At 38.8% G+C, this 60,948-nt stretch overlaps 1 protein-coding gene across 1 annotated transcript; it reads left to right on the top strand.

Annotated features, from left to right (window-relative positions):
• Positions 1–8,192: 8,192 nt before the first annotated feature.
• On the top strand, positions 8,193–57,736 carry Snmp2 (Sensory neuron membrane protein 2). Its single transcript, XM_071590089.1, has 8 exons — positions 8,193–8,300; positions 23,694–23,851; positions 32,004–32,151; positions 43,100–43,338; positions 48,143–48,318; positions 50,644–50,762; positions 53,440–53,565; positions 57,557–57,736. The coding sequence occupies exons 1-8, from the start codon at positions 8,193–8,195 to the stop codon at positions 57,734–57,736; spliced, it is 1,254 nt and encodes a 417-aa protein (XP_071446190.1).
• The last annotated feature ends 3,212 nt before the right edge of the window (positions 57,737–60,948 follow it).

Here is a 60,948-nt window from a genome sequence, read left to right on the forward strand (position 1 = left end):
AAAGGCCAGAAAATTTTAACAGAGAGGATGGATATCCACTCCACAGTGCGTGGAAAAGAATTATTCCGCGCAAATATGAGGACATTCCCTGATTGGCCAAGAAATTTCCCGGTATTGGCGCCGGATTTTCCCTATATAAGTCGGGACAACAAGCTTCTTTTCATCCTTTACCTGAGGACGCCAGCAGGATAGCTGGCGAAACTGTTGTGCATTTAAACGACATATGCGGACGCAGCCCGAAAAATGTGGAAATCACCTATTCATCGCCGCGGAAACCTGCGAACGAACAAAAGTATTGTATCACATAACGATGACCAATTTCCTCGATTGTCACAATTTCACTGAAAAGTTTCACTATTGATGGTTGCCGAACAAATATTAAGGAACTTGGCGTCTTTAAATTTAAAACATATGCTTTATAGATTGCATACTTTCTAATAGAGTGATATATATCAATTAACAATCGCCATATCTAGGTCAAATCGGGTACTTATCGGACCACTCTTTTATACGCTACATAAAATATATAGGCGTTGGTTACTCTTGCGACTTCTTTTAGAGTGGAAATTATTCGGAAAATATGAGGAAAAAGTAGCTAAAAATTAATGTTTATCAGGAGAGTATTAACACAGAGAGCTATAGGGCGATGCTACTACCTTTAGCTAGTTGGGTCTCATTTAGAATGTGGCTAGTGCATATGATCCTCACAAGGCTGTTCCCCAATTAAATCGTGTTTAGAAAATAGAAGCTACCTTGGTAAATCTTTGGCATAATAAACTTTGTAAAAGGTATCTAGATTATTAGAGGAACTAGGATGGGAAATCTTATGGAGTGAAGGTTAAATTACGATACTATTAATCCCATTGCTGAGGTGTGTAAGAGATTACGAAAATAAGATTAGGGAGCTCAAGTCTAGAATAGAACGATGTAAGATGTTAGTTGTCAGGAAGTGATCATAGAAAAACGGCAACTGGTGGCGCTGGGGGAAATTGCATTTATTAATTCCAAATGACCTAGAATGTTGCCATTGTTTTCTTTAACCCCTGGTTTTATTGTTCCTCTTGCTTCTAGCAACTTGTCCCACTTATGTAGAGAAGTGTTTTGCAGTTGGATACCGTAGTGTATGTAGCGGCTATTAAAACTATTTTCTTTCTTTGAATTATTTAATGTAATTATCGGTAAATGACGGTTTAAGAACGCTTAATTTTGATCTTGCAAGCCTTGCGTGGAGTCACTACGTGCCGCAACCTTCAGCGCTGACTTTCAGACGTAGACGATGAAAGTTAACAATTAGAGATAAGTCGGGGATAATTCTTGTTGAACCAGCAAAGATCCAAGATATGTGGAGGGAATATACACAAGAACTGTATAATAAAGAACTTAGACCAGTACGTTAAGACATAGAAAGAAAAAATGACGCAGATAAAGATAGCTCAAGTCCAGGCTTACTCGACGATGAGAGACGAGTATTAAGGGAATTAAGGGAGATGGAATCAAATAAGGCCGTGGGGGTAGACTGCGGAACTAAAAAATTTAGGAAAATGTGGGAGAAAGAGTTTTTATGGGCTAATTTATAGCATTTATGAGATAGGAATTTGGCCGGAAAGCTTTGTAAGATCAGTGTTAGTTCCTAATCCAAATAGGTAAAGGTTACTTCATGTGAGGACTACGGGCCAATAAGTTTGATATCGCACGCAGTTAAAGTGGTTCTCAGAATCATTACCAAGAGAATAAAGGGCAGGGTTAATACTTATGGGATACTCGACTTGGATTCAGAAAGGGGAGAGACATGAGTGATGCCATTGCAGTAATGAGGGCACGTACGTATTTACCTGTTCCGTAAATTTCGAAAAGCCGTTTCATAGAGTGAATTGGGTAAAAACTAATGAATGTATTGCAGAAATAGGAATAGATTGGAGGGACAGGAGGCTAATCCGCAACCTGTGATGCTTCAGACTGCTCAAGTGCGACTGAAGGACGAAGAGTCCGGATGGGCAGTGTTAGGAGGAGGTGTCAGGCAGAGTCGCCCATTATTACCGGTGCTGTTCAACGTATACCTGGAGAAAATGATTAAAGGGGCATGAAAAAAATTGGAGATATGAATGAAAGTAGACGGGAAATCCATAAAATCAGTTAGGTTTGCTGATGACGAAGCATTAGTTTGTCAGTCAGCCAAGGGGTTGCAAGCATTGCTGAGTGAATTGGAAATTCAGTGCGACAGGTATAGGATGAGAATCAATATTAATGAAACAAAGGTAATGCGATTTTCTAGAGAGAAAAAGGCTAAGCTGAACATCAAAATAGGAGGGGAAAAACTAGAGCAGGAAGAACAGTTTATGTATCTCGGAAGTGTTTTGGACCAACAAGGTCAAAGTAGTAGGGACATAAGGAGAAGAAATGCGCTAGGCAAAGAGGCTTTCACAAGGAGGAGAGAGTTGATGACAGGGACTTTGAGTGAGGATATTAAGAAAAGACTCGTAAATACTTTAAAAAGGATTAAGAGCGTATTCATCGATAGTGGGATGTTGAAGACTGTGATAGAGGGGAGAATGTTAGGCAAGCGAAGAAAGGGCAGGAACAGAATAGGGATTTTGAACGGAATGAAGGGAGGAAGTAAGTATACAGAGATGAAGAGGGGATTGTTGTAGAATAGGATGTTGTGGTTTGTATTTGTTATGAGAGAAAAGAGAACTATTTGGCTGTTTTGTCCACTCAATACCTACATAACCCGTGGATTACAAAAATAATAATTTGAATTGTATTCGCCGGAATGCAAACATAGTATTGGGTGAGCTCTAACCTCACCTTTCAAAGCAACCATCGGGCTAATTACTACCATTGGTATTTTTTCAAAAAGTCTCCATTTCATCGATTATTTACCCTTCGATCAAATGGTTTTTCCTGCACCAAATACAAATTTGGTGGGATTCGTTGCAGATGCCGTTAATCCTACGGGATAAATAAGTCATTGGGGAACGGAAAAATGATACCAGGAACTTATACAGGTATCATTATGATCGTCATACTTGTAGACGTCTAAAGTACAATTTAAATTCTAATAAATATTTGATAAATAACTGATTGAAGTACTTTTCCACTTGTTAAGTGTTTGGAATGTGCTTGTTTTATCAAGTGGAAAACTGCTTCAATCAGTTATTGATTATGTTCGACTTCCACCACATCCTACTCAATATCTAAATATTTGATGTTCAATCTATATCATTTGACCTTACACATAATTAAAATAATCTATATGCTAAATATATTTGACATCGTGCTTTATTAATACAGGGATATGTTGTTTGTAGCAGGTCACCAATGTCTAAATTATCTCATGCCCTCGCGTGGGCGTCTTCCATCAACCACTTTTCTCGTTCAACCTTGGTTTTCCTGTTGTCTTGCCCGTGGAAAAGTGTGTCGACGCTCAAGGGCTGCACTTTGAGAATTTCGACGCATTGTAGCAATATATGAAAGTAATCTAGTTTCCCGATACTTTTAATACAAGCCTTGTATATGCGTGTAAACATATTCGCAGGCAAGGAGGGAGAAAGACTGCAGAATTGTTTGCGACCCGCGAATAACGATGAATTATTTTGATCCAGTCGATACATTCTATTTTTGGTTCTGCCCGTAAGGTAAAATGGAATCAGTCGTTCCACTGGCCCAATCCTGTTATCTCAGTGCTCCAAAAAAACTGCCGCGATGCTATCAAACGGTTTCTAGTTCATGGATACAGAGTGCTGGTTATCTCCTCCTAAATTATTTCCAAAATAGAAATTATATATATATATATATATATATATATATATATATATATATATATATAAATCGGGCCGCGGTAGTCCAGGGGGTAGAGTGTTGGACTGCTGACCGGATTCGATTCCCGGGGAAGTCTCTGGGCACCTGCAGCTCCACCCAAGGTGTGATTTTTCGGGTACCAGATCTTCCTGAGAAACCATAACCGGCACAGGGAAAGGAACTGGCCCCCCTACCCTGATGTGTGTGAATTTCACACGCCGTGGGGCTTAGTACTGGATGAACTCTACCATCACCTACCAAACCAACCTTCGGGTTGAACACTGTGTTTATGGTTTTACTACTTCTACTTCAGGTCCCTCTTCAGCTCTGAGTACTTTCTTCCTCCCTTCATCCCGTCCAACATCCCTATCCTGTTCCTTCCCTTTCCTCGTTTGCCTAACATTCTCCCCTCAATTACAGTCTTCAACATCCCGCTGCCGGTCAATACCCCCTTCAGCCACTTTTCCTGCCTCCATAGGATTGCTCCCAACAAACCCCTCTCTTCGCCCACCATACCAGGTACTTCCTCGTTTGTTTTCTTCTCTGTCCATTTCACCTTCTCCATTCTTCTCCACACCCACATTTCAAAAGCCTCCAGTCTACGTCTATCCTCCTGCTTCAATGACCACGTTTCCGCGCCGTACATAGCTACGCTCCATATCAAAGTTTTTACGAGTCTTTTCTTAACATCCTTACTCAAAGTCCCTGTCATCAACTCCCTCCTCCTTGTGAAAGCCTCTTTGCCTAGCGCAATTCTTCTCCTTACGTCCCTACTACTTTGACCTAACTGATTTTATGAATTCCCCGCCCACTTTCATTCCTACCTCGAGTTCTTCCCATGCCTCTTTGATCATTTCCTCTGCATACAGGTTGAACAGCATTGGTGATAATGGGCAACCCTGCCTTACACCTCTTCCTAACACTGCCCAACCGGACTCCCCGTTCGTGCGTATGAATACACACGCACATATTTTTGTATATATAAGTATACGCCTTCTCTTGGCCAAAGAATCGGGGCACTTGGTTGTATAAAGCATCGCAGATCTCAGTGTAAGCTACGTTTCCCGGATAGCTCAAGTGGTTAAGAGCCACCGCCCGGCAAGTGGAAAGATCCGGAGTTCAAATCACGTCTAGGAAATATTTTTACATTCGTAATCTGCTGGATTCCTCCTTCCCCACCTCTCCTGTGTTCGTCCTTTGTGTGTGTTCCTATCCATTTTCCTTATATCTGTTTCTATATAAATGAGTGTATATATATATATATATATATATATATATATATATATAATATATATATATATATATTTATTTATATATTTCTGAATTGTTGTACCATTTGTATGGATTGTTTCCATCCGAAATCTACCTTAACTGATAGAATACCAATAATAATGATTAATTTTCTGAAGATACGCGTGATGCCATTGCAGTAATGAGATTATTAATCGAGAGGAATATAGAACACAACCAGGAGGTATTTGCCTGTTTAGTAAATTTCGAAAAAGCGTTTGATGGAGTGAATTGAGAAAAACTAATGAGTATATTGCAGAAAATAGGAATAGATTGGAGGGAAAGGAGGCTAATCCGCAACCTGTACATGTCTCAGACTGCTCAGGTGCGGGTGGGAAACGGGGAGTCAGGATGGGCAGTGTTAGGAAGGGGTGTAAGGCAGGGTTGCCCATTATCACCGTTGCTGTTCAACCTGTATGCAGAGGAAATGATCAAAGAGGCATGGGAAGAACTCGAGGTAGGAATGAAAGTGGGCGGGGAATTCGTAAAATCAGTTAGGTTTGCTTGATGACCAAGCTTTAGTTTGTCAGTCAGCCAAGGGGCTGCAAGCATTGCTGATTGAATTGGAAATTCAGTGCCACAGGTATGGGATGAGAATCTATATTAATAAAACAAAGGTAATGCGATTTTCTAGAAAGAAAAAGGCCAAGCTTAACATTAAAATAAGAGGGCAAAAACTAGAGCAGGTAGAACAGTTTACGTATCTCGGTAGTGTTTTGGACCAACACAGTCAAAGTAGTAGGGACGTAAGGAGAAGAATTGCGCTAGGCAAAGAGGCTTTCACAAGGAGGAGGGAGTTGATGACAGGGACTTTGAGTAAGGATGTTAAGAAAAGACGTAAAAACTTTGATATCTATGTACGGCGAGGAAACGTGGTCATTGAAGCAGGAGGATAGACGTAGACCGGAGGCTTTTGAAATGTGGGTGTGGAGAAGAATGGAGAAGGTGAAATGGACCGAGAAGAAAACAAACGAGGAAGTACTTAGTATGGTGGGCGAAGAGAGGGGTTTGTTGGGAGCAATCCTATGGAGGCAGGAAAAGTGGATGAAGGGGGTGTTGACCGGCAGTGGGATGTTGAAGACTGTGATAGAGGGTAGAATGTTGGGCAAAAGAGGAAAGGGAAGGAACAGGATAGGGATGTTGGTCGGGATGAAGGGAGGAAGAAAGTACTCAGAGATGAAGAGGGACCTGATATAGAGTAGGATGATGGATTTTGTGTTTTGTTAGGAGTAATAAAATATTTGTTTGGTAGTTGTGTCCACCCAAAAACCTACCTTAACCGGTAGATTACCTTAAAAAAAATGATCAAAATGGCTTTCCTTTGATGTTATTTCAAAATCATTGGCAATTTTGCCTACAGTTTACAATAAGATGTCTAACTTGCCGTAATTCAGTTTTGTACACCCTAGCTGCGGAAACAATATTTCGGCTTGAAAATTATTAAACAACCCAATATTTAAACTTTCCGCTAAAATGAATATTCAACTGAAAATTGAGGCTATTAGAGTTTAGTGATGTGAATTGCCAGTCACCAACTGGCGGAATTGCATACTAGGCTCGAAAATTCATGTGGAATTTCCCGACCGTAAATGAAAATTTTCATAAATATATCCGACAGCTGTGCTTCAGAGAGCTCTAATTGCGTAACTTTAATATGTAAACTAAGTTACTATGTCTAGGAAAGTTCGTTTCAGGCGTGAACTATGGGACCGATCAAGCACAAAGCTCTTTCGGAGGAATACCACTCTGTGAAATGGAACTTCTTCGTTTCCTATCCAGATGTCTTTTTTGTAATTGGTATATTTTAGCACTTTCGTGTGACACAAAAGACGTCAGGTAGGCTCTGCTGCTATACATATATAGGCATTCCAGAAAAGGAGTTTACAGTTTTAGGCCAATTTTTGAAGCCCCGTCCCTTTCTTGTCCACTTAAACCGACCTTCCTATCTTATAAGGACAATACTTTCGATAAAACCTCCAAAAAGCGTTCAATTTGATAACATTTGCTATTTTAAGGAAAAAAGTGACCGGAATTATGGTATCCCTATTTCTATTTAGTTGCAGCATTTAGTGTTACGGGCATGATTGATTCAGTGACAAATCGGAAGTCTGTTTGTGTATTAAACTGAAATAAGTTCATAAATTGAATGAGTCTTATAGCCAAGCCGTTTCTTACAAACTTAATTGACAAGAAGTGTAACAAAATAGGTTTATGACTCTGTGCAGGCAAATTATTTACTAAGCAATGCTGGTGATTGGTCATTTGTATATAGTTGAATCATTTAAAATATTATCTAATAAGGCAGCATTACGGAAGTTAAACGATTCGAATATTTACTCAGTTTGAATTACAGATTGCATAAATTGGAAATCCGCAGTTTTTACAACGACATTAAATGCGTGACTGATCTAAATAATTGGTGTAATGCATGAAGCAACGCCGCCTAATGCTAATGGCTATGGAACATTTCCTTTCCAGAACTTATTTAATGAAAACCACCGACATTATTCAACCCTTTAGCTGAAAATAAGCCGCCAAACGTTTGAATGACCTTTGGCCAGGACCCGTCATACCCAATTGCCCAATTTGATGGACTCCTCACACCCTCTCCAGCCCTCCAGCGATCTTCTTTTTTGGAGGGCCCCTAATATAATTAGTAGGTCTTGATTTTTCCCCCAGATATTCGCTGATTGAATTATTAACAATGGAAATCAAAAATACGCATCGATAATGTCTGGTAGGATGATAATGCTGACCATATTTGTATTCCTCTTGTCTGCTCATGTTCTCAAACTCAACAACGTTAATTAAAATTATCCTCTCCAGTTTTTATCAAAAACCCCGTACGGACGTACGTATTACAACACACGACCCAAGGGAAATCCTGCCTCATTAATTATCTGCTTGTGGATGTTATCTGGGTTACGTAAGATATTAGTGCGCAGAGATATATTTTGAAGATTATGAGATAGTGAAAAAGGTAGCCATTATTTTATCTCCGTGCACTCACACACGAGAGATCAGTCAGGAAATAACCTCTCCATCAGACTCCCGACCAAGCGAAGGAACCGCGAAACATGGCGTGCTGCTCGTGTTGCACTAAGATGGTCACCGGGATCATCTGTTATGTGCTAGGGTCACTCATCTTGATCGCCGGCTGTGTACTAGGATTTGTAGTGTTTCCCAACCTGATTCAGAAGACAGTCGCCGAGGTAAGTAGTGTTTTGATTTGATCGAACCTTGTTTTGACACATGAAATCGCAAGTCGAAATTGCAATCGAGACTCATCGTCAAAGAGAGTACTTCGCGTAGAGTGATGCACAACCGATTCGAGGATGGGATGTGCAGACAGGAAAGGACAGTGATCTGGCGCCTTCGCGTGCTTGAAACTCGCCGAGATGATTTTCATCGGACCCCTCGGAAGTCACGCCCGGCCCAGTGACCGAATTCCTTCCGGTAAAATTCAAGACATCGCCCTTATCTTTTCAAGTTCACCGAAATCTGGTACCTCCCGTAAATTATGTACCGCGTCGCTCCTCGTTTCATCTGGACCATTTTCAACCGTAGACCTTAGCCCAGGGCGAGGAAACGTCATTGCGTCCCCATGTGGATTTTGTTTAGGTTTAAGGGAAGGATGTACCTGAGCGCATCTAGCGTGGAAATTTTCACTTGACACATACTATCGAGCGATATGACGTCCATTGTAGCAGCATTGCAGCCGTGAAAAACTAAATAACACTTTTCCAGCCGAAGTTATTTAGGTGCGAATTCTGAATGTCATGGATTCCTTTGACTCAAAATTTATAGATCGGCGTGCTCCTTAAAGAGGCGATTGTGTGTACATACTTAAAGAGTTGTCTCGTGCGGGAGTTCACTCTTGCGCGTGCCATCCAGCCGCTCTCCTTCACGAGTTGGTTGTTGTTCACGGCCATAATTAGACGGACTACCCAGTCGCATAGTGACCGTTAGACTGAGATCATATCGAACTAGTAATAAGGCGGACACGAAGGATTCATCACTCATTCTTCACTTCGAGTCAGTCATGAAGAAATTAAAACATTGATGATTTAGATAATTGTTTATTATACGGAATATTCAAAGTTCGAATATTGTTTGAACTAGTTTCAACGTTGTTGCAACAACGGTGGTGCCAACACAGAGATAAAGAAAATAACTTTCTTAATCCACTTGATTATTTTGTATTAATATCCTGGGTTTCGTTACATCTTCAGTTTGGATATATCCGAGACGGATCATCATTATCAGTATTTTAATCCTAAGCTGCAGCAATTACTGCAGCCTCCCTTCTTCACCACTCAGTGTTAATACCTTCACGCTCTGATACCTTTTGTGCTGTTTTGCGTCCCCCTTATATATATTTAATATTATATATATATAATAATATATATATGCATGTACAATATATATATATATATATATGTATATATATATATAAACCATGAACATAGTAATCAACCCTAAGGTGGGTTTGGTAGGTGATGGTAGAGTACCCAGATTACTGTATTATTATTAGGTAATCTACCAGTTAATGTAGGTTTTTGGATGGACACAACTAAAAAATATTTTTTGACTCCTAACAAAACACAATCTACATCTACATCAATACCCTAAGAGCCACCAAAAAGGTGTGTGGCAGGGGGTGCAGCACCAGGAGGAAAGGGTAAGGGATGAGGGGGTTAGGGTTTTTCAAATGGATGGGGAAAGGTGGGGGGAACCTGCAAATAAAATATATAAATATAATCGTATGACCATGCGCAGTCCCTACTTTGTAGGTTAATACTTATTATGTCGAGCCGACTCCTGGGGAATTTCGATTACAAGCATTCTGGTCTCTTATTGTTTTTGGAAAAAATGAACATTTAAATCTGTCTGCTTGCAGTCTCGTATCTCTCTAATCTTACAGTCGTGATCCCTCCGCCCGTAATGCGTTAGGGTTCGCATTATGTTCTTGATGTCATCGGAACAGGACCCATCTTTAAATGTTTTTAATAAGTTTAATCTAGTATATTGTAAACGCCGGTGTGTAAGGGAATCCCAGCCTAAATTTTCTAGCAAAGTAGTTACGCTACTGCGTTGGTCATAACAATTTTTGACAAATCTGGCCCCCCTCCGCTGAACTCGATCCAATTCCGAAATCAAATTTATCTCTTGAGGATCCCATATACTGGCAGCATACTCTAGGTGGGGCCTGACTAGGGCATGGAAACATCGTTCATTTGTTTCACTTTTTCGTCACATTTACCCAGCACTCTTTTCACAAATCCCAATTTTTTATTAGCACGACCGCATATTTCCCGTATGTGCTTTCCCCAGGACAGATCGTGAGTAATTGTTACACCCAAGTATTTAAAGGAATCTACCCTCGCGGTTTCTGTTTGTTTCACTTTGTAACTAAATGGGAGGAAATTACTCCTTTCCCAAAAATGCAATACTGAGCATTTTTCAAATTTAATTCCAATTGCGTATCGCACCAAGTCTGGATTGCATCTATTTCGTTAGCTAACGCGAGTCTGTCTTCGCGACTTTGAATGTCCCCATGAATCACCGCATCATCAGCAAAAGACCTGTTATGGTAAATTGTTCGAGTTTTCGGCCCTCTCAAAGGCCTTCTGCAATCACTTGAAGAAGGCCTCTGAGAGGGCCGAAAGCTCGAACAATTTACCGTGTGAGTGTCCTTTTAAATGTTGCTATTCTATTTGTGTTCTATTGTGCCGTCCTATTATTGTGCCGCTCATGTGAGTTTTTCCGTACAGTCGTTATATATATACTACCTTGATCAAAAATTTCCCGGAATTTATTCAGAAAATTAAAAATACAAGTTTATTCATCTAAATCTATATTGTCCCCTTCAAAGTAATCCCCATCGACTGCAACACACTTATGCCAGCGCTTGATCCAATCCTCGAAACATTTTTTATATTCGGTTTTCGGTATGTCCATCAGTGCTTCCTGCGATTTTTCCATTACTTCCTCTCGGCTGCTAAAACGCGTTCCCCGTAATGGTTTTTTAACTCGATTGAACAGAAAGAAGTCACAGGGAGCCAAATCAGGTGAATTCGGTGGCTGTTGGATGGTATTTGTTGCATTTTTCGTCAAAAAATTACGAATAATGATAGCACTGTGCGACGGTGCGTTATCATGGTGCAAAATCCACGAGTTTTCTGCCCACATTTCTGGTCTCTTTCGGAGAATTGCTTCACGCAAACGTCTCATAACGCCCAAATAATACTCTTTGTTTACTGTCTGGCCTTCTGGCAAAAATTCATGATGCACTACACCGTTGTAATCCATGAAAACCGTCAGCATTGCCTTCTTTTTTGACTGAAAACGACGTGGTTTTTTTGGTCTCGGCTCATTTGGTGAACGCCATTCACTTGCCTGATGTCTGGATTGCGTGTCGTACTCATAAACCCACGTCTCGTCTCCAGTAATGATCCTTTTGATGAATGTGGGATCGGATTCAGCCTCGCAAATCATGTCTTTTGCGACGTCAACACGGTCTCTTTTTTGCATGAATGAGGTCTTTTGGCACCAACTTTGCTGCTACACGACGGAAACCCAAATCATTAACCACAATGTCTTGGGCGGATCCATAGGCAATGTTCAAGTCCTCCGCTATTTCTCTGATGGTTAATTTGCGGTTATTGACCAACATTTCTTTTACTTTATCAATTTTTTCACCGACTTTCGATGTCGATGGTCTGCCACTGCGTTCATCATCTTCGATTGACTCACGACCACTTCTGAACCGCTCGTGCCACTGGTAAACGACCGTTTTTTTTAGAGAATCGTTGCCGAAACACTTTTCCAACATTTCCAACGTCCGTGCACCACTAAATCCGTTTTTTACGCAAAATTTAATACAAGTTCGTTGTTGCAAATTTAAATCCATTTCTGCAATTGTAAAAAATCGCCAACACACACAGAGATAGATGTACTCTTGGCTACGTAACTTTTGCAAATGTCAAGTTATGACACTAAGATTTAAAGGGAATATCAACAACAGATGTACCAATTTAACAAAAAAAACAGAACTCAAATCGGAACGATGGGAGCGCCACACGGTGGTTATTCCGGGAACTTTTTGATCAAGGTAGTATGTGTGTGTGTGTGAATGTATGTGTGTGTATGTGTGTGTGGGTCGAGGTAGTCCAGGGGGTAGAGTGCTGGACTACTGACCCGAGGGTCCCGGGTTCTGGGCACCTGCAGCTCCACCCAAGCTATGTGGTTTTTCGGGTACCAGATCTTCCTGGGAAACCATAACCGGCGCAGGGAAAGGAATTGGCCCCCTTACCCAGATGTGTGAATATTCACACGCCGTATAGGGATTAGTACTGGGTGAACTCTACCATCACCTGCAAAACCGACCTTCTCGTTAATTACTGTGTTTATGGTTTATGTATATATACTTATCATATACATATGTATATGTATATATATATATATATATATATATATATATATATATATATATATATCACACGCCGTTAGGCTTAGTACTCGGTGGACTTTATCATCACCTACCAGACCGACCTTCGGGTTGATTACTGTGTTTATGGTTACAAATATATATATATTTTTTTATATATATACATATATAACCATAATTAATGTATATAATGTGTGTGTATATATATATATATATATATATATATATATATATATATATATATATATATATAGTTAAATATTTATCGGGAAGTAAGTCAGGGAGATCAACGATAGCAGTTAGAGATAAGGCGGGTAAGGTAATAGTTGACGCAGGGAAGATCCAAGAGAGATGGAAAGAATATATAGAAGGACTGTATAGTAAAGAGCTTAGACCAGCAAAGTTAGACATAGAAAAGGAACATGACGTAGAGGAAGATAGGTTAGGTCCAGGCATACTAGTCAATGAGATAGAAAGGGCATTAAGGGAGATGAAACTAAATAAGGCCGTGGGGGTGGATAACATTCCCGCGGAACTTTTAAAAGGATTAGGAAAATGTGGGAGAAAGAGGCTATATGGGCTGATCCGTAGTATTTATGAGGAGGGAATCTGGCCGGAAGACTTCGTGAGATCAGTTTTAGTTCCTATTCCGAAAAAGGTAAAGGCTACATCATGTGAGGACTAAAGGACAATAAGTTTGATATCTCACGCAGCTAAAGTTGTTCTCAGGATCATAAACAAAAGGATAGAGAGTAGGACAAATGATTACTTAGGGGATGATCAGTGTGGGTTTAGGAAGGGGAGAGGTACGGGTGATGCCATTGCAGTAATGAGATTATTAATCGAGAGGAATATAGAACACAACCAGGAGGTATTTGCCTGTTTCGTAGATTTCGAAAAAGCGTTTGATAGAGTGAATTGGGAAAAACTAATGAGTATATTGAAGAAAATAGAAATAGATTGGAGGGAAAGGAGGCAAATCCGCAACCTGTACATGTCTCAGACTGCTCAGGTACGAGCGGGGAACGGGGAGTCGGGATGGGCAGTGTTAGGAAGAGGTGTAAGGCAGGGTTGCCCATTATCACCGTTGCTGTTCAACCTGTATGCAGAGGAAATGATTAAAGAGGCATGAGAAGAACTAGAGGTAGGAATGAAGGTGGGCGGGGAATTCGTAAAATCAGTTAGGTTTGCTGATTACCAAGCTTTAGTTTGTCAGTCAGCCAAGGGGCTGCAAGCATTGCTGAGTGAATTGGAAATTCAGTGCGACACGTATGGGATGAGAATCAATATTAATAAAACAAAGGTAATGCGATTTTCTAGAAAGAAAAAGGCCAAGCTTAACATTAAAATAGGAGGGCAAAAACTAGAGCAGGTAGAACAGTTTACGTATCTCGGTAGTGTTTTGGACCAACACGGTCAAAGTAGTAGGGACGTAAGGAGAAGAATTGCGCTAGGCAAAGAGGCTTTCACAAGGAGGAGGGAGTTGATGACGGGGACTTTGAGTAAGGATGTTAAGAAAAGACTCGTAAAAACTTTGATATGGAGCGTAGCTATGTACGGCGCGGAAACGTGGTCATATATATATATATAAAGGTAATCTACCGGTTAAGGTAGGTTTTTGGATGGACACAACTACCAAACAAACATTTTATTACTCCCAACAAAACACAAAATCCATCATCCTACTCTATATCAGGTCCCTCTTCATCTCTGAGTACTTTCTTCGGGAAGGTCGTCCAAAATCAGTCGTTGGGCCAGAAAACATTGATGCTGTGCAAGAACTAGTAAAGGAAGATCGAAATATGACTTCTCGTGAGATTGAGGCATCCTTTGGAACTAGTATGACGAGCATAAATAAGATATTGCATGAACATTTACCTGTGATAAAAATTTTTTGCCGTTGGATCCCGCGTAATTTGACAAAAGCTTTAGAAGATGATTGTGTCAATTGGTGCAAAGAAATCCTCTACAAATACAATCGCAGTGCATCAAAATCTGTATGCGTACAACATCTACATAGGTGAAGAATCTTGGATCTATGCGTATGAGCCCGCAACAAAACAGAAATCCAATGTATGGCTCTTCCAAGACGAGCCAAATCGGACAAAAGTGATTCGTACACGAAGCACATCACAGCAAATGATCGCCTGTTTCATTAGAATAACTGGACGTGTGGCCACCGTACCGTTAGAGCAAGGTAGAAACGTGAATTCTGAATGGTACCCGAGCATTTATTTGGCAGAAGGTCTTGGTGAAATACGGGAAAAGAAGCGGCAACGAAGGATCATTCGTCATCGTGGCAATGCAAGCTCTCAGAGCTCGATTGAAACAACTACCTATTTGACTGACCAAAACGTCCAATTGATGGATCATCCTCCGTTAAGCCCTGATAGAGCACCAAATTACTTCTTTTTATTCCCGTTTATCAAGAAAAAATTGCGTGACCAACTTATTTCGGCGCCTGAAGAAGCCGTTGGTGTATTAAAAAACCATGTTTTGGAGGTACCTCAATCGGAGTGGAACAAGTGTCACGAAAATCGGTTTGAGTACATTCAAAAGAGTATTGATTATCATGGTGAATACTTCGAAAAATAATAACCTTTTTCAACAATAAATTGCCGTCTTGTAATTATTAGGCTGAAAACATACATAGCAACCCTCGTACAGACGCCGCTAGAAGGCGACACCTCACTGATGCGATCCCTCAAGTAGTTAGCTCGCAGAACATTCAGTCTCATCTTTCGCGTACAGACCTTGTACCTCTCACATGTACGAGGGTCATCCGGAAAGTAGTACCCGTTCGTGCCGCATGAAGTGCTGACGACGCGAGTAGCCGCTGGACGAGGTCAGATAGCTTCAGTGGCTTGTCTGCCTTCTCTGAGCCAAGTTGCGTGACGTTGTTGCCTGACATTGCCTGTGTTGTTTCTGTGATTGTTTACAATGTTTAAAAAAATTGAGAACGCCGCCAGTTGTGAAGTGAGGGCAGTGATTAAATTCCTCAATGCAAGAAACGTTCGCCCATGTGATATTTATCGCCAATTAAAGGAGGTGTATGGAGACAATGTAATGGACGAGTCGTCTGTTCGGCGGTGGTGTCGCAACTTCAACATGGGGAGGGGGAACACACACGACGATGAGCGTTCGGGGAGACCGTCTGTCATTACAGACCAACTGGTGAGCTCAGTTGACGAATTCGTGAGGAACGATCGGCGCGTCACAATTGATGACATCTGTGAGCATTTTCCCAATGTTTCTCGAACAATTGTTCATGAAATTGTTAAACACCATCTGCATAATGCAAAAATTTGTGCAAGATGGGTCCCTCGCGTATCTCAATGAGCTGGCGGCGAAGGACTATGCAGCAGGAATACAGAAACTTGTCACACGTTATGACAAATGCCTTAATTTGCTTGGAGATTATGTTGAGAAGTAGTTTAAAGTATCCTCTTTCAAATAAAATTTTTTATGTTTGTTAATATTTACTTTTGTCTTTTTATTTCACGAACGGGTACTACTTTCCGGATGACCCTCGTATGTCCAGTGACTCGACGTCCATCCCTTCACACAACATGAACACATCAGCGTCGCAGGTTTCTTCCACACTTAGAAATTTCCGGTGAATCTAATCCACGTCCTGGCCTGAGACTCGTTTTGTAACACCATTTCTCTCCTATTTTAACCACTAACACTCTTCGAGTGTCTCATACTTACCTCATTCAGCCAACAATCATGTTTTTACAGGGGCTCGTAAGTTTCATTACCATATTCGGAATATCTTACTTGTATGCATAGTATGGCACCGTATTTGGGCATTGATGGCTGAATCTTCTATGGAGACCGTATAGTTGGTTCATCGTTGGCTTTCGCATCTTGTTACAGCGGCCGATTTCGTAAACATCCACCTACTGAGACACCTAATCGTCCTCTTGGTTTGAAGCATCAAAGCTCGATGATGAAACTTTTGCCTGCCACCAGAGGGGGCCCATTTATTTGTTTATGGCACCTTTCTGTTGGTGTTTATAGCACAAAACCTTTGAAGTGATTTTATTTAATGAAGCCGGAACATTTTTAAGAGCAGAATTTAGGCTGGAAAGGTTTTAGCTTGATGGTCGGACTTGCTACCACTGACCTAATTTGCGTCAAATGACAACATCATAAATTATTAAGACATTCATGGCGTTAAATACCTGTAAATTTATAGAAATACCGATTAAATTGGGCCAAAATTGGTTGTTACAATGAAATGTATTAAGAGCTTACTCACAAAGATTTCGGTTCTGTTTTACAAAGCTATGTTGTCACTTGGACAGGAATTGGTTGGTATAGTAAAAAAATACGAAGTTCCAAGTCACTTCATTACCAAATCCGAAAACAAATGATCCACCTTTATCTAATCTTTAGTATTTCAGCAGAGTGGAAGGCAGATAATTAAAGGTTATCTCAAAGGATGAGGTTATGTCAAGAGAGTGACTCTGGTCCAACCAAAAGGTCGTTGCCTCGTAACTATATTCCAATACACCTAATATCCGCATGAATCGCCCCTTGCTCTTGATCGTACATGTAGAATATTCAGAGTTTTAGGAAATACTTTCTATTGCTTTCATCACTGGTGCCCAGGTTAAAGGTAAGTAGAAAAATATTGAGCTCTGGACTCAGCACTATCAACATAAAATAAATGTATTCACTAAACAGTTTCAATATGTTCATTATTCAACTACAAATATTATTTTTGTTTTGGGCTTCTTATCAGTTATGCTGGGCTTGGGCTTAATACTTGGCTTTCTTATCAGAAGATAAGTATTAGGGCATGGTTTTGGCAGCAAGGAATGACCGCAGTAAGAAAATAAGACAGCTTTTCACGATAAGAAGATTAATAATATTACCTGGAAGCTGATATCATCATAGGCATAGAAACAAAAGTACGATACCAGATACAGATGTAGTGACAACGTAGTTGGCGTAGTCAACTCTTATACTTCGCAGTATATTCATTAAATGTTCTCAATACACTCTCTCAATCGCCTTCTCGGTTTTCACGGTGCAGAAAAATAAATCCTGGTCATAACCGTAAACCCAGGTTTAGTCTCTGTTTACGACGGTTTTAAGAAAAATTCTGGGTCGGCATTGGCTCGATCCAGGAGTTCCTGACGAATGGCCACACGTTTTTGTCTCTATTCATCAGTCAGCACCCGCGGGACGAATTTTGATCCGACGCGCGTCATGCCCAAAATGTCTGTCAAAATTATCTGACAGGATCCAAAACTAATGCTGATTTCATCGGCAATCACCCTATCAGGTAAACGGCGATTTGCCAACACCAAATCGTTCACCAAATTGACATGGTTGGGGTCTGTTAAAGTGGAAGGCCGTCCCATTCGCGAATCTTAATCTGTCGAGTTCTGCCCGATTTAAAACGATTGTACGACTAAAAACACTGGCTTCGACTCATAGGTTCACTAAAAATGGCTTGCTGGTTCATTTCAAATCGCTCCGTAAAACATTTTTATAGTTTGAAACAAAATTTCACGCTTAAACGCTGTTCCTCTAGCTCTTTCATTGCTGCCGTAGCACGCGGCGACGAACAGGTTAAAACTCGTACCGCTGCTGCTGCGTAACAACTCGACGTAAACAAACGCAACACCTCTCGTTTTAGTCGTCAGATGTGCAATCACCAACGCTTGGTTTATAAACTTAAAAAGGCGTAGGTCTGCATGGAAAATTCCAGGTGACTCAGAAAGGAATCAGTAAATTTATATCTTGATAAGGCACACGTTCAGGAACAGTGTAATAAATTCTCACAGCTTCCCGGGGGCGGATGCGGACTCTGACTACTATTTGGTTGTTATGAAGCTTAGCGTCCGTTTCAAAAAGATAAGGCAGGGGCAGTGGGCTAGGAACTGGAATATAGAAGAATTAAATGGATTAACAAAGAAGGAGTATAGAGAGGCTTTTCTCAATCTCAATAGAGATTGATAAAACCATGGATGACATAAAGAGCTGATTACTTTCGAAGAACAAAGGTAATGAAATTAAGAATACAAAGTAACTTTCCACTGTTCTTTATTAGCGTACAACCGGTTTCAACGCTCAAGCGTCATCATCAGGTGATGACTTGATGATGAGGTACTTGATGATCAGGTACCTGATGATGACGCTTGAGCGTTGAAACCGGTTGTACGCTAATAAAGAACAGTGGAAAGTTACTTTGTATTCTTAATTTCATTAACATGAATTTCCACAAGGTTGATCCAGAAACAATTGAATATTTAAAAAAAGGTAATTTATTTATTTATTTTAAAACATTATTCACATACAGCAGTAGCGCCAATTTACAGTGATAAATATAACAAACATGATGGAGGACAAAATACAGTAACAGCATAACAATAAACAACGAGAACCTAACATGGACAGGGGAAAAATTTAATTTGTTGGCATGTATCAAGGAAGGGATAACGAAAGCTGCAAATGAAACTATAGGAACCGTTAATGGAAAAAGGGCAAGGAACAATGGATGACGGATGAGCTGATTAGAAAGATAGATGAGAGAACAAAATGGAAGAATGTAAACACAGAAATAGGTAGAAGAAAGTGTAAATAGTTAAATAATAAATTGAGACCGGTAACAAATAAAGCTAAAGAAGCATGGTGGAAGACGCAGTGCGGGGATATGGAAGGTTTGCAGAAGAAGGGTGAATTTGCCCCGCTATACAGCAGGGTTAAATGACTATCGGGAAGTAAGAAGGACAGATCAGGGCTAAGTGTTAGAGATATCGTAAGTCGGGTAAGATCATAGTTGAAACAGAAAAGTTCCAAGAGGGATGGAAGGAATATATAGAATAACAAAACTAAGAACTTAAGCCAACAACGTTAGACATAGAAAGAGAACATGACGTAGAGGAAGATAGCTTAGATCCAGGTATACTCAACGATGAGATAGAAAGGACATCAAGGGAGATGAAATCAAATAAGCCTGTGGGGGCAGACAATATTCCAGTGGAACCACTGAAAGACTTAGTAAAATGTGCCAGAAAGAGACTATATTGACTGATTTGTACTCTTATGGAGAAGATATCTGGCCGGAAGAATTTGTGAGATCATTGTTATTTCCTCTAACCAAAAGTTCCGAAAAAGGTAAATGTTAAGGTAAGTGTCAAGTGAGGACAAGAGGACAAGTTTCATTTTCCCCACACATTTCCCACAGCTAATGTTACTCTCTGGTTCATCAAATAAAGGATGGAGAGCATGGCAAATGATTACTTAGGGGATGGTCAGTTTGGGTTTAGGAAGGGGAGGGGCACGCGCGATGACATTTGCTGTAATGAGATCACTAATCGTGAGGAATACAGAATACAATCAGGACGCATTTGCTTGTTTCGTAGATTTTGGAAAGGTGTTTGATAGAGTGAATTGGGAAAAAATAGTGAGTATATTGCAGAAAATAGGAATAGATTGGAGGGACAATAGGCTAATCCGCGAACTGCACATGTCCCAGACTGATCAGGTGCGAGCGGGAAACGGAGAGTCCGGATAGCCAGTGTTAGATAGATATAGTTCTTTGTTTCGGCGAAATTGATACCTAATTGTCCCTTCTTCCATTTGACTTATTATTAGGAAGATGTGTGAGGCAGGGTTGTTCATTGGTACCATGCTGTTCCACGTATTATTAGAGAAAATGATTGGAGAGGATTGGGAAGAATTGGAGATGAGAATGAAAAAAAAATTCATTAAATCGGTTGAGTTTACGGATGCCATAGATGTAGTTTGCCAGTTAGCCAAGTGGTTACAAGAATTCCTGAGTGAACTTGAAATTTGGTGCGATAGATATGGGATGAGAATACATATAAATAAAGCAAAGGTTATGCGGTTTTCCAGAATGAGAGAGACTAAGTTGAACGTTAAAATATGAGGGCAAAACAGAAAAATTGGAACAATTCACGTATCTCGAAAGTATTTTTGACCAAAAGGTACAAAATGGTAAGCACGTGAGGAGGAGAATTGCACTAGGCATAGAAGCTTACACAAGGAGGGAATTGATGACAAGGACGTTCAGAAAGGGTCTTAAGAAAAGGCTCGTCAAAGCCTAAATATGGGGTGTAGTTATGCACGGCGCGGAAATATGGTCACTGAAGCAGGAGGATTGGGGTAGATTGGAGGCTTTTGAAATGTGGGTGTGGAGAAGGATGAAGAAGGTGAAATGGACCGAAAAGAAAATAATTGAGGAAGCGCTAGGTAGAGTGGGCGAGGAGAGGGGATTGTTGGGAGAAATCTAAAGGAAAGGAAAAATGGATGCAATACATATTGATTGGCAATGAGATGTTGAAGACTGTGATTGAGGACAGAATGTTGCGCAGATGAGAAAAGGGCAAAAATAGGGTAGTGATGTTGGACGAAGTGAAGGGAGGAAGGGAGTACTAGAAGAGTACTTGGTATGTGAAGAATGATCTGGTATTTTCCCGGCGAATAATGTTTTCCAAGATTATTCGGGTCTCCCACCGGGTCCACGTTCGTAGGTTTGCCGACGTTTCGATGGCCGAGTCGTCCATCGTCTTCAGGGCATGTCGTTACTCAGGTATTTGGCCGCCTTATATAGGCGGCCTATACCTGAGTAACTATATAAGGCGGCCAAATACCTGAGTAACGACATGCCCTGAAGACGATGGACGACTCGGCCATCGAAACGTCGGCAAACCTACGAACGTGGACCCGGTGGGAGACCCGAATAATCTTACAAAACAGTACTTGGTATGGTGAGCGAAGAGAGGGGTTTGCTGGAAGAAGTCCTATGGAGGCAGGAAAAATGGATGAAGGGCGTATTGAGCGGTAGCGGGATGTTGAAGGCTGTAATGAGAATATTCGACAAAAGAGATAAAGGCAGGAACAGGATAGGGATATTGGACGGGATGAAGGGAGGAAGGAAGTACTCAGAGATGAAGAGTGACTTCGTTCTGAAGTAGGACTTTGGGATGTATTTTGTTAGGAGAGTAAATGGAAATATTTGGTTGTTTTGCCCATCCAAAACCTACCTTTGTTGGTAGATTACCTATAGTAATTTTACCACTTTGGATTGCTTAGCTTTTGCCTGTTCTTGGATAGAACTAAGATTGAAATCTAAAAAACAACAGGAATCGGAAATAAGAGCTCAGTTATTCTTTTTTCCTAGTGGCTTTTGGATTCCTATCGTGATGTTATCATGTGCCTGGTAACTTCCGTGGTCGTTGTGGTTTACCTACAACGATCCTTTTATACTATGATGACATAATTCTCTTTCTCGGCTCTGTCCGAGTCTTTACTTCTGTATTATGCCAAGTATAATCTGGTGGTAATAATTCTCTCTCGACCGCATTTCTACTCTCGCGATTTAAGCTCATTCCGTAATCTTTTCTTGTATACGTTCCCAAACCATACCCACATTTCGGCGTTCTAATATATTTACCAAATTCTTCCTTATTCGAGCACAGCGCATCCTCAAGCCTATAATCATAAGTTGTGATCTTGCAGCTGTACGAATTTCTTTCTCAGTACCTGTAGTTCTGTAATCTTACCTGCCGCCCGCTTTGTACACTTTTGAAACTGCTGAATAACGGTCTGTCCACCTCTCATTACCCTCTATCTCTCACGTGCAAAGAAATCAGCAATGCTCTCAGAATTTCCGATTTGCCACACATGCAAATTCATGCATTTATCATAAAACCACACATTAAGGACAATCCTTATACCATGCATGAACTCAAAAAGTTTTTAGTACATACGCGTGCTACGCTTCTTTCACTGGAGGGTTCACCGAAAGGCCCAACCTCATTCTCAGAGACATCCTTTCCAACACCAATCCACGCGTTCAAGTCACCGAATAACATTATCCCTTCGCAATGGTCACATTCATTCAAAATTTCTCTCGATATAAAAAAACTCCTGGATTCAATCTTATCGTTTACCGGTCAATTTACTTATTTGAGATATTGCGTCTTTTAAAAGGAGGTAGGTTTTGGATGGTCTCTAACGACAGTTATCTTCATGTATCATGATAACTTCCTTTTCCTTGTCCTACCTTATTTCCTTTCTCATTCCTTCGTAATTTCTACCTGGCTTCATTCTATTCAAAGTATATCCACTCTCTACCTCTCCTCTGTTTACCCTAAATCCTCTCTTCATTCACTGCTTTCAACATTCCAGTACCTTTCAATATTTCCTTCACCCTTCACTTTTTCTGCTATAACCGGATTTCCTCTGTCAATGTCCTCTCTTTCTGCATCAAATTCATAACATTAGCATGGAAATTTATCTCTGTTCAACTTTTTTATCAATCATTCTTTACATTCACGTCTGAAAAGCCTACAAATCTAGGTACAATATTTTGCCTCAGAGAACAAGTTCCAGATTCACAAATTCCACGCCCTACAAGTATTTAGGTCCCACTGGTACAGATGCCACTCCAATTACAAGTCCCCAAACACCAAATACCCCCTGACCGCCTTGTGCACCATCACTCCTGACTAAAATACCAAAACATTGCCACCAATTTTTTACTGCATCATATCACATGCTCTTTGTCTGAGAAGACATGCATTCATCTTACATTAATTTCAGTCACCAACTGTTGTAAGTTTCCTTGGACATTTCTCATATCCTAAGGATCTATAATCCATTCGCAATTTTTTTTTGTTGTAACGAAATCAATATTTTGAAATATATCATTCAACTAGAGTCACAAAAGATACGCTATTTTCTACGTCACCGTTCGCCCTTTCAGTATATTTCTCACGACGTTGAACCAGTTTCTTTCTTTGTGCAGAAGAGCTGGACAACCCGATCCCGATACAAAAAATTCTTTCCTTTTCGCAGACCTTTTTATCACAAAAGTAGAAAATAACTGTTCAACTATAACTATTCTATACACTCAAAAATAAAACATTTCATTATAACTATTCGGAAAATTGCGACTCACAAATGAGTGGCATTAATGGGAATCTCTGAAAATGCACATAATATACATGCGTTGTTTTAAGCATGATTTTCCACCGATTTGTGAAAAAATGTTATGTTAGTAATATACATCTTGCAAATATGGAAAATTAACTCCATATGACGTTCTAACTGCATGAATCTATTGACATTCCTTTGACAAGCATCCAAACTCACTCCTTTTACTTTCCAGAATGTTCTTCTAAAGGAAGGATCTCAATCGTGGGATTTGTGGAAGAAACTGCCCATTCCTCTGAGATTCGAAGTGTACTTCTTCAACGTTTCCAATGTGAAAGATATCAACAATGGACAGATGCCATTAGTGCAGGAAATAGGACCGTATGTGTACCAGTAAGTATTATCCACTAGTTAAAATGTAGATGATACATGTAATAATGTGGGGATCAGTGCGATAATTAGTTCGTCGCACTTTGGAATTAGTATGGTATTGGTAAGCAGGTATAAATATTAAATAGGGTTTACCAAATGTTGAAAAATCTTCATCCTGAGCCGGTTAAATGGTTAAGAGAAAGGTTTATGATCGATCAGATCCATTAATTCTATATTTATATTAAATATCCCACCGGTAAGAGTTTCTGATGTACCCAGCCGTACTATTGAGGTGATATGGTTCTCTTTATTTAAGCACTGTTGGATTTCTAAGCCCACCTTCGTAATTACAATAAATAACACACCGATCGCAGTGGCGCGAAAGATGAATACCCTATCTTCTCCTTACCCATCCAGTGCCTTAACTCATAACATTTAGGTTATATATTCTTTAAAGGTCGTTCGATAAGAGATATGATGGGTGTAAAATGAATTCCAGATTGAAGATTCAGTATACATACATGTGCATTGTCTCTTACCAGAGGAGAGGTGACCGAGACGGCTGGGATGTGACGGAGAGACCCCGCGACTGAAGTCGCTTCTGTATCCGGCTTCTGTTTGGATGGCGTGGCATCACCTTGATTCCAAATTGAATACTCTTATCCGCAATCACATTGACTTCAAGCATAAATTGGGCATCACGCCCTAGATTAAGTTAGAAAATTCGGTAAACACGCGGCTATACTAAAAACATAAAATATGACCTCTTTTGGTATCTACCACTGATTTCCCATGGCTCCGATTGCTGATGAAATAAACCTAATAAAATACTGGATGGACGTAAGGAGAAGACATGCACTAAGCCAAGAAGAACAAGAAATCTCCTTCTAGAAGGAGAAAGTTGATGGCTGGGACGTTGACTAAGAATGTAAAGAAAAAACTCATTAAAACTGTGATATGGAGCATAGTTATGCCCATCGCGGAAATCAGGTCACTGAAGCAAGATGATAGAAGTATCGCAGATTGGAGGATTTTGGGTGTGGAGAAGAATGGAGAAGGTGAAATGGACCGAAAGGAACATAAATGACGAAATACTAGTTATGGTGGGCGAGGATAGGGGTTTGTTAGGGGGAATCATAATGTCGTGTCCCTCGAGGACAGCGCGACAAGGGAAGTCTCAGAAAAGGATCTGACTAACGCTGAGGAATTTCCGGACGACGAAGGTGGTCCAATTGACGAGTTGGTACGGTGAAATAAAAGAGACGGGGTCTTTCGCTAGGAGTTTGTATTTAAACAAGAGCGACTCCGGCGCGAGTATCTCGTCCTGCGGCGAACCCCGGGTCAATCGACGAGTCTCCGCTTCCACGGCTCTCGGCTCCCCATCCCGACGTGTACACGGCCCCTCGACGAAAAGACACGGAACAAAGGCTCCGCGGGGTTTTTATTTGATCGCGGCATCCGGTCGCGCCCCGGATTCAGCATTCTACTGCGCTTTATTCCCATATTCAGTCATATTCGCGAGCTGCGTTCGCATGCTTGCCCCCTCCTCCCTCGAGGCGACGCAAGCACCTGAGTGACAGGTAAGCAGTGGAAAAATCCCAATATGTGAATTGCGCAGCAAGCGAACAGACCTCCTCGCGAAAGAGAAATGAGCCACGTCGGGGAAATTAACCCGGGACATAACAATAAGGAGGCAGGAAAAATGAATGAAGGGCGTGTTGATCGGCAGTGGGATGTTGAAGACTTAAGTAGAGGGGAAAATGTTAGGGAAATGAAGAAAGGGAATGACTGGTGCCCTAACACTCCCTGCCACACACCCTTGCGACGGCTTGCAGATCAGCGTGTAGATGTATACCTACATTGCTTAATTTAACAGTTTCAACAAATAACTAAGTAAAATCATTTCACGAAATAACGTCATACATTAAAATCTTTATATCAATCGTAATTAAATTCTTCACTGTGGATTTATAAAGATAAATACCCAGGTATACTTCTACTTCACTATTTCTTTATACATTCAGCTCCAAATTCAATGATAATTACAATGATATATATGGCACTGTTATTAGTTTTTATTAGCTACTTCAATCTTTAATTGTATGATGAAAACGCTGCATTAAAATCGGAAATTGGTATATGGAACTGGTTTAATTTGAAGTGAATTGGTTGGTGATTCATGTGGAACCAAGGTTTTCATTACTAAACTCGTCCTTTCCTTCTACGTAAGTTCCGCTAAAGTTAGTAGTCTTCCACTTGTGCTCATTAGTTCGTTACGTTGTTCATGGAAGGCCCTTATCCCTGAACTACGCGGACAAGGGAATCTATGAAGCAATTTTTAGCACAGGTTCCTGGAGGTAATTTTGCACTCTTCGAGATCACACAATCAAATTAATATCTTAAAATACAGATCGCGAATCAAAAACTGAAATCCCTATAGCCAGCGATCGTTTCATTTCCGTATTCTTTGGGCATCGCCTTGAATAGTTTGCTTTCTGACAATCTTGCGTTTGCTCTTCACATTAGTATAACTTTAGGTAATCCACCAATTAGGATTTCTTTTGGATGGAAACTAATCATCAATTGTCTTGTCTCGTCCAACAAAATACAACTCAACATCCTACTCTACAACAAGTTCCTGTTCATCTTCGTATCCTCCTTTCATTCCGTCCGACATCCTTACCCTATTCCTTCCCTTTCCTCGTTTACTTACCATTCTCACCTATATAACAGTCTTCAACATACAAATGCCAATCAATATGCTTTGCATTCACCTTTCCACCGTCCTTATGATTTCATCCATCAATATCCTCTCTTCCCCACCACATTTCTTTTCCTTTCCGTTCAATTCACCTTCTCCATCCTTCACACCCACGTATCTAAAACCTCCAAACTACGTCCATTATCCTTCTTCAGCGACCATATTTCCGCGCTGTAGATAACTACTCCCTATATCAATTTTTTTGCAAGCCTTTTCTCAATATCCTTACTCAAGGTCCCTGCCATCAATCCTATCATCCCTGTGAATGCTTCTTTGCCAAACGCAATTCTCCTCCTAATGTCCCTACTATTTTCACCCTTTTGTCCAAAACACTTCCAAGAAACTTAAGATGTTCCACCTTCTCTAGTTTTTGCCCTCCTATTTCAACTTGCAACGTAGCTTTTCCCTTTCCGGTAAAACCACATAACTTTTGTTTCATTCACAATTATTCTCATCCCGTATCTATCGCATTAAATTTCCAAGTCACTCAGCAATGTCTACCACCCAATAGCTATCTGTCAAACTAAACCTTGATCATAAGCAACCTAACAGCTTTTAAGAATTATCCACCAACTTTTATTCCATACTCTAGTTCTTTCAGAGCCTCTTTAATTATTTCCTCCACATATACGTTGAACAGCAGCGGTGATAATGGACAACCCTGCCTTACCCCTTCCTAACATTGCCCATCCGGACTCCCCGTTCCCCACCCGCACCTGAGCAGTCTGAGACATTTACAGGTTGCGGTTAAGCCTCCTGTCCCTCCAATCTATTTCTATTTTCTGCAATATACTCATTAGTTTTCCCAATTCACTCTATCAAATGCTTTTTCGAAATCTACGAAAAAGGCAAATACTTCCTGGTTGTATTCTATATTCCTCTCGATTAATAATCTCATTGCTGCAATGGCATCTCGCCTGTTCCCCATCCTAGACCCAAACTGATCATCCCCGAAGTAATCATTTGCCCTGCTCTCAATCCTTTTGCTGATGATCCCTATGACCACTTTAGTTGCGTGCAAAATCAAAGTTATTTTTCTCTGTTCCTTCCATGATATAGCCTTTACCTTTACCTAACACCGATCTGACAAAGTCTTCCAACCAAATTCCTCTCTCATAATTGATACGAATTTCCAAAAAAATCTTCCGCCCACATTTTCCTAATTCTTCAAGTATTCCCACCAGAAGGTTGTCTACCCATAAGACCTTATTTGATTTCATTCCCCTTAATGCCTTCTTATGTCATTGTCGAGTAAGCCGGGACCTAAGCTGTCTTCATCTACGTCATTTTCTCTTTCTTTGTCTAAGCTTGCTGTACTAAGCTCTTTACAATTCAATTCTTTTATATATTTCTTCCATCTCTCTTGAGTATTTTTTTTGCAAACTAGTATTTTACCCTACTTACCTATAACTGTAAACAAAGACTTTCCCTTCTTACTTCCCGGTAGTGCTTTAACCTTCTTTAATAGCGCACCAATTTCACCCTTCCTCTGCAAACTTATCATATCCTCGCACTGCGTCTCCCACCACGTTTCTTTTCATCCGCTCCCGAGAAACTAATATTCTATCCGTTGCTTACTCTATGTTGACTACGCTTCTTCCTACCTTTTTACTCAATCTACCTGTATTGCAACACCGTGCTGACTCTCGTCCCCTTCGCTTTGCTCTCATCCCCTAGTCACACACCAAGTGGTGGCTTGCAGGGTACTAAAAATACTAAAAAAATATATTATGCTATAATATATCACTCCAGTAATCTCCACCATCCGTCCATCTCACCCTGCTTAGACCTAAAATATTTATTTTTCCTCTTTCCATCTCTCGCTTTATTATCTCTAATTTTCATAAACTCAACATTGGCCTAAAATTCCAAGTTCCTATTCAAACCAATTCTGTCTTCTTCTTCTGCATATTCCATTTTGCTGCTGTCGGTTTTGCTTTGCAAGGATTTCGTGAGATGACGACCGCGGAAACCCTGTCGATCAAGACTATCCGCCCTTATTTTCCGGGAATCTAACCCTCTAGTGCCCATCATAACAATCTTGGGATAAATAATTGAGGTGTTTTCCCGTTGCCTTCCTCGATAGTGAGGGTAGAAATAAGAGAAACTTTACACTTCCCACACCTGATGATGATGCGCAGTTTCGAAACCATGGTCGTAGAACATTAAAAGTGTGTGGAAGTGTAGAGTTTTTCTTATTTTTTAGCCTCATCATGAAGGAATTCCACAAAGTTTAGCCTGAAACTGTTCTCTCCTCGATAGTGTTTTTAAAGTGACCCCAATATCCAACGGCCACTCCTTTGCGGTCGGTCAGACGCCTTTTCAGCCGCCTCACGGAGGAGTGGACGCTGTGCGGACCAACTTGCGTCTGGCTCCTAACCTTCCTTCTATTTGGCGAGGGTGACCCTACCAGGAGCAATTGTCATCCCGCCAGCATAGGCCGAGGGGTCACCTTAACGCCCTGACCCTTCCACTATGTCAAGATTGTAGTTCATGGGAGGGTTCTTCACGTATTAAAGGGATTTAAAACATTTAACTACTAGATGGATATTCTTGTATAATTTTGTCGTGATAATATTTTGTTGAGATAAAAAGGCAACTACGAAAAGAACCTACATGCCGTTACGTGTTGGGGATATGGTCTGTGCCTATCGTTTCACGTCGGTTAAAATCCCAACTCGTTAATTGAAAATTTCCCCCCGTCAGTTACTGCCTAGGCGCGAAGGTCAGTGCAGGACAAACTCGGGACCGTGCCTTCGGAGAAACCCCTGGGGCTCATCTCTAACCCCTCGCCAGATGCCCCCGGGGCAGTTGCGAATCAACAAACCCCTAAAACTCCCATGGATTGTGAACGTTCGATATGATTTTGTATGGAACAATTTCATAAAGAGGATGCCTTGTAAGTGAAGCGCGTTCGTCAATAAAAACGAATAATTTCCTGAACCAATTTTTTTTTAAATAAACTTAAAAATATGACACTTGATGTGTGGGAGCGGAATGTGCGGGTTGCATCATATAGAGAGGGGGCGCGAGAATCGGCAGTCAAAGAGAAAGGATTTAACCCCATTCATACGACAAAACCGGCACTAAGCCTTGAAGAATTTGTGATCGTCAATGTACAGATGAGCTCTTCAAAAATGTGTCCGTTTAACACGAGATTAAACACTTGGAGCATTGGTGGAAAGGGCACGACATTAGACACTCTAGACATTGGTTCAAAGGGCGCGATATTTAAACGCTGTACATATTGGTCAAGTAATTAAAAGGAGGCCTAGGAAATGGCAATAGTTGTTCGTAGACCTCAGGGGGTTGACCAGTTTGCATGTACGACTCGTATAACTCATATGAAGGAGACCATTGCCGATTACATTTATTCTTGTTTTTGTTTACTTTCATTATTTTTTGAAGAAGAAGGAATTGTAATGACCTATCGTTAATTTCCTCTTTGCTGCTTTTTGGAAACCGTTGGAGCGTTTTTTGACGAAAGGGACTTCATCAATGAAACCGGGAAAATTGATTCCTTACTCTACGTTTCATTGATAAACGTCCCTTTTGCCATATCACGGTTTTCATAAAATAGCGAAAATAAAATTATGCGCGTCAATATAAATCACTGTCAGCCAGTATAAAGACAGCGGCAAAGAATATAAGGAATTTAATTGGAATGAAAATCTTTTTGAGATGAACTTTAGAGATGGCTCAGTGTGAATATTAGCCATGTCATTTAGAGTGATTTCCCCTCCTGACAAGGAAATTGATGCAAAGGCTGATTGTGTCATTAAAGCTGATAAAAGAAAAAATTATACGGAAAAATATTTGCAAAGAGCCTGTACCTTACCCCGTCTTCAAAGATCTTATCTTGATAAATAGTCTCTCTCTGTGGTGTACCGTCGGCCATGAAGGCATGCGAGATGAAATCCTTAAAAGAATACCTACATAAGCAGGAATCCACCAGATGAATGTTACAAGCTTCTTCAAAGTTGGTAACTATCCCACAGAGCAGAAGCTTGCCGTGGTAATATGAATTCCCAAGAAAGGTGGAAAAGCTCAAATACAACACCACTTGAGACCAACATCCTTCTTTCCTACCTTATCAAAGGCGCTGGAGCAACTGCCAGACGCATGCCGAGGATTTCGCTGAAAGCAATGAAATTATTTCAATAAAGCATCGCGGCTTACGCTCAGTTCATTACGCCGCACAGCATATCTGAAAGGTACTGGAATCATTAACTGACGCCCTCAACAAAAAACAGAATTAAGGATTCGCTTCATCGGTGTGTCAAAAACATTCGATGGGGTATTGCCTGGCTTCCGAATAAGATATCATCTCCACAAGTTCCTCAAGTGAATATATATTATTATATCCATTATATGTATCACAGCTGATTTGTAAGATTGCACCTACAGATCATGCTAGACAAAAGTTCAAAAAGTATCAGGATAAAAGTACAAGAGCAGGTATCCTTAGGAGTAGGTACGAGAACCAAAGCTTTTTAACATTTTCCCGGTACACTTCCCTGTATAAGAATGGAAGTATTCCGCAGTAACACTACATGGAGGCGATTAAGATATAATTTGTAGAAATGTAGACGCGAGCAATGCATTAGGAAATGCCGAAAGTCTATGAACAAGATAATTTCGTGTCATAGCAGACAGATGAAAAATCAGCATTCAATGTTAATTCAGACAAGTGTTTTTTCAAAAACAAGACAGTGCATCCATCCCTGGAGGAAGAGTCAGGCTCTGCAGTTATTGAAGGGCAACCTATTGTTTGGGATACTGAAGGAAAATATCTCGTGGCCATCACAGATTAGTCAGATAACTTTCGAAAGCACACGGAGGCAGTCGAGAGTCTGCTAAGCAGAGGGCACAATATCGAGACTTTCTAACATATTGAAGATGAACCCCAGTAAATTAGTCGTAACGTTCTAGACCAACCATTGATTTAACCAAAAATACTACCTATAAGTTAACCATAGTATTTCGTCGCAGAATCGATGTGACTTTTGCAGATATTTACTAAAAACGTCAGACACCCCCAGCTCTATACATAGGTTCTATCGATCCCGGCGGTAGCAGCATTTTCCGGAGTATCCAGATCCTCACTTGAATTCTATGTGCACCAAACTTCAAGTGGAGATCGCCGACCGTCGTTAAACTGTGGACCCCTTTGCACATTTCGTGATGAGTAGGGTAATGCCGAGGCCAATTTCTATCCAACCTTCTCCCATCCCCTTCTTATCTTTTCCTATGCTAATAGTATAAATGATCTCATCTTTCAGTTGTTTCTCCTAAAAATCACTGCTATTGTGTGCTTTAACCTTACATATATACAAAAATCGTATTATTTAAGTCGCATATATTACTATCAGCTTGTAATCATCCTTGATTGTGTATCTGTTTTTTACACAGGGAATACAGGGAAAAGGTTGATATTGTTACTAATGAGAAAAATGGTACTGCAGCATATTATCAAAAAACTAACTTTGTGTTTGACCCCGAGGCTTCTGGCGGTCTGAAGGAAACTGATAAAATAACGATCCTCAATGTTGCCATCATGGTGAGTAGAAAAACCCCTATCATCTGCAAATTAGGCTTGTTTGTTTACCCTTCTCTGCAACATTTCTGCGGTCCTGGAGCCCAATTGTCACTACAAACTACTGAACTGCATCTCTCTAATAAGCATTTTTCTAGTTTGTACGCTTTGTATGCTTTGAGTCTGTAATATTTCACTGGAGTTACATATACTTACTGTTTACTGTCTAAATATATTTGAAAAATCCCAGTACAGGAGTGTTATAGGGTATAGGGACGCACGTCGTGGAGCACCCCCAGAAGGGAAAACTTAAATGATGCTAAAATATAACCTCTGCATCACCCTCTAGCTTCAATTTTGTTTTCGAACCGTTTTCACCTCTTGATCTGTGGGCATTGACATCGATTTGGCCATCTCTCTTTCAATCATATTACCTTTCCCTTTTTGGTTACAAATTTTTGCAAGTTAATTGCCATTATTAACTAATGTTAATAGTATTTTTATAGATGTTATATGTTTCATAGATATTATAAATGTTAGAATATGACATAGTAAGCAAGACAGAGAGACATATAAATACATAAGAATTATGAATGAACTATTCGTGATAGTTGATGTCTAGTACATCTTGGCCATTTTAAATGCTGTATTATAATGTTATCAAAGTAAATATAACTACATTATCTCTAAGGAGAAGATTATTGATTTCACATTCTTAACAAAGCTCTGTAATCATCTTATGGACTGTCCCGCTCTCCTATAGACTCTATTTTTCAAATTTCCAAATATGATTATAAGATTAAATTTGTCAATGTGAAAATATTCTGGAGTCTTCCTTATTTTCGTGCAATTTACAGAATGATTAGACGATGTAATGAACTATCAAGTAACAATGATACAGATCCTGTATGAATAATATATCAATACCATTCTCTTAAAGGGCATGCGGTTTTGCTCCACTTAAATATTTGGTTCTTATTCCTGTTTATACCTCTGCGTATTACTGTTTTGAAATGATTACATCTACATCTACATCTACTCAATACCCCGCAAGCCGCCGCAAGGGCGTGTGGCGGGGGGTGCTAGGACACCACCCATAATTTAGAAAAGAAAAATAATTTAAAAAAAAATCGCATGCAATAACGACAAAATCATATATAAAAAAAACATGGCATACATTCATGCATGAACACTTACACCCCACACACATGCAAACACTCAAACTACCAACTAACATACACATGCACCTGAAAGTATACCTAACATCTCTATAGTGTTTAATTTTGTTCCGACTTGTAAATTCAAAGTTTTTAATATTTCTAAAGTGACTTCGGTTTCTTGCTATTATGATTACTGATTGTTCGGGGAAAGAATGAGTATTTGTACCTATCTGTCTTGGAATCTATCTCCCTTAGTTTATCTTTGTGGTCTGATCTACCTAAGTAGTGTGGGGCCATTATAATTCCTTCAGTGTCATATTTAAACTCGTTTGTTCTGAACCTTTCTAAAAGTCTAAGCCTCGCTTGTTCTCTCCGCACTTCAAGTGGTTCCCAGCCTAAATCCCCTAAGAGACCTGTCACACTTGTGTTTTTATCATAACAATTTTTAACAAATCTAGCGGATTTTCTCTGGACTTTATCTAATTCTTTTTGCCAAATTTTCTCCCACGGATCCCAAATACTTGCGGCATATTCCAAATGAGGTCTAACTAGAGCAAAATAACACCTCTCTTTAACTTTTTCATTACATTTCCCCACCACCCGTTTTATGAAGCCAAGTTTCTTTAAAGCTGATCCGCATATTGTCCTGATATGTGCTCCCCATGAAAGGCGTGGTGTTAGAACAACCCCCAAATATTTAACTTGATTTGCCGTAGTCAATACTGAACCCTCTATTTTGTAGTTTATATCCTGTTCCTCGCTTCCTTTATTCCAAAATTTCAAAACTGCACATTTATCTATATTAAGTGTTAATCCCCATTTATTGCACCATCCCGAGATATTGTCTAAGTCTCTAGAGAGTAGCTCGCGATCTAGTTGGCTCCTTATTTCCCTGTATATCACCGTGTCGTCAGCAAATAACCTTAGATTGCTACTAACGTGTGTGCTTAAGTCATTTATGTATATTAAGAACAGAAGAGGCCCTATTACACTTCCCTGGGGGACGCCCGAAGTAACATCTCTCTCCGTTGAGCACAACCCATCTATGACTACTATTTGTTTGCAGTTTGACAAGAAGTCCCTAATCCAATTAATTATTTTCTCATTGATCCCATAGTATTTAAGTTTGTGTAACAATTTATTGTGTGGGACTTTGTCGAAGGCTTTTTTGAAATCCAGGAATACTGCATCGACTTGGGTGTTGTTTTCTCCCGATCTAAGTATATCGTGAATGAAGAGACCAAGTTGTGTTTCGCAAGATCTGCTTTTCCTAAATCCGTGCTGGTTGTGGATTAGTATTTTCCTACTATCAAGAAATTTCATAATGTTAGTGACAATAACGTGTTCCAATATTTTACAAGAGATCGATGTTAAAGAAATGGGTCGGTAATTGGTTGGTTTATCCCTATCGCCGCCTTTATAGATGGGAGTTATATGGGCTAGCTTCCAGTCGCGAGGCACTGAGCCTTCTTCTATCGATTTTAGAAAAACAATATGTAAAAATGGGGCAATGTCGTCAGCTAATTCCTTTAATATTCTAGCAGGTATTTCTTCCGGACCAGGTGCCTTGTGTGCTTTGATACTACGGAGCAGATGTACTATTCCCTGCTTGGTCAGTGTAAGATCGCTCATGTGTTCCCCGGGTGGGTGTGGAGGATCGTTTGGTGCGTTTGTGTTTTTGTTGTAGACGCTCTGGAAAAAATGGTTTAAAATATTTGCCTTTTTCACGCTATCTGTAATGATTTCTCCATTTTCCGTCTTCAAAGAGTGAACAGTGGGACGTTTACCCTGTATTTCCCTAACATAGGACCAGAATGACTTTGGATTTTCCTCAAGATATTCGCTTAGCATTTTAGATTTAAAAGAGTGTAGTGCTGTGCGCATAATACTTTTCGTCTTACTACGACATTCTTTTAGTAGCTGTTTGGTTGTATTCACAAAACTTATATCGTCACTTTTTAAACTCTTTTTGAAATTTGACTGTAGCTTTCTTTGCCTTCTTAATGCCGATCTGACTTCCCCGTTGTACCATCTAGGTTCCTTACTGTCGCATTTGAGTTTGGACGGGATGTACGTCTTTATTCCTTCGCGTAAAATATTTAAGAAATAATTCCAAGTGTTCTCTGTATTTGTTGTCAGTGTTTTTGTCTTGTATTCCGGTAATTTTATCTTTAAATATTCTCTTAGTCCGTTAAAATTTGCCTTGTTGTATAGGTATATTTTACGCTTTTCTTTGTTTATTTTGACGAACTTAGTTTTTAACTCCACAAGAATAGCCTTATGGTCACTGATTCCGTCTATTATTTCAATGTTAGTAATGATTTCGGGCATAGAAGTCGCAAAGATGTCTAGTATGCTTTGGCCCCGTGTTGGTGATTTAACTATTTGTTCTAAGGAGTGTTTTGTGAATATATGAAGGAGTTCTTGGCATGAATCTCTGTTTTTGGCAGATTTTCCCACGCAGTAGTTTTCCCAGTCAATTGACGGTAGATTTGTGTCACCAGCGATTATAGTAATACTGTTGCTTTGTCTGCTGCTGATAGTGGATATTTGTTCGTCGAGCTTGTGTAGGACATCTGTGTTAGAATCTGGGGGTCTATAAAATGAACACACGTATAGGCTTCTGCCGTTGTAGTCCTTAATGTTGCACCAAACGCTTTCTATGTCATCTACGTCGCATTCATATCGTTGGCTACTAAGATGTGACTTTACTGCAATGAATACTCCCCCACCCAACCTATTTGGTCTGTCCCTTCTGTAAATTGTGAAGCCGTTTGGAAAAACCTCATTGTTTGCTATATCTCCCGTGAGCCAACTTTCTGTTCCAACTACTATGTCTGCGTTTGTACTGACAAAAATATGTTCAATATCCGATATTTTGTTTCTAATGCTACGGCAATTTAATGTTATAATTTTAATATGGCTAATAACTTCTTGTTTTTCGGTTTTATGTACGCTAACAAAACTGTTTTGAGACGATTCGTGGTGAACAGAGACAAAAGAATTACATTCACTTGCATTGCTATCTGTTATGTATGTAGAGGCACCAATTTTATTAAATTTACGTGGGTTATATGTTGTTTTAACGCAAGTGCTTGTTTGTTCAATATTTTTGGGGATTTGAGAGGCATTACCTGAACTGAATCACAATCAACATATCAATACATGCCAACATATATACAGTGCAAAATGCATATGAGTAAAAAATAGAAAATGAAACAATGTAAATTGGCTTCTGTCCATTTCCCATTATACAAATATATGTACATAGCAACAAGGAATAATTAAATAACAATTATACGATTATAATCTATATAACGCGTTGTACCGTATAATAAAATCTGTGGAAAAGTACGAGTCTTTCTTTCTTTTTTAGTAATGGTGATTATAATCTGTCGCTAATTCGTACTCAAATCAGCTCCTAATTTGGAAAATTTACCGAAAGAATATATCTTACATATTTGCCTTTTTCAATGATCTTTAAAATCATACTATTTTAAGAAAGGTTTCCCTGATTTCATTTCTAGTGTTTCACCTTGTAATGGTCCTGTTTTATACAGAATTTATATATGCACATAGATTTTTTTGTTATTTAATTATTCCTTGTTGCTATGTACATATATTTGTATAATGGGAAATGGACAGAAGCCAATTTACATTGTTTCATTTTCTATTTTTTACTCATATGCATTTTGCACTGTATATATGTTGGCATGTATTGATATGTTGATTGTGATTCAAAAAATGTTTCAATAATTTATTTCACAGTATCCATGCTCACAACACAAACATACCCAATGAAGACCCAGTAGGACCCATAAGACCATTTTAGCTATGTGCGAAATGAAACTTATTGTTCTGATGCCCTCTCATGATGTAGCCTTTACTTTTTTGGAATAGGAACTAACACTGTTCCAACAGTCTTCCGGCCAGATTCCTTTCCCACCAATTTTGCAAACTAGTCCATAAAAACTATTCTTCCAATATTTTCCTACACCTTTCAGTAGTTCTGCAGGAAATTCATCTACCATCGCGGCCTTGAATTCATTAGTCTAAATACCCTCTAGACCACCAAGTAAGCCTGGGGCTAAGCTTTCTTCATTTGCGTCATATTCTCTTCATATGTCGAACCTTCCTGGCCTAATTTCTTTATCGTACAATTCTTCTATATATTCCTGCCATCTCTCTTAGGCCTTTTCTGGTTTAGTACTATTGTGTCTCTAACTTTGAACACAAATTTTTCTTTCTTATTTCCCGATAATATTTCAATCTTCTGGTTTAGTGCACCAATTTCACCCTTCCTCTGCAAACTTTCCATGTGCACGCATTGCATCTTCTACCATGCTACTTTTGCTCTATTTGCTACTCGTCTCAATTTATCATTTGGCTCTTTTTACTTAATTCTACCTAATTCTGAATTTACATACTTTCATTTCCTTCTCTCATCTATCTTTCAAAGCATCTCATTCGTGTTCCATGGTTTCCGTCTCATTTTCCCATTAACATTTCCAATAGTTTTTTTTGCGGCTTTCAATATCCCTTTTTTGATATACTGCCATTTCTCTTCAATGATACTCAGCTCCTTTCCCTCACTCATGATTTTCTCTACAGCCTGCTGATACTCCTTCCTTGTCAATCAAGTTAATGCTTCTATTATCTATTTCTTAACCAGATTATGTCCTCTAAATGATCGTATACCCTCTCAACTTCTTCCTCCTTATGATTGCTTGGTAGCATGTAAATCAGTACAATGACAAATTTCATCGGTTCTATTATTACCTCAATTAGTAATGCTCTATTTGTTGCTTCCTCGTGTTGTCAACCCCACTTCTTCCTAACTTTTTATTCAACATTATGGCAGCCCCATGTGGGCTTTTGTCAACTCCACTGTATATTACTCTATTGCTACAGGTATCTGTTATAATGTAGACATTGTTAATTGTTACTGATTTTAATATGTACAGAAGTGATAAATTTATTATTGTGAAGTGAGATGTCGTGCCAAGAAAGGTGATGGTGGAGTCTGAAATGGAAGAAGTGAATTTAACTGTGAAAAAAGAATATTATACCAGCTGTCATCCTTTCCACACCAAATGCTCGATTCCCAACTCTCTCTCTATCCGTGGACACTGAATTTGCAGCACCACAGCCACTCTCAACAAATACCTCCACAATCTACACCATGCACTTCACAAATGCAGTCACCCAGAAAAGCTCCTTCAAAATAAAATCCACCGCTCCACCTGACCACACACACCACATAAAAACAACCCCACATCTGATACAGGACTCAAACTTTGTGCTACCTATTTTATGACAAATTTCCTCATATTTCACCTACTTGCAACTGCCCCCAATGTAATACATGTCTACTTATCAGATCTGCTCCCCTCTCCCCACATCCCCGGCACAGGGAAAGGAGTTGGCCCCCCTACCCTGACGTGTGAATTTCACACGCCGTATAGGGCTTATTACTGGGTGAACTCTACCATCACCTATTGAGCGACCTTCAGGTTGATTACTGTGTTTATGGTCGTTATATATACTACCTTGATCAAAAATTTCCCGGAATTTATTCAGAAAATTAAAAATACAAGTTTGTTCATCTAAATCTATATTGTCCCCTTCAAAGTAATCCCCATCGACTGCAACACACTTATGCCAGCGCTTGATCCAATCCTCGAAACATTTTTTATATTCGGTTTTCGGTATGTCCATCAGTGCTTCCTGCGATTTTTCCATTACTTCCTCTCGGCTGCTAAAACGCGTTCCCCGTAATGGTTTTTTAACTCGATTGAACAGAAAGAAGTCACAGGGAGCCAAATCAGGTGAATTCGGTGGCTGTTGGATGGTATTTGTTGCATTTTTCGTCAAAAAATTACGAATAATGATAGCACTGTGCGACGGTGCGTTATCATGGTGCAAAATCCACGAGTTTTCTGCCCACATTTCTGGTCTCTTTCGGCGAATTGCTTCACGCAAAACGTCTCATAACGCCCAAATAATACTCTTTGTTTACTGTCTGGCCTTCTGGCAAAAATTCATGATGCACTACACCGTTGTAATCCATGAAAACCGTCAGCATTGCCTTCTTTTTTGACTGAAAACGACGTGGTTTTTTTGGTCTCGGCTCATTTGGTGAACGCCATTCACTTGCCTGATGTCTGGATTGCGTGTCGTACTCATAAACCCACGTCTCGTCTCCAGTAATGATCCTTTTGATGAATGTGGGATCGGATTCAGCCTCGCAAATCATGTCTTTTGCGACGTCAACACGGTCTCTTTTTTGCATGAAATTGAGGTATTTTGGCACCAACTTTGCTGCTACACGACGGAAACCCAAATCATTAACCACAATGTCTTGGGCGGATCCATAGGCAATGTTCAAGTCCTCCGCTATTTCTCTGATGGTTAATTTGCGGTTATTGACCAACATTTCTTTTACTTTATCAATTTTTTCACCGACTTTCGATGTCGATGGTCTGCCACTGCGTTCATCATCTTCGATTGACTCACGACCACTTCTGAACCGCTCTTGCCACTGGTAAACGACCGTTTTTTTTAGAGAATCGTTGCCGAAACACTTTTCCAACATTTCCAACGTCCGTGCGCCACTAAATCCGTTTTTTACGCAAAATTTAATACAAGTTCGTTGTTGCAAATTTAAATCCATTTCTGCAATTGTAAAAAATCGCCAACACACACAGAGATAGATGTACTCTTGGCTACGTAACTTTTGCAAATGTCAAGTTATGACACTAAGATTTAAAGGGAATATCAACAACAGATGTACCAATTTAACAAAAAAAACAGAACTCAAATCGGAACGATGGGAGCGCCACACGGTGGTTATTCCGGGAACTTTTTGATCAAGGTAATATATATATATATATATATATATATGAAGAATGTAAATACAGAGTTAGGCAAAATGAAGTACAAAGAGTTAAACAATAAATTGAGGTGGGCAACAAATAAAGCAAAAGAAGCATGGCATCCATTTTTCCTGTTTCCTTTGTATTTCTCCCAAGAATCCCCTCTCTTCGCCCACCATACCAAGTACTTCCTCATTTGTTTTCTTCTCTGTCCATTTCACCTTCTCCATTCTTCTCCACACCCACATTTCAAAAGCCTCCAATCTACTTCTACGAGGGTCATCCGGAAAGTAGTACCCGTTCGTGCCGCATGAAGTGCTGACGACGCGAGTAGCCGCTGGACGAGGTCAGATAGCTTCAGTGGCTTGTCTGCCTTCTCTGAGCCAAGTTGCGTGACGCTAGCATTGCCTGTGTTGTTTCTGTGATTGTTTACAATGTTTAAAAAAATTGAGAACGCCGCCAGTTGTGAAGTGAGGGCAGTGATTAAATTCCTCAATGCAAGAAACGTTCGCCCATGTGATATTCATCGCCAATTAAAGGAGGTGTATGGAGACAATGTAATGGACGAGTCGTCTGTTCGGCGGTGGTGTCGCAACTTCAACATGGGGAGGGGGAACACACACGACGATGAGCGTTCGGAGAGACCGTCTGTCATTACAGACCAACTGGTGAGCTCAGTTGACGAATTCGTGAGGAACGATCGGCGCGTCACAATTGATGACATCTGTGAGCATTTTCCCAATGTTTCTCGAACAATTGTTCATGAAATTGTTAAACACCATCTGCATTATGCAAAAATTTGTGCAAGATGGGTCCCTCGCGTATCTCAATGAGCTGGCGGCGAAGGACTATGCAGCAGGAATACAGAAACTTGTCACACGTTATGACAAATGCCTTAATTTGCTTGGAGATTATATTGAGAAGTAGTTTAAAGTATCCTCTTTCAAATAAAATTTTTTATGTTTGTTAATATTTACTTTTGTCTTTTTATTTCACGAACGGGTACTACTTTCCGGATGGCCCTCGTATCATACTGCTTCAGTGACCATATTTCCACACTGTACATAGCTACGCTCCATATCAAGGTTTTTACGAGTCTTTTCTTAATATCCTTACTCAACTTCCCTGTCATCAACTCCCTCCTCCTTGTGAAAGCCTCTTTGCCTAGCGCAATTCTTCTCCTTACTTCCGCACTACTTTGACCGTGTTGGTCCAAAACACTTCCGAGATACAGGTATGTAAATTGTTCCACTTTTTCTAGGTTTTGCCCTACTATGTTAACGTTTAACTTAGCCTCTCCCCATCTGGAAAATCGCCTAAACTTTGTTTTATTTACATTTACTCTCATCCAATATCTATTGCACTGAATTTACAATTCACTCAGCAATTATCGCAACCACTTGGCCACTGACATGCTACAGCTTGGTCATCAGTGAACCTAACTGATTTGACGTATTCGCCGCCGATTTTCATTCCAATCTCCTGTTCTTCCCATGCCTCTTTAATCATTTCCTCTGCATATACGTTGAACAACATGGGTGATAATGAACAACCTTACCTTACACCTCTTCCTAACATTGTCCATCAGGACTCTTTGACCCCCACTCACAATGAGCAGTCTGACACATGTACAGAGTATGGATTATCCTCCTGTCCCTCCAATTGTATGTATCCCTCCCATGTACTATATATCTACACTCAAACATACACATACATATATATTGTTTATATGATGAGATATATTTATATTAGTGACTTTAAATATGTTTTATAATTTATCAAAATGAATAAAGAACCTTATATTTGTATGGAATACATGGAATAGTTTCATTCAAAATGTGTAGATACCATATCTGAAAATATGTATCAATATTAAATAGGTCATTTGGTACTATCTTGGTCCATATTTCAGCTTTTGTTTGTGCTCTCCATTCCTTTATAACCTACAAATTTAGCAGTTATTTACCTTTTTCTATTTATTTTATTCTCTTAAGGGTGCCTTGCTGGTTGGTGAAACGTTGCCGCTCCCTATAAAAATAGATTGGAATAAAGTATTCCCTACAGATGACATTTTTCTCACAGATTCAGTGAAAAACATTCTTTTTGATGGTGTCCCCTTCATTGATTGCATGACAGGTATAAATGGATTGATCTGTGAAAAAATTATGGCAGAAAATCCTGCCACGGTCATAAGAAGTCCTGACAATAGGGGTCTACTATTTTCTCTATTCAGATATGTGAGTATCTAATGATAATAATATTTTTATAAGCCATAACTTTATTTTGATGTTTAGATGCTTATAACAATAACTCAAGTAAATCTTTTTCTTACATCTTTCGCATGAGTTCAACTACAACACCAACAACATTAATTTTGACATTGATACATATTTAAATTTTTTTGCATAATTTAATTATGGCGATAATCTGCTCAAATTTTGTGAGACTGTTCTTTGTATCCCGCAATATTATCATTCATTTTATAGTGCACTAACTTACATTGTCTTTCTAGTCTTCTAAAATCTTCAAGTCTTTGTAATAAACACCTGTTTCTTTGTTACTTTTTGACAGAGATTAGGCATCATTCCAAATAATTTTCATTGTTCTCAAGTAATTAAAGTTGCTATCAATTAGAATTGATAAAAAGCACTGCTTTCAATGCAAATAGTATCCTTTGCTAAAGAGCTAGAATTTACAGATTAACATGCCCTTTAAACTTGCCTGGGTATTCTAAAATGCATGCAACACTACTTCTAGACATAAGTAAATTAAAAAATGTATTACTTTTGAAAGTTTTTATTTTTATCATGATTTGTTTGCTTTAGAGAATTGAAGTTTTCTATCTGGATATTCGCAAAATCAACAATTACAACTTGAATTTTGGGTGTTTGATTTCTTTTCACAAAATAATCCACTCTCCTGGTCGGCTGACTGCAGAAAAATAACACATTTGATGGTCGCTATGAAGTGAAGCTTGGCTGGAGTGAGAATGGTCCAACTCCAACAGTGGAAGGTGTCCGGCAACTCGGGGAGATTGTGAGATGGCAGAATTCAAGCACGCTGTCAACATGGTCTGGTGAAAAGTGCAACAAAATCACTGGGACGGATGCAACCATATTCCACCCTTATCTCACCAAAGACTCCAGGATAGACATATTCAGCACTGACTTGTGCAGGTGAATAGAAATTTCACTTCCAGTATGCCACCTCGAATGATTATTTAGCTTTAAATTAAGTGAGGGTCAGAGCTAGCAATATTTCATTTAACGCGAATCAGATAGCATCGGATGGAAAATTTTATTAGGGATTCAATATTAATAAGAAGACGATCCTCAATAAAAATTTAAAAAACCATTATGTCAAGAAACATTATCTGTACTGGTAGTTAATTACCAAAGCATAAAAAAACGAAGTCTCCGAATATCATCACCATATTCAAAGCACAGGCGCAGGTATAATTACTGAGACAGAAAGCTGGCTCTCCACTGATATTGCCGAGAGTAAAATGTTCCCAAAATCTTTTTCCATTTAAAGAGATGACAGAGTAAATCAAATCAGCCTCTTTATTGCAGGCAAAAAGTTCTTAGGTCAGCAGGGCTGGGGTAATATTAGGTAATGGTTTGGAGAGGGCTTAATTTAAAAGCTCTCAATTAAAAGTCCTCGCTCAATTAAAAGTCCTCAATCCAAAAGAATTTATATATGCGCATTTTACAGACCGCCAGAAGACAGAGACGATTCAATACTAGAGTTAGACCAGCAAAACAAAGGTTTTTTTTATCCCAACACGATAATCGCGAAGTTATAGTCGGTGGAGATTTCGAATTCTTTTGCGTTGAACTCATTAAATCAACTTGTCACTTAACCAACTACAGACGATAATATTCTTCATTTGTTAGAAACGAATATTCCCGAAAAAGCCATAACTAAAGAAAATATAAAAGTGATTATTGACCACAGGGCAATAAATGCTAAGTTTTCGCTTCATGGGGTCCGAAATAAGAAGCCTAAAAGGAATATTTACGTGCTTAGAGAAGGGGACTACAATGGCCTAAACTGCGTGCTATAGAATCAATTTGCTTCTTTTAAGAAACATAATCTCTGAAATTCTGAGGATACGTGAAATCACTTCCTTTAGACCAAGCGCTCGGCAGTGAATAAGTTCATTCCCAGTAAATTTATAAAATATACCACGGAACCTAGATGGTACAACGCGGATGATATAAAAACATTGCAACGCCAAAGGCAATGTTACGCCAAGATGAAAAATATTAGGGATGATATCTCCAGCAACAAAAGAGTTGAGATCACTTATGATTACAAGATATCTAGACCGAAAGCCAGCAAGGAATTTCGGAAAGCTTTAAGCAAATTCAAAAGAGAAAGATAAGCGAAAAATTTGAAATAGAATTTGACAGTATTTTGGTTGCACGTGAGAGAAGTTCAGGGAGTCAACAGTTAATTCACTTAAAATTGATAAAGGCGAAAGAGTAACAAGCAGTCTGGAAAAGGCTAACTCATTAAATTCCTTCTTTCAAAGAGTCTTCACAAATATCTCACAAAATATCCACAGTAGTTTACCAAATCGTGCCGGTGAAGAGATGCCCATAATTGAAATCTCATTTAATAGAAAAGAACGTTTGCTGAAAAATATTTACCCCAATAAATCCTCCGGGCCCGATGAAATACCCGCTCGTATTTTTAAGGATCTACAGACTTCGTAAATTGCACCGTATCTAGAAATAATATTTAAGAAATTGCCGGTAGATCACAAGGTTCTAAGAGATTGGAAAGCGGCTGAGGTAAAAACAATATTTAAAAACGGAGACAAGGAGGAACCGAGCAATTAGAGGACCTATATCCCTCAAATCCATTTTGTGCAAGGTAACGGAACATATATTTGCTAGTTCGATCATGAGAAACCTCGATAATCAGGAGTTATTAATGCAAAAAGAGCACGGTTTCCGAAAAGATAGATCTTGCGAGACACAGATTACGCTTTTTGTTCATGATATTCTTACTTCGGGAAAAATCAATGTTGCTGAGTACGCAATTTGTCTAGATTTTAAGAAAGCCTTCAACGAAGTACCTCAAAGTAAACTGATCACAAAGCTAGAAGCATATGACATAGATAAAAATATCCGTGGTTGAATGAAAGACTTTTTGACTGGTCGGGTATAAAGAGTAGTCATAGATGGAGTTAGCTCGAATGCGGAAGAAGTTTCTTCAGGTGTTTCCCAGGAAAGTGTCATTGGACCTCTTTTATTACTTATTTACGTTAACAGCATTAACACCATAGCCACTAGTCGCCATAGTCTAGTCATAGTAATATACATTTATTTGCTGATGATGCAGTGGTTTCCCATTATATCCATGATCCTGAGGACATGGCAGCTTTGTCAGATGACCTGAATGCTATACAATGCTGGTAAGACACTTGGCAATCAAAATTAAACTAAAAAAAATGTGTAGTCATAAAATTTTGAAAAAAGGGCAATTCCCACCCAAATGCCTACTGTATTGGGAGCATCGAAATGGAATGCATGGACTCGATTGAATACTAAGGCATTACCCTCACTCACGATCTCTCCTGGGTGAAAAACATATGGGGAATATGTGGAAAAGCTAACAAAAAATTAGGATTTATTAGAAGAGTACTGGGTAAATGCGATGAAAAGGTCAAAGAGAAATGTTATCTATCATTGGTTATGTCTCATTTAGAATATACTGCAAATATATGGGATCCTCACGAAGTTAGATTAATGGCTGAATTGAATCGTGTGCAGCATAGAGGAGCTAGATTTGTAAAACATTGTAATAACTTAGTAGCGTATCCAAAATATTGGAGGAAAATCCTGGGAATCCCTTATGCAGCAAAGGTTGAATTACAGATTAAATATCTTGCATGTATTGGAAAGAAGTTTATTTGATAGTGATGTTGAAAATATATTACCACCCCTATTGCACTACAGAAGGAGATATCATGTCAATAAAAACAGAGAGATTAAGTGTAGAACAGATAGACTTGAAATATAATTTTTTCCACAAATTATAAGGGATCAGAATAACCCTGTCCCTGTAGGGTCACTGTAGGATCATATTCGGGTCAAAATTAATCTGGTGCTTATTCACCTCCTGCCACACACCCTAGCGGTGGCTTGCAGGGTACTTGAACAAATAAAAATAAAATAATTAATGATCTTTAATGATTTAGAGAGGTAAACAGAGTAGCTTTGATATTATTAAGCTTACTTTCCATAATAAATCTTGGAAAGAATAGCTTTATTTATTATATATCTTTGTGAAATGTATAGTTGTCTTACAGATGATATGGAATGTTTCAATGTTGATATGGCCCTCTTATGGCATGCTTTCATATTTGATAAACATAATAGTTTCAGGTTTAAATTTGTGGAATTCCTTCATTATGAGGGTAAAAAAGAAACTATGCACTTTCATAATAAAGATTTAACATTTCACGACCATGGTTTCAATGCTGCACATCATCATCAAGTTACAATCATCAACATTTTTTCAACTTACATAGTCTGGCTCCAAGAGGGGAGTTAGGGAAAGTAGAGGGGGTGAGGTAGGGAGAGTAAGGGAGAGGGGGTAAGTCTACTCCCTTACTCCCCTCTTGGAGCCAGACTACATACGTTGAAAACATGTTTCTGTATTTTATCTGATGATTGAAACCATGGTCGTGAAATATTAAATCTTAATTGTGAGAATGTATAGTTTCTTTTTTACCCTCATAACTTTCATATTTGGTTGCTAAATGTTGATGTAAGTATTTTTTTCAAAAATTCCTGAAGGAACTATGACAGTAACTCTAACAGAATTTGCATTAAAATGCATTAATTTCAGTGTAAAAATCCCTTGATCTCTGCCCAAGTACTTTAACCAGTTTTGCTACCTAGGTGTCAACTTTCACAATGAAATTTTTGGGTCTTCAGAGAAACAAGATATTATGACAAAACCCTGCATATACAACTTTACTTTAATTTTGGTGGATTTTAATGCATTATAAAAATTATTATATCATATATTGGATTATAAAAATAGTATCACTGCATTAATGCTCCATCACGAAAAATATATTAATCTTGATGGAGGTTATGTTGGATAATAAAGTGAAAAAATAAAAAAAAGCTGTTTTCCTTTATCAGACCAGAAAAATTTCACCCCAACCTCGTATTAGCAGATGACTCCATTAAATTTATAGCCATGGCATCTCCAGCTGTTCTTTTAATTTGCCTAAGGTTCTTTGAATTTGTTGGCCTCTGTTATAAACATTGGCTTTAACCACATTGATTGTGGTGCACTGCATACGATTAAGAATACCATTGATATTGTGTGTACGATTTCTCATCATAAGAACTGGTTCCTTTAAAGCCCCCAGAATTTCAAAGTTTAATAGGATACCTTGGTAGCTTAACTGACTAAATCACTCTGCCAGACATTGAGGGATTTGGGTTCGAATCCCCAGCAAGGTTAATAATTTTTGCAATTAGTAATTGGTGTTTGTACTGTTATATTGGTGTATTTTTTAGGTATTTTGTTGCATGGGTGCCTTGAAAACCAACGTCATTTTACACCACAGCCTATTAAAAACTTAATATATCATTAGAATCTAAATAAAAATTCAAAGAATCAATGATAAAAATAATCAGTTCCTCAATTTAATAAATAATAGTTGAATGATAAATTAGTTTCTGAATCTACTTATTGTTGGATCTCTACGATGCTTGGTCATAATTCATTGTATATAAGCTCAAGATCCTTTTTGGATCATTTTTCTTGTATGTGATATCTGTTTTCATGTTATTTGTACAATGCTGATGTGAATTTAAGATAAATGAACAGGAATATTTTTATTGTTAGTACCTAGTATTTAAATGCTTATATTCATTAGTTTTCTGTTCTATCTATATTCACATTCTTATTCCCCTATTTAACAATTCCTCTCTATATCTCTTACAGATCGCTTACTGCACTATATGATAGTGATTCCAGTTATAAAGGAATTGATTCTCTTAAGTTCACAGCACATGAGAGGCTACTAGCGGATGTAAATAAAAACCCAGATAATTATTGCTATTGCCCAACAGATAATGCTTGTATGCTAAGGGGAGCACTGGACCTCACACCTTGTCAAGGTATTACAAGAAGCATGTTATTGCCTTAAAACTGAATAATAATGGTAATTGGAAAAAAAACTCACTTTGCTGTGTTCTCATGCATTCAACCAGCATGACAAATTGGCTGTCTGCATTTTTAGGGACAAGGTGTAGTAAATTCAGTAATTACTAACTTAACTTAATAGATTGCTAACAAATGTGAGTAATTTCATATTGTAGAAATCATTTGCCTTGAGTGAGATTTGGACTCAGAGCCCTTGATGCATAGTCAATTGCTTTAGCCAGTTAAGATACTAAAGCACCTACTTATACTGTAAATATATGAGAGAATTAAACAAGGAATTGCCACACATGCAATGTCATATATCAAATTTGGTCATGCACATTATGGCAGTGTCAGTTGATCTAAAATCAATGTTTAAATTTATTGTAGGTTCAGAAATCGAAAAGAATACCAAAAGATTTAAATAAGTTAACGAGTGTTAGGCCCTCTTGGGTTCTGGAGCTTTTGCTAATGTTGTAATCACCAGAAATAATTACTCTGCACTTAAATTTTGATAGCCTACCCAGCAATTCCTGAAACTTCTACCAATATTGCTTCTGATCACCATTAGAGAATTGAAACATAGGCAACAACTAAATTAAGTTCCTTGATGAAAATATTTTAAATTTCATATTTGATTTCAATGCAGAATTGAGGTACAGCCAAGTCTTAATTTGGTGCTTTCTATCATGATAAATGCACACATCACCATCTCTTCATCACTTAGTTAATATTTTAGCAAAATTGTTGCATAGTTTTTACTTGTGCTCCTTGAGCCAAGCTAGCATATACATAGAATATCATATTTATGCATCACAGTTAGCAACTTTAGTTCATTAAATATAGTTCTGAGAGTCCATACAGTTCATACTCTATCTAGATGCAAAATGCTAAAATCATTTAAATGATTAGACAATACCATAGAAGGATTTTGGCTCACTACCATGCCATGACAATTCCATCTGGTACCCTTGTTACTATGGTAGAGACCATCGCTTCACAATATTTCTCTACCTCATATCAGTTCCACTCATTTAGTCATTATCCCTGTCTCTTTCTCATTTACCATTCCTTTAATTTCATTTGCAGCTTTTGATATCCCTTTTTAAGATGTCCCCATTTTTTATGCTCTAACCGACCAAAACTTACATAAAAAATGGGCCTTTCTCAGGGATATACTAGAGTAAACTTCGTAGTTTCAGGCTTTACAATGAGGAACTTTTCCATTGCAGAAAGGAGAAAAAACTATGTTAATTCCACTTAATTTTTTATTTTTATGACCCAGGTTTCATTAAATAGTACCTTCATCAGGTGATGATATATGTATTGTGTCACCTGGTGATGACACTATATATTGAAACTCAGGTTGTGAAATTGAAAAATGAAGTGGATTTAACATAGTTGTTTTTTTCTTCCCATGATATCCTGGAGGTTGCCATCGGTGCTTTTAAAACTGGATCTTAGTATCTCTCATCTTTGCAACTCACATGGTTACAGTATCAAGATGCATTCAGGATGAGAGGAGATAATTTCTGGGCAGTCAACACCAAGAGAAATAACCCATATTTTTCCACCTATGATAGTAACTCAAAAGAAGTAGATTAAGCTCAATCTCTCCCTAAAAATCTCACTCTCTCCAGTCCTAACTAACCATTAAATGGAAGAAATGAGAGAATCCAGGGGTAAGGAAAAGTAAATCTTTTGCCCCTGCTACACATATAGCATTAAAATAAACAAGGCAGTTCTAATAACAAAGAAGTTCTAATAACACCAGTTTCCTCAGTTAACCACACTAGTCTTCAGACCCTACCATTCATGGAAAAGGAGATTATACTGAACTCCTGCATGATAATAGCTCTAAGTTATAAATACTGGTGGTGTATCTTGAATTGGTGACATCTTATTGGGTAATATGCATAGGGGTACAGTTTGGTCATTAATGATGGAGTATGCACTTCGAAGACATTCATTTTATGATAAAGAGCTCATAATCATCAATGGAACCAATTAATGAGGCTTAATGAGGCCGTGTTGGGTTTAGCACTGGATGAACTCTATCACCACTTACCAAATCAACCTTTGGGTTGATTGGGATGTTCATGGTTTTATATTGTAATCATATTTATGTAGTATGGTTATATTTTATTTATGATGAATATGTCATGTGATCATTAGCTGATCTTTGGTGAATAACATTTGCATTGGAAGTAATTACAAGTAAAACTTCTAAACCCCCCCACTTCATTAACTTTCCATGTAGAAGTAAAAATGACCCAAAATGTCTTTTTTATGATGTCCAGGGGCACCAGCAGTTATTACTTTCCCACACTTCTATATGGCTGATGAGAAGTATTTGACAATGGTTAGTGGTCTCAAGCCAGTTAAGGAGAAGCACGAAACATTCCTGGAAATTGAGCCAGTAAGTGTATAAATTTCATTTCTATACAAAAAAGTGGTTTTGTAAAATATAACAGAAATTCATTACGTAAAGCGGTTCAGATGGTTTCACTCCAGAGGAATAGCTAATGCAACCAAACCATTCTGATAACAAAAGCACTTGGAAATCAAATGCTATTGTTAACCAAGGTACAGTTGAAAAAATTTTAAGAATTTCAATACTCAAATTAAAAAAATATGTTATGTTTCTCAAACAATGAAAATAATATGGCAGGAAATTAGTGTTTATGAAGTAGTAAGTTTAAGAATCCGCACTAATATCCATGCATGGTGTTTCATGAATTTTCATTCCTTTTTAAAGTGTGCCCGAGTGATGAATGATGTCATTTTAGGTGCCTGCATGTTCTCAATGAAGGATAGTGTCTCTTACCTGTCCCCTCCCTCAACCACCAGACTTCTGGAATTTGCTTGTCAGGGCAACTAATCTCAAATACTCACTGAGAGGGTTACTGGGTAGACCTCTCCAAATGCACTTATTGTCACAATAAGCTTATGTGGAGGGGCTTCCTTGCCTACCATCCTTGCCAATGGCTTCCTGCTCCCTGACAATGTGTTTCTCAAGCAATCCTTTCTTAATCCATATCTTGACACATGTTTGATGGTCACTTACTACTGCCTATTGCCCTCCCTAGGCATACTCCTTACCTCAATTACCAAATTGTTTTCTTGCCCTAAACATCAACTTACATTTGAAACTTTGAATTGGTGCCCATTGCAAATGAACTTAACTGTCAGTTGCCTCTCCTAATATCTATTACCAATTGGTGTCCACTTTTGTTGGTACGAATACTACCCTAAAAAGTATACCACTTGCTTGCCATAGTCACTTTGAATTACCTGTACATATTATCATGTGAATACCATTTAGCTATAAATACTAAAGTAAACTACACTGTGAAGAAGAAGAAGTGCTAATGGGTGAGAAGTCTAAAAAAATACTGATTTTAATTCCCTTTTTGTAATTGATGGTTTCTGGTGCAACTTTATTTAATCGATTCATATTGGAGATGAAAAAATGGTAACCTTGTGATTTCACAGAAAATTTATTCCAATATGATCCAGGTTTTGACATTCAATGTCATCTTCACGTGCCCGTTGCAAATATTTACTAGATTTCAAATTGCACACTACCTTAATCACTTTTCACACATTCCCTAGAGGAATTATCCTCTCCATTGTGTACCATCTTTAACTGATCCTTTCACCCTGCTCAGAACATTGATATTTTCCCATCTGTCCCTGTTTCCTGCATGTCTTCCTCTGTGAGTAGTACTCTTTATCTCTTACAATGACTTCCATGTAAACATGCCCTCACCCAAATATTCAGCCTAAATACTCTTCTCAATCATTCGAAATTGGCAAAATGGGAGTTGGGAGAAAGGTAACTGAGAAAAGAATAACATTCACATGATGATGTCCTAAAGTCAAAACTAAAATCAAGGCAAAATATTATAAGAAACAGTCAAACTGCAAGGACTGGTTTGGTCACAACTTGGTCAAAACTGATTCAAGTTAATGAAAGAGGTCTGGCACAGACTGGATTGCATTTAATAGGAGAGAAAGGGTTTGGAGTGAATGAATCACTTCAACAGTTTTGTTGTTTCGAATTGCTGATGTACAGAGTACATAGGAAAAACTATTCATCTGAGTATTAGAAATATATATGCATATAAATGCAAAACAAATCAACGAATGAGTGAATGAATTCAACCATGATGAATTAATTCAATTTTGGTATAACTTTGTTACTTAATGAACACGAGTAGGAATGCAAAAGGAGGCCTGATAATTTATGCAGCATAATGGAATTTTTAAACTCGAAAATCACTCTAGATTTTGAAGAAAATTATAATTATTAATTGAAATCATGAGAAAACATAGGGATAACATGAAAAAAAACATTGTGAAAATATAGGCCAGGAGATGGCATTGGGGAGCTGTTTCACCCACCTGACAAATACAAGATGAATATTTGTTGGCCATATGCTGGGTTTTTTGTGCTTGAATGTGTATTTGGCCAATGTGGCCCGTATCCTTCTTCTGGGTATGCATGCCATGAAACACACTGCTCCTATCCTTCATGAAATTATATGATTGCTTTCCATACTATCCTTTCCTCTTGTGTTCTTGTCCATTTTCTCCTTTGCTAACTGAAATAGCTCCCTAACGTCATATCCTGGCCAAAGAATAAGGGCAAGTGGTTGCATAATCCCCCCGGCAGATTTCAGTTTGATTTGTTTCCTCGATAGCGCAGTGGTTTGAGGATCTAAGAAATCGGAACCATGGATTTTCAACTTGCCTCATAGCTTGAGGCAAGTTGAAAATCCATGGAAAATCCAGTCCCAGTGAAGGAAATTTTTTTATGCTTGTGATCTGCTCGATTCCACCTTCTTCACCATTCCTATTCGCCACATGGGGGATTTTTGTGCTTGAATGTGTCATATGTATATAATATATGAATGAACGAGAGAGGGTATTTGAAAAAATAATATATGCATATTACTTTTTTTGTAAAGTGGGAAACATATGAAACGTCATGTGACATTGCACAGATATCTGACAGGGGTTTTATTTATTTTGTAACCATATGCATTTGAATATGAACACCATAGCATAAAATTAAAAATTTTAATTTTCAGAATACAGGAGTTCCTTTGAATGGAGGGAAGAGAGTACAATTCAATATGATGCTGAAGAAGATAAAAGATATCAACATAATTAAGAATGCACCCAGTGCATTGTTTCCTGTTGCCTGGATCAATGAAGTAAGTTTGAATAGGCAATACTTTCTCGACTTATAGATACTGGTGAACATGGTATAGTCAATGGAATACATGATTTCATGCTTTACTAAATGGAACTCCTTTATCATAGAAGAATATTTAAACAATACTTTCCAAGTTCAATCCAGAAAGATTTATTCTCATAACCCATAATTTGAGGTTAACAAAATATTAAAACCTGGATCATGAAATAAAATAATCAATTGGGGAACCTACAAAGTATTTTTTAGTTTAACATCATACTGGCAATACTTTTCACCTGCATTCTCAACCCAAGCAAATTGTGAAATTACAAATTGTGTTATAAAGGCAAAGAAATGCATTATCTCAACTATCTGTTCACATTAATTTTTCTTCACCACTTCATTTGTTTATCCTGTCTATCTATTCTTATGTTGATAAATTAATGTCAAAGGGTGGTCCCATAAGTACCCGGCCTGATCTAAAGATGGCAGTAGTTGTTTGAAAAATATCACACTGTATTAGAAAGTATGCAATCTGTAAAGCATATGTTTCAAGTATGAAGACGCCACGTTGTTTATTATTTGTTTGGCAGCCATCAATAGTGAACGTTTTCAGTGAATTTGTGAAAATGGAGAAAATTGTTCATCGTCATGAACTGTCAATACTTCTATTTGAAAGGCCTCAGCCCAACCAATGTAAAAGCTGACCTGGATTCTACTCTGGGTGAGTCTGCTCCTTCTTTTACAATGGTAAAATATTGGGTAGCAGGGTTTAAACAACGCCGTACGAGCTGTCAAGACGAGCATCGCATTGGTCGACTAAATGAGGTGACGACTCCAGAAACGGCGACGAAAATCCACCAAGTGATATTGGATGATCGTCGACTGATAGTGCGCTAGCTAGCAGGCATAGTAGGCATTTCAAAAACTGCGGTACATCGCATATTTACTGAAAAATTGAACACAAGAAAGATGTGAGCAAGAAGGGAGCCTCATTTGCTCACACTCGAGCAAAACCAGCGTCGTGAAGATGTTTCAATTGAGTGTTTAGCGATGTTACATGTGGGAGTGCTGGAAATATTTTAGCGCAGGCGGTGCTAGGAAATACTGATAGAGCACATATAAAGCGTTTGAATGAACAGCAGATTTATTCTGAGTGCTGTGGATAAAAGACCAAGGTCAACACGGTAAGATATGTGCTATGGGCGCAACGTGCACAAGAGGGATGAACGCTCGGCGGGGGTTGAGGCGTGACTGGTCCCGCGTGGGTCAATATGCCTCCTCGTGGGTCGTGCCTAGGGTGACACCTCGCGGCAAACCCCTGAATCGCACCAACAAATGAACCGCTACATCAACAAATGAACCACCACATTTCACAGCAATAAAGCCGAATTTTTGCGCCGTTTCATCAACATGGGTCCATTACCTCACACCTGGCACAAAAGAACAATCAAAACAATGGATTCAAAAGGGAGAACCGGCTCCAAATAAGACAAATACAGTGTCATCTGCAGGCAAAGTCATGGCGTCGGTTTTTTGGGATGCACGTGGGATAATTTTCATTGAATATCTTGAAAAAGGCACAAATATCAACGACAAGTATCTTGCGAACTTACTGCAATGTTTGAGCGAAGAAATCAAGCAAAAGCGGCTGCATTTGGCTAAGAAGACAGTGTTGTTTCAAGACAATGCTCCAGCTCACAAATCTGTTATTGCAATGGCCAAAATTCATGAATTAAAGTTTGAATTGCTAACTCATTCGCCAGATTTAACTCCTTGGATTATTCTCTGTTCGCAAATTTGAAAAAATGGCTCGGTGGTGAAAGATTTACCAACTGTGAAGAAGTGATGTCAGCAATTAATGGCTATTTTGAGGAGCAACTTATTATAAAAAGGATATCAAACCCATTGAACATCGCTGGGAAAAGTGTATAGAGCTGAAAGGAGATTATGTTGAAAAATAAATACTTTTTTTCCAAAATTTGTGTTTTCTTTGTTGGGTAATGTTCCTCTGGGATTACCCTCGTACTATTGACCTCCTAAGGATATCTATTACCAACTTTTAACTACATCAGTGTTTGTAAAACATCAATTAGGGAACAATATTCCACCGTACTTAGCCAGTCTAATAGTTTGCAACTGTGTTCTTAAATTTTCTTCTCCCACTTATCGCCCTACGTACTTATTTCCTGGAGTTAAATGAGGGTCCAATGAAGAGGGGAATACAGAAGACATCCACTCCAGTTATAATTCTTTTAAATATGCAAACCTATTTTAATACTTTTGGATATAAAGTCATGAACAAAAAGCCAACCAGATTTAGGCATAACTCGCATTTACTGATTAATTATTCATTTTCTGATCCTGACTCTTCATCCTCTTGTTTGTAGAAAGAAAAAGCGAAATGGCTAATTGTGCAAAATGAAACAGAAGATATGAAGCTCAAGTTTACTCACCAAAAGAAGAAAAAAAAATTATAAGGAAAACTGCTATCAATAATACTAAGGCCTCACTACAAAATTACCCAAAAATTATAATAAAGTCGAAAAAATATATATCAGGCAGCATTGAACCTGATACCTTATCGATGGCAGCAAAGATAGGCGTCTATTTCCAAATAGTCATTTTTGTGATTAGGGAATATAAGGGAACATAAATACAAAATGTCGAGGAAATCTGTTGTCTATGGACCTGGCTATTGATATTTTCATGACCAGAAAATCAGCCCACCCCTTTAGTGCCCATTAGCACTCTTATTGCGCTCGACTATGCTAAATTCCAAATTTTTCTCAAACCTTAATATTGAGCTAACTATTTCGATATTATGTGGTTTCTACTGTTGTGAAATTCTCTCTTCAATCATGCATTCTCAATCTGCAATTATTTGATTAATTTCCTATTCCTAGGCAATTTAATGTTATGGGAAAATTTTCATGCTTTGAATAAGAAGTAATCCTTTATTTGGTAATTTTAAAATTTAGTTTTTACCCTGAGTTATGGAAAACGAGGGAATTTGTTCAGTAACAGATCTTTTAAAAATTTTTACAGAATTCATCTTTCTTTACCTGCCAGTGGTCCATTGTATGTAGGTGCCACAATGGGAGATTCATAGTAACTTTCTAGCCGTAATGTATATTTAAATAAATTGGGTTAAAACAAGGACATACAAATTCTATAGTTATGCTGAACATGGAACCTAACCCCTGAATTTCCATACAAACAACAATTTTTACATTGAATTTTTATCAAGCTCTTGGGTTTTGTGGAGATGGGACCTCAATTATTGAACAGAGAGACTTATTTTTTCTCCGGCAGCGCAGACTGCAGGTACTAATTAACTACTTTTAGGCACACAAATGATATTCTGAATACTCTCTGCTTCCCAGGAAAAAACCGCACAGGTAAATTCTTATGCATGGTAATTAAAGAGAAATATTGAGATAAACAGGTAAAAAATGGGAATTCAAACACGTACAATGACACCTGGTAGACCTGGCTCTCTTTTCCAAGAGTTAAAGTAAGAATGAACTATAAAGAATGAGGAAGAAAGGTCCAGAAATAGGAGAAAAATGATTTTAATGATAAATACACATATAGCTTTTGCTTAGGTTTAGCACATTGCTCATCCATGATTTCTATTAACATCTTGGTATAGTTTATCTATTATGTATGGAACATATTCTATGATTCATTCTTTATGCCCTTTCATAAGAATATTATCAATAGACCTTTAGATATGACTGCAATAATTACCATATGAATTTTTGGCTGTCCATTGCTATGCTTACTTTGATATTATTAGAATTCATCTTTGCAAATAATTGATACCTATCAAGTGCCACTTACTATAAAAAAATGATCTTAACTTATTGTAACTGAAAGCATGACTTTCTTTAAAATAGTTTTTCGTCAGCAGGTAATCTGCAGTAGAACATGAAAAATATTAGGATGTGCACAAACACATCAAATGAGTTAATATAATTTCTAATTTGAAATTACTTTTTTTTCAGGGTGTGGAATTGGATGATGCTAATGTCAACAAGCTGAAAGATCAGTTAGTGAATAACTTAAAAATAGTGGCTGGAGTGCAATGGACGCTTATTGGCATTGGAATTGCACTTATTCTTGCCGGAACTTGTTTTATTATTTTGGCAAAAGTAAAATTTTCCAAGAAAGGATTTTCTTTATAGCACACAAACAAACAAAAATGTTTCAAACGATACTTATGATGTATATCACTATTCCATTAAGTAATTCAAGCCTACATTTTTTATATTATTAGAATATAATTTTGTTTTTGTTTTGACAATACATTTTTAATAATAACTGCTTTTATAATTTATTTACTGGATAAATATGTCAGTATTATCAAATCACATTCTCAAATATGTAACTCCATCTCCCAAACAATGTTATCACATCCAGAGGGACATCGCTTGCCACTCTTATTGGTGCAGTGTCTGGGAGTGTCAGAGCAAATCAATTGAATCATACTGCCATCACCTCCCACGGACCAATACTGCAATCCATTTCATCAGGGATTGTACCATATTTTCCCATTGTACGTGATAATGTGCACTTTATATGTAACGCGCACCCAGAACTTAATAGTAGTCATGAATTTGTGTAGATACTATGTGCCCAGGGCTTCATAGTTATTTTGAACATGAATAGATGCCGTGCATCTGTATTTGCATGTTTATATATATAGATATATATACACACACACACACACACAAATACACCCCTCCCCGGACTACAATCTTGTCGTGGTGGAAGGGCTTGTGCGTTCCGATGACCCCTAGAGCTGTGCTGGCAGGAGTAATAATAATTTCTCCTGGTAGGGTCACCCATGCCAGATGAGTCGAAGGTTATGAGCCAGACGAAAGGTAGTCCACGCACCGTCTGTTTCTCAGTGAGGCGGCTGCAATGGCGTCTGACCCCAGTGGGGCGGCCAGTAAGTGATGTGTCAGGTTAGAAACACTATTGAGGAAGGCAACAGGAAACCACCTCAATTGTCATTCCCAAGATTTAAATGATGGACAATACAGAGACTTTGAGTCCTGGCAATTTCGGGGCTCTGCCCAATCGGCCGTGTGTCATGCCCGGCAGTTGGGAAGGCAAGGCTTCCGCGGTCGTCATCCCACAAAACCCTTGCAAGGGAAAACCAGCAGCAGCAGGACAGAAGACGAAGGAGAAGAAGACCAAATTAGTTAGAATAGGAACATGGAATGTTAGGACAATGATGAGGACAGGGAAATTGGAGAATGTTAAGCGCGAGATGGAAAGTGGAAAAATAGGTATTTTAGGTCTATGCGAGGTGAGATGGAAGGATAGCTGGGATTACTGGAGTGATAATTATAGAATAATATTCAGTGGAGGGGACGAGAGCCAACGAGGTGTTGCCATAGTATTAAATGAAGAGGTAGGAAGAAGGGTAGTCAACAAGAGCAGGTAACGGATAGATTATTACTAGTAGAGATAAAAGCACAACCGAAGAGTTTGGTTATTATTCAGGTGTACATCTTACCGAGCAACCATACGGAGGAAGAGGTCGATAGGATATACGATCATTTAGAGGACATAATCGCGTGTGTTCCTGCAGGGAAACATTTGATAGTGATGGGGGATAGGAATGCAACGGTAGGCAAAGTAAGAGATGGTGATGAGGTCGGGGACTATGGTTTAGGCATGAGGAATGACCATGGGGAGAAAGCAGTTGAGTTCTGCAGGAGACAGGGGTTAGTCATCACCAATACTTGGTTTAGGCACCACAAAAGACTCAGGTATACATGGAAAATGCCAGGTGACTCAGAAAGGTATCAACTAGATTATATCCTGGTTAGACACAGGTTTAGGAAAGGTGTGATAAATTTGCACAGCTTCCTGGGAGCGGATGCAGACTCTGACCACAATTTAGTTGTTATGAAATGTAGCGTACGTTTCAAAAAGATAAGGCAGGGGCGGCGAGTTAGAAAATGGAATGTAGAAGCATTGAATGGGTTGAAAAGGAAAGAATACAAACAGGCGGTAGAGGAAATCATGAAGGATGGCAAAGCGCTAAGTACTATCGATGAAAAATAGGAAAGTATCAAGAGAGGGTTGTCTAAAGCCACAAAAGACACTATTGGAACCATTAACGCTAAAAGGACTAGGAAACCATGGATCACGGATGAGATGATCACAAAGATGGATGAGCGGAGAAAATGGAAGAATGTAAATACAGTCTTAGGCAAAATGAAGTACAAAGAATTAAACAATAAATTGAGGCGGGCAACAAATAAAGCAAAAGAAGCTTGGTGGAAGATGCTGTGCGAGGATATGGAAAGTCTGCAGAGGAAGGGTGAAATCTGTGCGCTGTACAGTAAAGTTAAATCTTAATCGGGAAGTAAGAAAGGGAGATCTATGCTAACAGTTAGAGATAAGGCGGGTAAGGTAATAGTTGATGCAGGAAAGATCCAAGGGATATGGAAAGAGTATATAGAAGAACTGTATAGTAAAGAACTTAGACCAACAAAGTTAGACATTGAAAAAGAATATGACTTAGAGGAAGACAGCTTAGGTCCAGGCATACTAGACAATGAGATCTTTTTAGGAAGATGAAACTAAATAAGGCCGTGGGGGTGGATAACATTCCCGCGGAACTATTGAAATGTTTAGGAAAATGTGGGAGGAAGAGGCTATATGGGCTCATTCGTAGTATTTTTGAGGAAGGAATCTGGCAGGAAGACTTTGTGAGATCAGTTTTAGTTCCTATTCCAAAAAAGGTAAAGGCTACCTCATGTGAGGACTACAGGACGATAAGTTTGATATCCCATGCAGCTAAAGTTGTTCTCAGGATCATAAACAAAAGGATAGAGAGTTGGGCAAATGATTACTTAGGGGATGATCAGTTTGGATTTAGGAAGGGGAGAGGTACGTGTGATGCCATTGCAGTAATGAGATTATTAATCGAGAGGAATATAGAACACAACCAGGAGGTATTTGCCTATTTCGTAGATTTCGAAAAAGCGTTTGATAGAGTGAATTGGGAAAAACTAATGAGCATATTGAAGAAAATAGAAATAGATTGGAGGGAAAGGAGGCTAATCCGCAACCTGTACATGTCTCAGACTGCTCAGGTACGAGTGGGGAACGGGGAGTCGGGATGGGCAGTGTTAGGAAGAGGTGTAAGGCAGGGTTGCCCATTATCACCGTTGCTGTTCAACCTGTATGCAGAGGAAATGATTAAAGAGGCATGAGAAGAACTAGAGGTAGGAATGAAGGTGGGCGGGGAATTCGTAAAATCAGTTAGGTTTGCTGATGACCAAGCTTTAGTTTGTCAGTCAGCCAAGGGGCTGCAAGCATTGCTGAGTGAATTGGAAATTCAGTGCGACAGGTATGGGATGAGAATCAATATTAA

Source organism: Hetaerina americana, unplaced genomic scaffold, assembly GCF_022747635.1.
Source record: "Hetaerina americana unplaced genomic scaffold, ioHetAmer1.1.p SCAF_4, whole genome shotgun sequence".
Classification (NCBI taxonomy): domain Eukaryota; kingdom Metazoa; phylum Arthropoda; class Insecta; order Odonata; family Calopterygidae; genus Hetaerina; species Hetaerina americana.

Excerpts from the sequence above, each read along its gene's own strand:
- Snmp2 (XM_071590089.1), top strand. The coding sequence starts at position 8,193 with ATGGTCACCGGGATCATCTGTTATGTGCTAGGGTCACTCATCTTGATC. Across the intron at positions 48,319-50,643 it reads GGACCTCACACCTTGTCAAG|GGGCACCAGCAGTTATTACT; the intron begins GTATTACAAGAA and ends TATGATGTCCAG. Across the intron at positions 53,566-57,556 it reads CTGTTGCCTGGATCAATGAA|GGTGTGGAATTGGATGATGC; the intron begins GTAAGTTTGAAT and ends CTTTTTTTTCAG.